Source organism: Poromitra crassiceps (assembly GCF_964638095.1).
Source record: "Poromitra crassiceps genome assembly, chromosome: 2".
Taxonomy (NCBI): domain Eukaryota; kingdom Metazoa; phylum Chordata; class Actinopteri; order Beryciformes; family Melamphaidae; genus Poromitra; species Poromitra crassiceps.
Genome location: NC_139624.1, coordinates 34,641,860 through 34,712,117, shown reverse-complemented (window position 1 = coordinate 34,712,117; position 70,258 = coordinate 34,641,860). Strand labels below are relative to the sequence as shown.

Sequence of the window (70,258 nt, the reverse complement as noted above, 5' to 3'; positions counted from 1 at the left end):
GACCCTTGCGCCGCTGCCCGCTGACCTTGTCTCTGCCAGGGATTGGCTGTTTAGAGCGTAGCCCTCCTGGTCCCAAATGTTGGAGACGATCGGAGCAACAGTGCACCTTGCAACTCCAGACAAACAGACAGCTCTCCAATTATAGCAGTAAGATTACAATATTTTGTGTATAATATGGTTTTTAATAGAGAGTTTTTCCTTGTGTTCACTTGGGGTCTAAGTTTGGTGGTGCTGGTAGACTAGGCTAGGTACATGTAGGGTTTGTTATGCCTCTTCTGGAGGGGGCTGCTCTCATTTGTACTGGAAGATGCTGGTGCAGCTGTCACTGAAGCATTTCACCCAAACGCATGAAGATATGAAATATGAAATGATCATACTTGTGGCTGTTTGGTATGCATTCACGTTTGTTCTTGACATAAAGGTAGTATAGTAACGAAAGTCTGTTCAGTCTTGCATGATTCACAACAACATCTAGAATCGCCAAACAGAACACCTGTTTTTCTCCACAGTTCACCAAAGTGTTTATTTCCAAGCTGCAGCAGCTCCGACTCCGCTGCTACAGTGGGATTTTAACCGTGTTGTGACATCTGGGGAGAATCAGGCAGATATCAAAGGGGAGCCATTTCACTGTCGGAGGATCGCTAGTCATAGAGGCACACAAATGCCTGCGTGTACACACACACACACACACACACACACACACACACGCACGCACGCACACACACACGCACGCACGCACACACACACACACACACACACACACGCACGCACGCGCACACACGCACGCACACGCACACACACACACACACACACACACACACACACACACACACACACACACACACACACACACACACACACAGAGAGAGAGATTCCCTTGCTGCCATCTGTCAGTAGCAGAAGACTCAGGGGAGTTAGGTTGGAGTCTGTACCACAGTCGGGTGCTGGGAAGTCCATAGCAGATGTTTGGGTTGGTTTTTAGTAAGCTGCTATACCAACCTCCCTGAAAACATTGTGCTCCTGTCACAGTAATGTCACTTATTTCATGACACCCCCACCCAATGGACGTCAAAACACTTGTGCTGGGTTCACGATTGACTGTGTGACGGCTTTGACTGTGTGACGGGTTTGACTGCACCAGGCTGAGAAAGTCACGTGAAGACCTACTGGAGATAACTCCACGGGGATATCTGTGAAGACTTTTGCTATTCCATGACTCACAAGCAATATTGATTGTCAACACACACACACACACACACACACACACACACACACACACACACACACACACACACACACACACACACACACACACACACACACACACACACACACACACACACACACATCTGGAACATGCCCTCTTTTCTTGGTGAATGAAAGTAGGGTTAGGTGCATGTGTTGTTCAACAGAATGATTTATAGTTCCAAAGTGACAGGTACATACAAAGTTTACACATCTAAAAACCAGTTCAATCCAGCTGTTAAGAGATGAATCAAAGAGGATGGGATTTCAAGCAAGACAGCCCAACTTCAACTCACTTCCTGTCATTTTGTCACATGGGTTTTGCCCATGGTTTTCCATGGACACGGCCACTTAGGAAACTTTCGGCAGGTCTGAGTCTATTGGAGTCACGTGACAATTTAGGAGACTTGCTGCTACCATTTGTTAGAATTGGCGGAGCCTGTGGTGACCCATAGTAATACTGTATAATATCTATGGTTTTATTCCAAAATGAGATATCCACTGAATAACATAATTACTACTTTACATGACATGACATCACATTACATTACATTACGTCATTTAGCAGTCGCTTTTATCCAAAGCGACTTACAATAGTGCATGTTGTCAACATTAGTGAAATGAAATGTGCAACAGTCTGCATATTTAGCATTATTTTTCCCCCCTCTTATTACTCTTCTGAAATAAATGGTTTCCATCAAAGTAAAAATCAGTATGGATTAAGTTATTTGTTATCTTAGGAGCTTAAATAATAACCCTTAACTTTATGTATTTAAAAACAATGTTGGTGTTGGTGTCTTAAATCATGTTGTGTTGTGCAAGGTGATGATGCTCGCAGATGGTAATCTGCTCGACTCTCCATCCTCCCTAGTGGGGGACGTGATCCGGCATGTTAGATTTTACACACAGGAAACTATGCTGGTAACTTTTAGCTCAGTTCTCTGCTTTATTTTGCCAAAGAAGAAGAAACATGAAGTCTTGGACTATTTTCAATAATGAAGACTACTTAACAGCCAACGCCCAGTCTCGTCATATCACAGTGCACGCCCCCTTTCTTTGAGGATGTATAACCCATTCATTGTTAGGCTCGCCCCCTTTCTCTGATGCTGTCTCCTCACCCATTCACAGTCTACCACACATGTGGCAATAACCAATCAGCCCAAGGTATTCCTCTCCAGCTGATCCCAATCACCTAATCAGCGTAGTATATCAGGGTCCATGTTTACTCTGTTTGCTATGTGCTGTGTATGTGTCATTCTCAGTTGCTGATCATCATCGCTGAAGCAGTTGTTTTCGCCCCACCTCCTCCCCTGACCACCACCATCGGTCATGACTCCTGATCGAAGAATTCCCTATGGGGGATTTCCTATCCTATTCTTCACTGACGACGCCCTCTCATCATCTCAGGAGAGCGTCATCATATCATGGAATCATACGCCAAAATTAATGTTGTATCATTAAAGCTTGTTATACTTTCTACTAGTCTCTCATTATTGAAATATTGACTGATGCAGAGACCAGCAGAAGGCTGATGAAATGACAAATTTAGGCATTTAGCTGAACCAGAGGGGCTTCTGATGATCAGGAGGGACTTTAACTCAATGATTCAACAAGACACATCAGCGGTTGTGGGGAGCGCTGATCCCAGTACACAATATGCAATCAAGCAGATTGAAAATAATGTTAGGAAGCTAGCTTGATAGCTAACAGCTAACAACACACATACTAAAAGCACAACACTCACCAGAAGTACTGTAAGTGTCTGGCCAATCTGCTTCTCTTGAAAAGGAGCATCCGACACCAGCGTCTTTCTGAAAAGTTCAGATATTTTCTGCAGGAACTGCTGGGAGCCGGCGCACAAAAACGCGGGAGCGCTCTGAAAATAGACACTGGTTGCAGCCACTTTCTCTAGACGTCCGTATATAGCCCTTCATCCCAAAGCATGTCGCAAAGCACTTCACAGAGAACAAGCCTAGATCTACAGTAACTAATCACCAATCAATCACACTTTACAGAGAACAAACCTATCTACAGTAACTAATCACCAATCAATCACAGAGCAAAATGCTGCACTACATTCATGCAAGAACACTCTTGTCATAGATTTAATCATTTATTGCATAGATGGAAATACTGTTATGTTTGGTGTTGAAGGCTCCGCTCTTTACAGAAGATGCTCCTCCCTGAATCGGCCCAGCAGCAAGCTACGCCGAACAGGGAGTGCAGCAAAATCCCCCATGGGGATACAAGATTCCAGGTTAAGTTAAAGCCATAGTGAGTAACAGAGGGAGGAGGCTAACCAAGACATGGAATACATGTTCAACTTTTTGAGCCATGCAGGCTCTTGAGCTAGAATACATGTTTAGCCTTTGAGCCATGCAGACTCTGAGCTAGAAAGGTGGAGGCTGGGGTGGTGGAGGCAAAGCAATTGCCAGCAGCAGCAGTGTGAAGCAGCATATGTGGAGCAAAGATCAGAGTGGGAGGAGGCCACATTTAAACGGACCGCCTTATTGTGAGAATGGCTGTGATTGGTGAATGAACTGATCCAATCTGTGGCTGACAGCTGGTTCCAGCTAGGGCGTAGCGTATGACTTCTGTGTCTCAAATGAACTAACGCGTTCATTTATGCAACAAGATAAAACACCACGAAACAAAACAAAAAGCACAAGATAGCTCTCAATTGCTGCGTCTTGTGTCTTCTTAGATTTTTTTGTTTTTGTTTCTTCCAGTCTTCTTAGTTGTTTAGTTTTACTTTCTTCCGCAGTGCAAATGAGAGCAGCCCCTGCAGAAAACAGCTTTTTAATAAGACCAAATGCAGGGTATGAGATTTCGCCAGGAAAAGGCCATTAAAAAAATGCAAAGTTCGACTTTCAGCAACAACCTATGGCCATAGATGAGCCATTAGCATTTTTCACTTACTTAGCATAATTTGATGCCTCTCTTGCTTTGAGCAGCGGCAGCCATTAAAAATGCATGTGTCTCAATTAAGGCGATAATGCATTAACTCTTTCCCACGTGAGGTGCACTCACCTTTTACATTCTTTTGTGTGTGTGAGTAACCTGATCGCTGCATAAATGCCTCTTTCACAGGTGCTTGCAAGGTGTACTGTGTGTGTGTGTGTGTGTGTGTGTGTGTGTGTGTGTGTGTGTGTGTGTGTGTGTGTGTGTGTGTGTGTGTGTGTGTGTGTGTGTGTGTGTGTGTGTGTGTGTGTGTGTGTGTGTGTGTTGTACATGTACAGTATGAGTGGGCACTGGGGTAACATTGCTTAAGCTGTGCGGGTTGCATGCACTGCAGGAAAACAGCCAGACATTTAATCATCACGTCTGGAAATATTACTTTAAAGTCGAGCTGAACCCAAAAATGACTTTTCTTTTTCTTTTAGTTCAAATACCTGGGTATGCAGTGCACCTATTTAATAATGTACGCAACAAAAATCGAATTTCTTTAGTTTTTCACACTTTTTCACATCAAAAGTTCATTTTTCAAGATTTCATTGATAACAGTAATCTACAGTTTGCTGACGTCACCTAGTACTATCAAATTTCTACCCCATTTCAACCAATCATATCACGACATGGCAGCTGTCAATCAAATCTTCATTTCTGGATAATTTTCTCTTCCAAATGAAGTAGAAAATGGCGCCTAGTGCCTGTCATCTGGCAGAATTCCTATCCCATAAACTAACTACTAACTTGGCCAATTGTATGAAACATGAACAAAGAACAAAAACGGTACTGTCTAAGAATGCAAAGAAATGTAACTGGCTCGTTAAAATGCGCATTCCAGGAATATCGTATTTACAGAAATAGCGATAAAGGCGCGCGCTTGAGAGCGTGCTTGTCAGGGGTCGCCCCTCGGAGATTCCAGGCGGGCGGGCAGCACCCATGCATCGGATTGTCCGCTCGCTCCGCACGAAGCAGGTGGCTGCCTGGTACTCCGCGGAGCACGACAACACGCTGAATCCCACTGGATTTGGGGGTGGAACACGCCATGATTGGCCAATGCCAAAGCCAGTCCCCAGAATTGTCAAATCAAATCATCGACACCCGGCATTGTGCGGCTTGTGGTCCGCCTCTCAATCCTGTCATCTCAGACAAGATTTGCTTGAGTCTCCGACGCTCGCGCATTTGCATTCGCCTCCGGTTCACTTTGACTTGAAGGTTTTGTTAAAATATCTGGCAATGGTCACATACTTTTACCTGTTTCCAATGCAGTTAGGGCATGTATCATTACACTGTATGTATACTGTACCAATGGAGTGATCTGTCTCATTTCAAGATAGTCTCTTGAGTTCATTTTCATGGTGATGTCATAGCTCTGTGACGGGCCAGGTGCGCCATGGGGTGAACACGTTCATTCTCCTCACCATGTGTCCTAACCAAGATAGTGCTTTAGGCGATGAAATCCATGACAGTCCGGAACAGGACAAGATTAGATTACTCAGAGATTATTAGACCGTGTCCTGGCGGACACACCCGTGACGACGCGAGCTACACGAACTGAGCCAGGCTCAAACCTAGACATAGAACAGACAGGTCCGGACCTGTCTGGGAGGGAAAATCTGATAGCCCCGGGCGGAGCCAAGCTCCCTGCCGGGCCTCCATTTAGTGGAGTTCAAACCTCCGTAATAAGATGTACGTTGTGCACATGCGACAGATTGAATTTGTCACCTTATTCAATGATGCAACACCACAAACGATTCTTTAGGCTATATAACCGCTGTGTCCTCAATGGAGCCCGTCTGTGGCTCGACCTGATCCTATTTCTGCCTGCGACACCTGACGCAATCTGGTTGCCTTGCTGACACCAGCCTGTGATGCTGTGAGAGTCTGTGTGTGACAAGGTTTTCATCCAGCTCACACACACACACACACACACACACACACACACACACACACCCCAACACCAGCCTGTGATGCTGTGAGAGTCTGTGTGTGACAAGGTTTTCATCCAGCTCGCTGTCACGAAAAACAAGGCGGATTCCCCATAGGAACTGCCTTCAATGCGAGACAAAGGAACACACCACACACACACACACACGCACACGCACACGCACACGCACACGCACACGCACACGCACACGCACACACACACACACACACACACACACACACACACACACACACACACACACACACAGAGGCCCCAACATGCTGTGCACCTGTTCCCATGCAGATTCAGATGAAGAAGAAGGGATAAAGAAGACTTTAGAATTTTACATGTTTTGTTATGGCAGCTGGCCAGCCAGACTACTCTCAACGTAACAAGGGGAGTTTGAAAAGGATATTTATGACAGATGTAGCTCAGCAATAGTACTTTAATACTTTCATAGAGCAGTTTCTAAACTCTAACTTGAGTTCACCTTTCAAGTCGTCTCCTCACTGTTGGAGCTATCTGCCATTCGGGGTGATAAATCCGGCGATTATTCTGAGGGTGAGAGGGAGGATATGATGATGCTGCCTCACGGGCATCTTCTCACTCTCTCTCTTTCCGATTCTCCATTCTCTCCTTCTTGCTCTCATTCTTCATTTCATTTGCTATTTTCTGCCTTTTTTTTTACCCCTCACCTCCCGTCTTCCCTTTCTCCTCTCTGTGCTCCCATCCCTCTAGCCTCCCCTTCCTGACAGCACAATGGCATCACATTCCTCTGTCTAGCAGCCTGACATCCATCCATCAGCACACGGCTTCCTGTCCATCAAAGCACGGCTTCCTGCTTGACAGGTGAGAGCGTGCCACACTCTCCTCCATCCCATCTGCACCATGAACAAGAGCGACGACGGGGCTTCTGCTGATCATATTTAACATTCTCTGCAAAAAAATAAAATAAATCTAAACTGATTTAATATCGTATGTTTCCGGAGATTCATGCGCTTGTTTCCAATCAAGATATTTAGACTTTTCTCCTTGAAAATCTTGAAACAGTTCAGTGTACAAACAAATACAATTATTTTTTTCAGCTGGCAATTTGTTTTAAGAAAAAAAAGATAGGTTGATTACATTGAATGATTAAGATGCACATTTTTTGCACTGCATACTAATCAGTGAGGCCCTTCCCCTCCATTTACGCCACAAACAAGTGTTCAACTCTTTAGTTGAAACAAGTGAACAACTTCTGCAAGTGGTGTAAATTAATGTAACTCCATCTCAGTTGTTACAGTAATCTTCTTGACAATACATAAAGCAAATCATTCTACTGTCTACTACATTCATTCTACTATACATACTATACATTTTCACTTAAAGTCGACCTGAATGTTTTTTTTTTCCATTTTAGATTCCATTCCTGGGTATTCAGTGCACCCATTTAATAATGTATGCAAAAAATCTAATTTCTTTCGTTTTTCCACATGTTTTGACATCAAAAGTTCATTTTTCAGGATTTCATTCATAACCGTAATCTACAGTATGCTGACATCATTCAGTACTATCAAATTTCTAGCTCATTTCAACCAATCATATCACGACATGACAGCTGTCAATCAATCTTCATTTCGAGGAGAAAATTCTGAGCAGGCAAGATTCCTCCTGCCTAGTGCCTGTAAACTGGGCAGACTTTTCTAGCCCATAAATGTTAATATACTTGGCCAATAAGTATGTAACATACAAAATAAAACAAACTGTAATGTCTTAATTTAATGTAGAATGCAGGTAAGACATGTAACTGGCTCGTTAACTCGCATTCCAGAATAACGTTATTTACAGCGGCTTTTGGAGTGGCTAGTCGACGCTCCAACAGGCCTGTTGAGTGGTTAAATTTCAGTGGTTCGAATCCACCATTTGTTTTTGTTTTTTTGTTTTAATATTTTTTTCCAGATCTTTTATTCAATTTTTATTCCCCATTAGTGATAATTTCTATTTACTTATCCTGGTAGCTGCTCCACCCTCTGCCGATCTGAGGAGAGCTGAAACTGGCTCCATGCTTCCTCCGAGACATGGGCAGTAGCCAGCCACTTCTTTTCACCTGACAGGGGAAGCTTCACCGGTAGGACTACATGAACTACAGTTGAATAGACTCACTCCAGACCATTTTACAGGTCTGGTACCATGTAACTACTTATGAACTACAGTTGAATAGAGTCACTCCAGACCATTTTACAGGCCTGGTATGGTCTGGTACCATGTAACTACATATAAACTACAGTTGAATAGACTCAATCAATTTTACAGGTCTGGTACCATGTAACTACATAATGAACTATTTGTAAAATACATGAACACCAATGTAATTACACAGTAATTACATTGGTGTAATTACTGCACGGAGAGTCACGGTGAAGACACTGTGTATCTTGGTTATGTATGGAGGATATGGCAAATGAGCGAAACTCTTTAAAGACTACCTTGTCTATCCTGTAGTCTACCACCACTGCTAAAGATGTTGTTATTTCTCAAACAGTGCAATTTTTAATGCTGCATTTTGTATGGACTTCGTATTTCCCAAATTCAGTGATCCGACAGGAAATTGACAATCACCTTCAGCATTTCAAAGGGACATCCTAAATACTACTGTATGATTTGAGGAACAATGTCTGTTATAGGATTTGAAAAAGCATTTACAGCAAGAGGGCTTCTAGCTCCATCAAGATGCTGCCATTAATCTTTAATTGGACTCAAAGAGGATTGGAAACTGTTTTTTGGCATCCGCTCTGCAAAGTACCAGGTCTGCCAGTGCAAGATTTATTATGAGAGAGCGAGAGAGAGGATTTAATGCGATTGCCAAATCAGTCTGGGGGGTCCCAATGCAGATTGAGCAGAAATCTGGCAGGGGGCTGACATGCTACAACAGAGACTTAGGGGGGAAGTATGATGTAGCCTACACAAAATCACAATATACAACCCCTCTGTAGTCATTTCAGAATTTACTGAGCAACAACTACAACTGTCACCTACACTATAATGTGCTGCAGCCGGAATGCAGGGAACAAAGCAATTTCCCAATTTAGCCTTTCTGTGAGAGTATACTACAATACACGTAAGCGATCAATCTCCCCTCAACATAGCTAAAATGGTTTCTCTCAGCCTCCAGGTGCACATTCTTTTTCCTCACTAATAGCGAGAGAGCACCCACATCCAACCATCAGTCTGACAAAGTAGCCTACTCGGGGATACCACTGGAAAGAGGGGACATATGAAGGAGCTATTCTTCACAGGGTAAACAGGCCCATAAACCATCTATAGAAGAGGCAATTACTTCCTGATCTGACACCGCAACCCACTTCAGCCAATCCAACAGCAGGAGGGGCCTCCGCGGCAGTCTTATAGGCCGCTAACCATGTTACCTGTGCAGCTAACACTGGCCAGCTCTATATCAAATTGGTCTGGGAGATTTAGTGTGGCTCATTCCAAACCCCAGGAGCCATCTGATGATGTTCAAGGCTACTGCACTATGTGGGGCCAGCAGGAGCGGGTTCGCTGTGCTAGGCTAACTAGCTAGCCAGCCAGGGGGCCCTGCCAAGTGCATGTGATTTATGGGCCAGTGTGAAGGCTAATGCAGGCTGCTTTGCATATGTCCTGCTTTGGCTCTTTGTGGGCTATACAGACTTTATGGCTAGCTCTCCCACACCTTTGATGCCGAAAGGGCCTATATTATTCATAACATCTCCCTTTTTGCCATAACAACGCTGCTAAATTATAGAAAATGTGTTCTCTATTTAAATTTATAGTGTGCTAGTTGTGCAAAAATACAACCCCAGCACTGGTATATACAAATATGCTGGTATGTATATACCAGTGCAGCTGTATATGGATACGGATAGGCATAATTCAGAGAATGGAAAGGGGGCTAAAAAGGTTGAGAGGATTTGATAAAAATGCAATGAGTGCATGTGAGAGGTAGGAAATCAAACACACACACACACACACACACACACACACACACACACTGATCCTGCTTTGAGCAGTAAGGACTGCAGTGCCATTATTAAATCTATTTGTGTGCTTCAGCATCACGAGTCCAACCTGACAGCAAGAGAGCTTCTTGTGATCAAATGGAAAGTGACAAAGAGAATATTTAAGCAGCAGCATTCCATTGCATCATGTGAATTGATGTGGCCCATCTGCCAGTGTTTGCCACAAGCAGCATGACTTTATTGGCCAAGTACAATCAATGCGGAGGGATTTGTATTGTTGTAATGTTGGTGCAGGGATAGCTCAGGGAGGCATTGTCCTGTAGAGTCTGATGGCTGTGGGCAGGAAGGACCTCCTGTGCCGCTCCGTGGTGCACCAAGGCAGAAGGAGCCTGTTGCTGAACGAGCGCCTTGTGCCCAGGACAGATAGACCCCGCCCTCCTCAGCAGCTTGTCTAGTCTGTTGGAGTCTGTGGCTTTTATGCCGTTGCCCTAGCACACAACTGCAGAGAAGATGGCACTTGATCACCACCGACTGATACAAGGCACCAGAGATGGGAAAAGTACACAGTTTCTTTACTTAAGTAGAACAGTTAATAACTTAATAGTGTAAAAAAGACTGGTAAAAGTAGAAGTACTGATTCAACTTAATTACTCAAGTAAAAGTAAAAAAGTACAGGCTCTGAAATGTACTCGAGTATAAAAGTAAAAAGTATTTTCTGTACCAGGCTAATAGATACTCATTAATATAATTCAAATACTATTATAAACTTAAAAGATCCCTTAAAAGCATATTTTAAGATGCAAAGACTATAAAGACTATACTTTGATTAATAAATTGTGTATGTTTTTATTTCACAAAAAAGATGCACATAACGCGTGAAAGCTGAGAGCATGAGACGAGAGAGACAGACAAACAATGTGGGTTCTTTGAGCCCATGTCAGTTTTTGACAGCAAGAGCCAGAAGAAAGAGTCAACAACCCCTGGTGGCACAGAGAGTTGGTTTGCTTCCCAGCAGTATTGAGACCTCAGTCACTTTTGATGTTGTGGGATCAAGCCTCAGTCAGTTTTGAATGGCAACAGCCAGAGGAAAGAGTGAAAACTGCTGGAAAAAACCCATCTTAAGAACTCTGACCTGGTGGCACAGAGAGTTGGTTTGCTGCCCAGCAGTGTTGAGGCCTCAGTCACTTCTGAGGTCGTGGGTTCGAGTCTCAGTCAATTTTGAATGGCGACAGCCAGAGGAAAGAGACAAAAGCGTCCAGAGAATAGCTCCAACCGAGTCTACGTAACACACTGTGTTCACACTGACAACAACACAGAGAGCATAAAGAGTGAGATAGGTTGGAATTGAACGTGTGAACAGCTGTTTATCTGACTGAGCTAGAGTCAGAGACTGACCAGACTCCTACATCAGCGTATTTCTATCAGTGTTTAAACTACTGATGGTGATTAAAAAAACTTGCATCACTGGTGCTGCCTGAGGCAGGGATTGAACAAACAACCTTCAAACATGATCCATATGTTTATCTGAGTGAGCTACAGCCCACTTCCTCTTGTGATGTCTTCATATTGTAGCTTTAAACCTTGATCTGTGACTGTTGAAGTAGGTCTGACAAGAAGGAGATAAGAGAGGAATTTGAGTGTGTGATTTCAAAAAGAAAGTTGCGCTTCACAATTAGGAAGCTCTTTCCCGGACTTAAGAGCCTGAAAATCTAAATATCCTGCAGTCTTTTTTTTTAAGATGATTTTTTGGGGGGCATTTCTGCCTTTATTTAGATAGGACAGTAGGCAGACAGGAAAGGTGAGGATAGAGATAGAGAGGTGAGGATGACATGCGGCAAAGGACCTCGGGTCAGATTTGGACCCGAGCCTCCGTCGTACGTGCAACCAGGTGAGCCACGGTATCCTGCAGTCTTTGATATGTCACCTGGACCAGATCTGTCCAGGTACTAAATCGGCTGGGATCCAATAGATCTGGATGCTGATTGATCTGTGTGAGGCCGCCAAACAGATTTCCTCAAGTCAGGGAGTGGATCATGGGTGTGTGTGGTGAACAGGTCATTGTTCAGAGGGCATAACGAGAAAAGCTCTGTTCCATCTGTGAGCTTCTATAAGCTGTTTCTACTCTGATGGTTTTGGCTCCAGTTTGGATCTCATTATCAGTTTCTCATCTTGCTGCTGATTCCTCTGATCGATGTCCACTGCCAGGGCTATAGACCATGTGCTAAACTGAGGGACTGCTGTTTACACTTCAAGCCTTGGCAAGTGGCACACCCATCAAAGTCTGAGGACCCAGAGGGAGATGTTTCAAGGGTGTAGTTGATGTGCAGATGATTGAATGGCAAATTATGACAACGGTTTTATGTTGGGCTTTTAGACACTTAACAAAAAGCTTTTTTCTAGTGGCAAATAAATAAGAAGTTACCCTGGCCCAGCAGTACCTAATGGACAAAGTGTATGATTGTAGATCAGAAGACTGAGGGTTTGAGTCCCTTTGTGGTAAACTTTCTAGTTCAGCAATTCCAGAAGTTTATTTTAGAGCTTCAGGCATTATACTGTGATTGGTAGTAGTTGTCAGTTTGTGACATGGTTTTTCCACGAAAAAGGTGCACATAATGCGTAAAAGCTGGGGGAGCACGAGACGAGAGAGACAAACAAACAAGGTTACATCACATTTGTCTGTCATGCATTAAAATTAAAGTAACTAGCCTGTTTTGAAAATGTAAGGAGTAGAAAGTACAGATATTTGTGTTAAATTGTAGGGAGTAAAAGTAAAAAGTTGTAAATACCCAGTAAAGTACAGATACCTGAAAAACCTACTCAAGTACAGTAACAAAGTATTTGTACTTAGTTACTTCCCATCTCTGCAAGGCACTGAGCATGAGTCCACATACATCAAAAGACCTGAGCCTCCCACAAATGGACAGTTTTCCTAACTCATAGAGCGGAGATGTCTGGACCCTCTTGAGTGGGGGACAGAACGAACGATGTGGAACATCAGCCTCTTCACTGTTTCTACCTGGAGCCTGTCTGTGGACTGTTCTAAGAGAAGGGTTGCCAGGGACGTCCTGCCGGCCCCTGGGCCAGACGTCGGACAAGCCTTTTAAGTGAAATGACTCTTGCTAGTACCCCGTTTTACATTTACTTTTTTCTTTTTGTCAAAATGTATTGTACAAAGTGATGTGCCGTGTATGTTGTGAACTCTCCTGACCTCCTGTTACATGTTACATGTCTTTGCAAAAATGATGTAAAAATAAAAGTATTAAAAAAAAAAGACCTGAGCCTCCTCAGGAAGTGGAGTCTGCTTTGGCCCTTCTTGTATATGGCCCCGGTGTTCCAGCTCCAGTCCAGCCTGTTGTCCATGTGCACTCCCAGATATTTGTAGGACTGAGCCAAGTCCACATCCTCACCCCTGATGGAGACAGGGATGATTGGGGTCCTAGTCCTCCTGAAATCCACCACCATCTCTCTCTTTTTTAATCTTCAGCAGACAGCAGCATGTGGTTCTGGTTGCACCACGCTAAAACTCACTGACCCACCGATACATAGGCATTTTGACATCATTGTGACATCACTGATGATCTCATCAGTGACACACACACAAGAGAGACTTAGTGAGAGGGGGAGAGAGACTGAGGGAGAGAGAGGAGAGGGAGAGGGGGAGAGAGAGAGGGAGACATTGCGCATGCCAATAGGGCAGGCAAGGCCACGCAGCAGCTGAGCTGTGTATGCGAACTGCAGGGTGGGCGAGCTAGCGAACCCGCACAACGGGCGAGCCTAGGAATCGATTGTGTGTAGGGTTAGGGTTAGGGTTAGTCAAAGCACAAATAAATCTATATACAAAAGATCATCCCTTGTTTCAGGCTTGGATGCCCCCAACAGTGGTATCATTGATATCAACAGCCATGACTGACTACCTTCAAAGGAACCTCATTTGACTTTACAGGAACATCCTCCCACATGTTCTGTATGTTGACCAAAGGTATTCTGTGCCCAGGGGAGCATAGACGTTGGCATATATTGCTTACCACAGTCAGCTCCGCCACAAATAGATCCCCAGACTCATACAGTAACATATTAGCAGCATTTCATGTATGTATAGCATGTCCTTTCACTACTACAGACAGTATGTGTATCATACCCACTCCTCCAGCCAAAGCCTACCCTGAAATGTCCAGCACAGTTTCACAGTGCCAGCCACTGAACAACTCAATGTGGGGTTCAGTGCTTTGCTCAAGGGAACCTCACACTGTAGTTGTCAAGGGAGGGCTATTTCACAGCAGGTCTCGGGATTCAACTTGGCAAACCTCTGGCTACATGTTCACCTTCTCCATGATTGTAAGGAAATGATCTGGAGGGAAAGGCACTATGGAAAAACAAAGGAACATGACATGCAGTATGCAATACACCTCCTCTAACCAGGCTGAGATGTAACTGATTTACCTGCATCTGCACAGCTGCATCGAGGCATTTACATTAATTGTAGGGCTGAGCAACTTGTGAAAGAAAACAAGTTAATGTGTAGGTTTTTCCCTATAATTTTTTGGAGGGTGAATCATCTAAGGGCGACTCACCCCTGTCCATCTGATGTGATTGTTTGTACATAATGGCAGCATTGATTTCAGCCTCACACTGGCTTTTCTCTGTCCCTGTCATTTGTTTGAAGGGAAGGAGGTAAATGGGAGAAATACAGGTAATGGAGGTGCACACGCAGAGTGAAAAAGCCACCCACACAGATTTACACACAGGCAAGCTTGCTTTAAAGCACAAACAAAAGCACATGGACATGAACACACACACACACACACACACACACACACACACACACACACACACACACACACACACACACACACACACACACACACACACACACACACACACACACACACGCTCTCTCTCTCCCTCTTTTTCTCTGTAATAGTGTAGCCAATTAAATTGCCAATACTACCATAGCAAGACATGTGTAAGTAAACATATAATAGCTACAGAGAAAGGTATAACATTATTATTATTATTATTATTATTATTATGCACTCTTGCAGCAGGCCTACTGCAGACATCTACTGTATTCTACTCAAAGGGAACTTCAGATTATAACAAATATATAAACATCCACAAAATACTGTACAGTATTGTGTTTCTGTGACTAGATTGGCAGGTGACTGAAATGAGGGTTAATGGCAAATAGAAATACTGCCACCTATTGATCGGAACACGCAGTACATTAGCTTGTATTTCAGGCATTCAGTACCGGTAGATACTTTTATCACAATAAATGCAACAAGAGAATAAGCTTAAATTTCTAGTTCACCAGACAATAGATACATACTGCATGTTTGATCTTCAACTGCTCCCCCTCCTGGTTGAGACTGGACAAAGAAACTACGTAGGCTATGTGAAACACAGAAACAGAGGACATCTACATTTTAACCAAAATTGGATTGTTTCTGCATAGGCTACACATGGGAAACCGATCAGATTTAGGATAAGTATTTCAATATGGTCTTCTCAGCCACAATGAACACTTTTGTCCCAGAATAGATAGCTACTGTCAATGAAACAAGAATAATTGACAGTGTCAAAAATGTACAGTATACAGTAACATTTTCAAAATGAACTCCAAATACAGCCTTAGAGAAATAACACTGGTATATGGGTTAAATAATGTATTTCCCAATAGGCTATTGCATGGCTATCATCAGAAATGCCAAATTAAGAAGTAGTTAATGCAATTGATTTAATAGTCAATTTAATTGTTGCCTCCCTGCACATCTACTCGTAACATCTACTGTAGTGTTTAAGAAAGACCAATAGCTATATTGTGTCCATAATCTTGTTGAAATCACAGAATTAATTTATAATACAAAAATAATCTACTGCTGTTTTGGTTGTATTGTTTTTAATGGATTTGCAGCCTGATTGATCGAAGCACAGAACAAAGGAGCGAAACAGACAGATACCCGTGATACCATTTCTGTACAACCCTGGCTAGTTCAATCACATTCTGTGACTGTCTGTTCAAAAGTCAAGACCGGTCTCACATGAGGAAGTCATCAAAGTGATATGGCTTTAGCTTCAGCTAGAGGACAGAATTACAGTGTCTATGCATACAATTCTGGTCAGGATGTAAGTTAAAACTAACATTCAAAGCTAGCAATCTGCTGAAGTGACAATAGTAACCATGTTTGCAATGAGTAAATGCTAAAAACACTGAAAACATTTTGACAGAGAAAACCGGATTCTCTCTACTTTTCACAGCACCATTGAGAATCTAGAAAATGATTCTAAAATAGTTAAGAGACAAAAGTTAGAGTTTTCTAATCTATAGCGATATCTTTATGACTGTGAAGGAGAACTTATTCAAAATAAGTGTGATATAGGCTACTCTGACAGGGGTGGCCAAACTACGGCCCGCGGGCCAACTGCGGCCCGCTTTTAAGTGGCCCGCCATGAATTTAGCAAAAAAAAAAAAATCTTTGCTAAAAGCTTTTTCCGTTTTTCTGTTTTAAAGTTTAAAACGGAAAACGAAAAAACGAATTCCCCCCATTTCGTTTTTTCAATTTAAAACCATTGAAAATGGGTTATACTTGGGTACCCTGACCTGGTCTATTTATTTTTAAACATTTTTAATACTGAATGAATGTTTAATTAAATGTTATGTTAAAGTATCTCTGTCTTAACCTGTTGGCACAGGAAAAGAAAATTTGAAAACATACAGAAATACCCATTGTAATAGGTGAGCACATCAATAAACTATGTGTCATATATTTATTTAGGTAGAAATAAAATGTTTGATGGCACAAGGGTTTTCTGGTCCAATTTTTTTGCCGCGAAAACTGCTATGCTTAATATTGTTTGGCCCGCGACTCCTTATATTTTTCTGTATGTGGCCCACAACCAAAAAAGGCCACCCCTGGGCTACTGTATGTGCCCCAAGGAAAGAAATGGCAAATTGCCCTTATACTGTATCTACATAACGTCACACAGATCACACATCCTTCTTTGCTCATTCCATACATTATACAGTGATTATATAGTACAGTTCTTTGATACTATTCAGTGCTTTGGCCATCTGAGAGCTTAATAGCGCTTGATATACTGTAAATAACAAAGCTTACCCACACTATGGGTTCAATTATTTGACCTTTGACTTTTGACTCCAAACAGGTCCCTGCCATGAGAAAATAAAAGGTGGAAGATGGAAAGAGCATATTGACGTAGTGATAGAATTACTGTTTTTGTCAGTAGAGGTAATTAAAAAAAAAGAAAATCTTATCTGTGGATTTTGTGGAAAGCCTGGTTAGAGAATTGTGCGTTTTACCAAATCATCTGACGATCATTATCAAGTGTCTTCATTTGTTTTGGCTTTGACAATGGGATGACTTGGATAATAAAGATCTTGATTTGATGGAGGGAATTTTGGATCGCTTCTTCAACGGACATTCAGACATAGCTATTGTAGAAGTCCCACATTCACAGCATGTGTCCTGCGGTTCTGCGTTGCCCCATCCTCAAAAGAAGCGGTTTGGGATGTAAAAGTTGTGTTCGTTCAGAAGATGCAGTGAATGGTCTACCAACCAGCAGCTTGGGAGACACACATTTTGTATTGCAACATTCCCATTCAGTTCTACTTTTGTGAAAGAATAACTTCCAGCAACCACTGTGGTGTTACAACAGAAGAGATGCAGGCCAGATGAATGATAGGAGACCTCTACAACACCAGTGTAAAGAGTTTCAATCTAATGTGTTTGGAGAGGAAACCAAGACTGGATGTCTTAGTGAGGTCCATTCACTATTCAGAGTCCATTCCCAGAGTCCATGTCATGCATGCCACTGGTGGCAGGCCTACATTTCCAATCCCACAATGCACAGAGCCAGCAGCAGCAGAGAGACTAAGCTGAGAGAGGGCGTGGTTATAGATGCTTTACCTGAGGAGGCACAAAGGAAACAAGCATCAGTGTCATGTTCGGTTCCGTTTATATATCAAACTAGAAACAGAACGCGCTTTCCAGTATTTCCAGCTCATGCAGTTTGCACGCTCGCCCCCTGCCGGCTCACCTGACAGCGCTCAGGTCTACCATGCCTCGTTGGTTCTCGAGGTCTCGTGCTCGCAGACGCAGCCTGCTCAACTGGCGCGCATGCACAACACGCAACCCCTCGCCTTATTATAGTAATGAGATATCACTCTTAATTTTACTTATTTATTCGTGATAAAATCAAATTCAAATATTTACATGTACAATGTCATTCCATGTATTAGCTTCCATTTCCCCCCAGACATACTCAGTCAAGGAATATGGATTATTTTAGAGGGTTGAGGGACTCTACAGTCACAAATCTGAGGCCTGCATTCCTAAAAGTACAAGGTTCTTCTTCTTCTGTTTTGTTTTACAGCGGGTGACATCCAAAATGTTGTAATACCGCCAACTACCGGATCCAAACTGAACTGATCTAAATTGAACCAAAAATAAACAAAAAAAAATCCCACCCATTTCCCATTCTACTAAAAGTACAAGGGTAAGGGTTACAGTGATAAAAATGGAACCACAATATCTATAAGAAGTCCTGAAAAACAGACTCAGACAGCAAAAAATATCCGTTACAAGAGATTTTCTTTAACCTTTATTTATACAGGGGGAGTCTCACTGAGAGTAGTCTCGCTGGCCAGCCTCCTCTCCCTTCCGTCCGAGGAGTCTGGCGCCACGGAAACAGGCAACAGGGATAAACCCTCCCCTGCTCTACAGCTGCTCTCCCATTGGAGCGACTGTTTCGGTGGCAGCCGGCTGTCCGCTCCCGGCTTATTACAAACTCTGTCATTGGCTCCGACCATGTCAGTCAGAGCGGCTTCCGCTCCCTCCTCCCTGTGTGTCGCTGTAAATAGTGCCCTGCCGCCTCAGTGAAAACAACAATGCTAACTAGCTAGCAAGCTAACGGCAGAAACCTACACGCTAGCTCGTTGCTACACGCTGAAAACGGCAAATTGGATTGTTGGAAACTATTTTCCAAGGGCACTGCCGCTAAGCGCCGCCCATCGCAATCCCACTATGGAGACCTGTGGCGCCAGACTCCTCGGACGGAAGGGAGAGGAGGCTGGCCAGCGAGACTACACTGAGAGCAATGCTCTCTTTTTCAGGAGTGCCCTGTTCACATTCACACACACAGTACAACCACAGTACAACCACAGTCTGATCTGCTGGCCACTGGAGCAATTGGGGTTAAGGGCCTTGCTCAAGGCCACCTTACTGGTGGTCATGCGGGAGGGGCAAGCACTTCTTTTCACTTTCTCCACCCAGATTTATCCTACTGGCCCCGGGGATTGAATTGACGAACTTCCGGTCACAAGCTCGCTTCTCTAACCTTTAGGCCACCACTGCCCAGATGAATCCTGTATTAAGTATATTTTTCTTAAATGAATGCCAATAACTTGCTAAGATTCAATTCATTTCAAGATTATATCACTTGATTCCAGTTATTACTAATAACTACAGTAGTTCATCAGCGCCTGCTTTTTGTGTTGCCAGTAGGTGGCGCTATGCCGAATAGTCTGAAATTCTGCACTGCACTTGGTCGGGTTCCCAGCAGCACACCTACCAATTTTGAAGTCGATCGGACAAACAGTTCTCGAGATAAACCGCATTTGTGTTACCAGTAGGTGGCGCTATGCCGGATTGCACGGAATTCAGCACTGCACTCTCCCAGGTCCCCCTAAGCACACTCCCTGAGTTTGATGTCGACGAACTGTTCTCAAGATACGTGAAGGACAGACATACATACAGATACAGACGGAATCGCCTTTATTAAAGAAATCAATTCAATAAAAGTTGTCATTTTAGGGCTCGATACATGACTGTTCAATTGAGTTTTTTGCAGAATTGTCTTACCCTTAATTTGTATCATCCTGACAGGGCCGTCTCCTCCTTCATAACGGCCGCGCACCATCAGCTCATAGTCTCCCATCTGGGGCATGGGGAAGTCCATGAAGTGCCAGCCAGTGATGTAGACCTTCCCATAGATGTAGCCTGTCTTTCTGAACATGACCTGAGAAACAAGAAACAATGACATTATATTAAGTTCCTGTTGTTGTATGTAGGGATGTGCTGTTTCCTATCGGTCGACTTCTCTCCCTATGAATTCCATTCATATTGAGATATACCTGATTCAGCGCAGCTGTCGTTGGATAACTCTTTAAGACACTTATTAGCACCACCTGTGTGCCCTCGCGGCCGCACGCTGATTGGCCAGCCCTGGCCATATAATCTACACTCAGGTGCGGCTCGCGTTCGCTTATCTGTTTTCCAGCCAAAGAAAGCAGACATGTTGTTGTGATTGAGGTGTGTGTGGACAGAGAGCATTTGCAAGGAGCCCACTTACTTGAGAGCTGGTCGCGTCACACGCGCGGTCCCTCTCCGGGTTGCATGTTTGGTGGTTCATACCATCGGTCCATACATGCTGTGTGCCTCTAGCTGAATTCGCCCAAGGCGAAGGAACGCTAGAAGCAGCTGGACGGAAGGGTGGCACATCGGTATCAGCTTGCTGTGTCCGAGTGTCATTAAAAGTTCATAACAAACTCGCCCAAGGCGGGGGAGTTTTGGACGTACCTTCAGTCTGGTAATATAAAGAAACTCGCTGTTTAGCAGGAACGCTAAAACGCGGAAGTCAAGCGTGACGGTTACGCTGCACTTCCCGGAACAGCTTTCAGAATAAGAGGGATAAGAAAAGGAAGAAAACGTTTTTGTTGTCCCTTGTGTGTTAGAAGTAACAAAAATAAGTATATATAAATATATATATATACTTAGAAAAAATAATAATAATAAGAATAATAATAATCTTCACTTAGTTCACAGTGTTTATTGAGACATGGAGGGAATTCATGCACTCTGTCTGAGCTGTGGGATTCAGATGCCGGTGGAGGATGGTCACGATCTACATGTATGTGTGCATTGCTTAGGGCAGGATCATGCACACATGGCCTCAGAGAACCCGGCCTCTTGCATGAATTGTTTCATGATGACAGCCAGAATGAGAAACGCTAGATCATTAATGTTTCCAAGTCTGAAACGTCCGGCCACTTCTGAGCTTCAGCAGCAGGCGAAGCAAATAAGGATAGTGGAATGGGATGGACAAGTGGAGCCTCACGCATCAGAGCAGAATGCCCAGGGTGGGGCAAGTAGACAGTTAGCCCCCCCCCCTGCACTTCATGGATCTCATCCATTGGGGAGTCAAACCTCCTCTCTTGCTCTAGAAGAGGAAGGGGAGGAGGATCTGGTGGCCTCTGCACTAAGGGCACCAGATGAGGATGACGACGAGGTGGACATAATGAGTTACGTCTCAGGTGAAGAGTACCCCCTCTTAGGTCAGGGGGATGGGAAAATAGAGGAGGAGGAGCAGATACCTGCCCTCCATTATGAAATAATCACTCGGGCTGCTCAGGCATTGAACATTGACATGCCAGCGGAGCGGGCCCGGACGGCCTCCCGTTTTGATGACGACAATACGGGGAATTCACGCGCCACTTTATTGCCGCTGCTCCCCGATGTAGAGGAACTGATGCTTGGCGAATTTACTAAACCGGATGTAGCCCATCGCTGGTCGGGACTGTGTAGACGTCTGACATGTGTGGAAGGCCAAGAGAGGATTGGCTGCGGGCCGCCGCCTCCCATGGATCAAGCTTTAGGGGCCCTGGTGGCCCCCACTAAATCGGTCCTGGGAAAACCAAGCTGCTCGAGCAAGAGCACAAAGATGATGGATAACTTGCTCAATAGGACGCATACAGCGTTGGCAGTTCAGGGGCGGCTAGTTAACACAGGGGCTATTCTGGCATTGTATCAGCGCCAGCTAGCAAAACAATTGGATGGGGGAAACACCAAGGCTGAGGAAATGCAGCAGGTGTCCTCACTCCTGGCTAAGCTCATGAAAGAGCAGGCAGTGGCAATGGGCAGGGCTATGGCCTCCATGTGGATGATGAAGCGTCACCTTTGGCTGTCACAATCGCAGTTGCAGGGGGTGGACCGTAACTGCCTGCTCAAGCTGCCGGTGGTACCATCGGCCATGTTTGGGCCGGATGCTAATACAATGCTCCAGCAGGCCCAAGAGGCCCGTCGCTGTGCCCGGGAGATGTCAAGTATGCTAGGCAAAAGCTGGCGGGGCCGGGGACAGCGGGGATCGACAGACACACGGGCAGGGTCGTCCCAGCGGGGTTCAACGGGTCCAGGTGACCTAAGGATCCGGCTGGAGGCCAACCGGCGTGGCAGTTGGCGTGGTCAGCGTGGCCACCGGGGTGGACGTGGCCAGGGGCAGTTCACCCCCAAGGCCTCTGAGCCTCGGTCCTGACGGTACGCCCAGCCCAGCCTCCCTCAGCCACACCCCGGGGCAGCAAGACTGCCGGTCTTGGGAGGCCCTGGGGGTGGACCCCTGGGTAGTTACGACCATGACTCAGGGGTATCGGTTGCAGTTTCTGCGGAAGCCCCCACTGACAACATCAGCTATTGTTACAATGGTAACGGACTCTCAACAGAAGAGAGTTTTGGCAGAGGAAATTCTCACTCTCCTGGCAAAGAAAGCCATCAGGGAGGTGGAGCAGGACAATCTGAAGGGTTTTTATTCAAGGTACTTCCTCATCCCCAAAAAGGATGGGAAGCTCAGACCAATTTTGGATTTGCGGGGTCTCAACAAGAGTTTGAGACCCCTACGTTGCAAGATGCTGACAGTGCCGAGGGTTCGGCAGGCTATCCTTCAAGACGACTGGTTCGCCACGATCGATCTGGAGGATGCATATTTTCAGATCCCAATATGGCAAGGCCACTGGCGCTTCCTCAGATTCGCCTTCGACGGCAGGATCTTCGAGTTTTGCGTACTCCCATTCGGGATTTCGTTGGCCCCCCGCACATTCACGAGGTGTATGGATGCGGTGTTGGGACCCATGCGTCAAGAGGGTCTGCGCATCTTGAATTATTTGGACGACTGGCTGGTGTGTGCACGGACAGAGGAGCAGTGCCGCAGAGACGTGGCCCGGCTACTACAGCATTTGGAGCTCCTGGGCCTGCGCCTCAACAGGAGGAAAAGCAGGCTTCAGCCGGCACAAGCCACAGAATTCTTGGGGATGTGTTTGGACTCCAGAGCAGGGACTATTTCCCTGACACAGGGGAGACAGGCCACCCTAAGGACCTGTTTGTCACAGTTCAGGTTGGGAGCAAGGGTAACTTGGAGGATGTGCCTCCGCCTCATGGGGCTGATGGCCTCCACAGTGCATGTGGTGCCCTTGGCCCTCCTGAATATGCGTCCAGTACAGCGATGTCTCCTGAGCCTGGGCCTTTGCCCACAGAGACATATGCAGACCAAAGTTTTGGTGACACGGGGGCTGTGCAGGGCACTCCATTGGTGGGAGCAGCCAGCCAGCTTGACACAGGGCAATACACTGGGGCCAGTGTTGCGTCGCCAGTTGGTGTCGTCCGACGCCTCCCTCATGGGGTGGGGAGCAGTGCACGAAGGCAGGGGCATCAGTGGCCAGTGGCACGGATCATGGGGGATGGAACACATCAATGTGCTCGAACTCCAGGCGATCTATCTAGCCCTTCGGCATTTCCTGCCAGAGCTGAGGAACCGCCATGTACTAGTGAGAACAGACAGTACAGTGGCAGCAGCATATGTAAACAGACAGGGGGGCGTGGCCTCTCCTCGCCTTTGCAAGGTGGCTCGGACATTATGGGAGTGGGCACAGCCACAGTTCAGGTCCCTCAGGGCAATGCACGTGCCCGGACAGGTGAACCTGGCGGCAGATCAACTTTCCAGGGGGGGACCTCTCCCTGGAGAATGGAGGCTGCATCCAGAAGTGGTGAGCGAGATCTGGCAACGCTTTGGAACAGCCAGGGCAGATCTCTTTGCCTCCAGGAGGACGACTCACTGTCCCCTGTTCTTCTCCGTAGGGTGGGACGATCCTCCCTTAGGAGTGGACGCGATGGCACACCAATGGCCTCAGGGCCTCCTGTATGCATTTCCCCCTTTTCTCCTCCTGCACCAACTCCTACTAAGGGTCCAGATGGAGGATGTGAACCTCATCCTGGTGGCCCCCAACTGGCCACAGATGATCTGGTTCTCAGCAATCGCACCCCTCCTCCAGGGCCGGCCCTGGGAGCTCCCAGCGAGGCGGGATCTTCTGTCTCAGGCTCACGGGACGCTGTTCCATCCCTTTCCACAGGGGCTCAGGCTCTGGGCTTGGCCCCTGAGAGGGCCAGTTTCTTAGCCATGGGGCTACCTCAGGCGGTGGTTGACACATTGCAAGGGGCTCGAGCTGAATCAACAAGGAAGGCTTATGCCTATCGTTGGGGGGCATTTGAGGCATGGTGTGGCTCACGACAGATAGATCCTCTCTCCTGCAGGGGCCAGGACATCCTCCCTTTTCTGCAGGAAGAGCTGGAGGCAGGCAAGGCTCCTGTGACTCTGAGGGGAATGGTGGCAGCCATTAAAGCGGCCCGGGTTGGGCCACAAAAACTGGCACAGGGGTGTTGTGACCTCATTATGCAGTTTCTTAAGGGTGCCCGAAGGTGCACTCCCCGTAGCAAAAGACCAGCGGTCCCTCCATGGGATTTGGAGGTGGTGCTGGCAGCCTTACAAAGCGAGCCGTTTGAGCCCATGGAAACAGTGGGGCTGAAATGGCTTTCTCTCAAAACAGCGTTCCTACTGGCAATAGTATCGGCTAAGAGAATTAGTGAGCTTCATGCTATGTCGGTACATGAGGAGTGCTGCCGGTTCCTGCCGGAGGATGCCGGGGTGGTGCTGCGCCCTAATCCTGCATTCCAACCTAAGGTTTGGTCTGAGTCCCGAAGTGCTCAGACTCTAGAACTACGGCCTTTCCGCCCTCCTCAGGATGGTGAGGAGGGGCTGAGGGGGCAATGTCGATTGTGCCCGGTCAGGGCCCTGCAGGTGTATCTTGACCGGACACGTGATCATAGAACAACAGACCAACTGTTTGTTTGTTTCAGACCTGACCGCTGTGGACAGGCAGTCTCCAAGTCAAGAATCTCTCTCTGGGTAGTGGAGGCAATCCAGCAAGCATATAAGGCAGTAAATAAACCGTCCCCGGCAGTGCTGCGGGCACATTCCACACGCGGTCTAGCTACCTCATGGGCGTTGTGGAGGGGCGCTTCTCTGGCAGAGATCTGCACAGCGGCCTCATGGGCGACCCCATCGACCTTTACCAGGTTTTATTGTATGAATGTGGCAGCCGGCACTCCGTTTGCGGACCGGGTGCTGGGCATAGCACAGTAGCAGGATTACAATCCGTGCCTCCGAGACTAGGGCCCGGAGCGGGCATCAGCCGGAGTGATGGTTTTTTTTTCAAAGCTAGTCGAGCAACTTGGCAGACTAGGTGGTTCACCCGTTGCGGCTGGCCTTAGCGTCTGGCGGGGCCAGCTAGGCCTTGGTAGCGTCTTGCACCTTGGCTATGGGTGTGTACATAGTGTATATAGTTCAGTAAGTGTATGTCACATGGGTGTATTGACACATGGGTGTCTCTGGTGGTGGTGACATCTCATTCGAATGTAACGACCACTTAGGCTCCCGGAGGAGCAGATACGTCTGCTTAGTTTCCTCGCGGGTGTCTTACAGAGGCATCTCAATATGAATGGAATTCATAGGGAGAGAAGTCGACCGATAGGAAACGGATGGTTACACTGTAACCCAGGTTTCCTAAGGGAGACTTCTCTCCCTGCAAGAAGCCGCTCCGAAACAGGCTTCCAAACAGAGACTTTAAGCGAACGCGAGCCGCACCTGAGTGTAGATTATATGGCCAGGGCTGGCCAATCAGCGTGCGGCCGCGAGGGCACACAGGTGGTGCTAATAAGTGTCTTAAAGAGTTATCCAACGACAGCTGCGCTGAATCAGGTATATCTCAATATGAATGGAATTCATAGGGAGAGAAGTCTCCCTTAGGAAACCTGGGTTACAGTGTAACCATCCGTTATTTCCGGTGCTAGAACTCCAAAACTTACAGTAAAAAAAAACTTTTGTATACCAGGTACAGGTAGTTCTCACAACGTAGACAGATCTCAATTTCACATTTCACAATCACCATGACATGACTTCCATTTGAGTTCATGCTCTGATGAAGGTCACCAGGCCCAAATGTTTGCATGTGTTTGTGACATGACCAAAATAAAAATGTGTAATTGAGATCTGTCAATGCTTTGAACACATTAAGTTCCTCTTGGTACACAGTGAGACATCTGAAATTTGTTTCAGTAGAGATGGGGGGGAAATCATTGAGCACAAATGCAACATATTATGGACAATGCAAAGTGCAAAAGTACCAAACACACAAGTTTGAATCCCAAACCCAGTGTTTTAACCAAGGTGAGATACATACACGCACGGACACACTCGCACATACACACACACACACACTCGCGCGCACACACACACACACACACACACACACACATTTGAAATATGTATTTATGTCCACATAAATACAAGTATGCAAAGGACATAAACAGGAATAGTGCAGTCAATTGCTGGGAGTCAGTCAGTTACATGAGTGCCCAGACGGCAACCAGAATAATGCATACACATAAGAAACACACAGGATGATAACATGGCAGGTTGATATATACAGTTATACTGTAATGCAAGATAGCGGTCAGTATCCACTTCATGGGTACAAAAAGCAGCGCCTCCTCCATATTGAGCGGCTTCCGATAACAGTAGATATTGAACAGTATCTCGCTAACTGCTTGGCCCTTCTCTTTGGGAGACCAGCCATCTGAAGGCCTCTCACAACCAGCTTATGGACATGACCCAGGCTACCAAATATGAAAACTATAAGTTTACACCTGTAGCCCAGCTGTGAAATGGTCTGTTCTAGCTGTTGGTATTTCATCATCTTGGTTAGAAAGGCCTCCTCTAGGCTGTGGTCAAAGGTACAGCCAACCTCTAGAACAAACACCTCTCTACGATTTTCATTGACAACAACAACATCAGGAGTGTTAGCACACACACACACACACACACACACACACACACACACACTCGTGCGCACACACACACACACACACACACACACACACACACACACACACACACACACACACACACTCTCGCCTTGTGTGAAATCATGTCACATTCAGATGCGGTACAGCTGCTGACTCCCGCCCATATTAATAGATGACAGCAAAAATAGGCACCTGTTCTAGTTTAGCTGGATCCGCATGTGTCCGACAACATTACATGGGTGTGGGTCTGTTCAGGTAGCCGCACAGAGCCGTACTGCAGCTGGTGGACATAGGCCATAAAGGTGGGTACAAGCCCAGGCCTCGATTTTCTATAGGCTTTCACATTGCTTTTACCTTGGACATCAGGGCTTTTTCCACAGTGCCAGCGTAGCTAGCAGCGTGGCTACACACAGCAACGTCAGGTGGGTCATGTGGAATGGAAAGCCAAGGACGGAAATGTGATGTGGGGCCATGTGATGAAGTGATGTGTGTGATGTGATGTGATGGGTGGCATTGTCTAAGAGTCTTGACTGAGACTCTGTTCGTGGCTGTACCATGGCTGCATCACGTGAGTCAGAAGGTCGAATAAATCCCATGGCGCAATGAAAGTGAGGGCTATTTTTCGGGGATGGGAGGGATATCAGAATGACAATTACCTGTTTAGATAAAGGGGAGGAGAGAGAGAGAGAGAGAGAGAGAGAGCTAGAAAGCTCTCCAGACCTACCTTGTAGTACAGTGGGAAGGAGATATTGCCAAAGAAATCGTAGGGGATATGGTCCCACCACACATACAGCCACTGTCCTGTCCAGGTGACGTAGCGCCACATCCTTGGAGCCTCAGGCGGCGCTGCAAACAAAATAGAATAACTTGGTAGGAAAACTGTACCTGTACCAGTGTATCGCTAATGTTATAATTAAAAAGACATAATGCATTTTCTTACTTGTACTAAACGTTTTAATGGTTGTTTTATGGTTGGGAATTCTTATGACATTTATCTGCTGAGTACATTTCATCAGTCTCTTTCTTTCATCACTCTTACAGTGGCAGCAATCTTCAGTTGGTATTCCCAGCCAAAGGCCTTTCAGCTACCAGAGAACTAAACGTCGTTACACCATAAGGGACATTGCTTTAGAGAAACTATGATATCTATAGAGTGTCAAAGCCACGCCCTCTTCCAGGTTAGGTATATGAACCAAGGGGATTCATCCGCCATTCATTTTTCCATCTATGTTTCGTAAAATGCTTTTTAGTTTTACTTGGTCAAACCAAGCGATTCAGCTATATTTAGAATCGGGAGACCATAGAACATTTCACTCAGACCAAAACTTGTTAAATTTAAGAATGGTGTCGACCTGAAAAACACATTGCACATAACATCCATCTATATCAGACCTGGGCAAAAGGCGGCCCGCGGGCCACATGCGGCCCGCGAGCGCCCCCTGTGCGGCCCGCGCTGGAATTGCAAAAAAAAAAAAAAAAAAAAAAAAAAAAAAAAAAAAAAAAAATTTTACAGTGCACCTGAATGCAACATGCAAGGTACCCGCTGAATAAGTGTCCAAATGTTCATGTCATTCTGGCCAATACTCCACTTCTGTTATAACATTTCAGTCTGGTATGGAATATCTTTCAACAATCTTTATGACTAAAAGGCTAAAAGTAATCTCATGTGTAAGAAATGACTGTTCTACTTTGAAGTAAAAATGGAAATAATTAACTTGTTGGTTTTGGATTTATTTAGCTTCAAGAGTGCATTTTTGTTCGTGTGACCCTCAACACAGGCTTTGAGAATCCCGGGCCACTTACTGATACTTATGCTTAAATTAACACACTCATGTTCTGGTTTATTTAAAGAAAAACATTTTGGCTAGTGGAAATTCTAATTGGCTGGTAACTATAAAATATAGCAGCCATATTGGCAGGTGGTCAAAAAGGTTAATGACATAGGAGTGAGTGAGAAAAGGATCAAATATTGGTGTTTAAGACTGAATAATGACATCACAACTGTTAATTTAAAATGAGGTATTCCTCTAAACCTGACCCCAAAAAAATTTGCGCCGGCGCCGTTCGGCCCCCAACGCTCAGCAAAATCTGGCGCTCTGGTAGCGAGGACATTTTTTGTGGTCCTCTCTATCATCAAAGTTCCTGGGTTACGGCATGACAATATTTGTTCGGCCCCCAGCAACAATCTGGGTTTCTCATGTGGCCCCCCATGAAAAATAATTGCCCACCCCTGATCTATATCCATCTATCCATCTGTATATCTTTATCATAGCGTTACTTATTGTTATTGTACACAGACTACAGGTTTTTGCCTGATGACAGCAATACATTTTCAAAATAGGCAAAATATTCTGCTAACTAGTTTTCATTTGTTCTCTAAATGTAATTGATCTGTCTTACGTGCTCTCTTGGTGAACATCTCACAGTGTTCGCTGGGGGGTCCGAAGCCCGCTCCGTTGAAGGCCCGGACCTCAATGAGGTAGTGAGAGTCTGGCAGCATGAACTCCAACCTGGTCTGGTTGGACGTGGCTGGAACAAATATACGATTGGCTCCTGGCTCTGTGTCGTCGTACTTCCTCCAGTATTTGACCTGATCAGCAAAAAACATGATGAAAGTCAGATGAAGTGGTAATTGAATTGTTGGATGAAGAGGGGGATTTTGAAGCTAGTATTCACTTATTAATTCCAAATGGAGGCAACCACCATGTGAAAACGTGATACCTACTAATTTCAAATAAATTATAGCAAAACATTCAAACACCTTACTTCTTAAAAACAGTCTTATTCCTTGGCTGAAAATTTACCACATACACCATCGTCCATATTATTAAATATTGATGAGCTTCAGGTCATGAGTTTCCTTGAAAGAACTGAAAAACTCAACTATTTATTGGATGTTATTTTTGCTATTTGTTGAATTATTTGATTAATTATGACAGACTGCTTCCCTTTTCTATAACTACTACAGAATTTCATTGTTCTTTCTTAGAAACAAAAAATTACTAGAACTTACTTACGGTACTAATTTTCCCTATAATTAGTGCATAATGTCATCGTTCAAAGAAAGTTCTTGAGAAATTAACAGTTCCCTTCAAGTAAATTAGTAAGACATTATGTACTCCTGGAAAATCAAGCATTGTAGTTTTTTCATCTAAAAAAAAGGGGGGGGGGGGGGGTGCACAGCCAAATCATCACAGTCAATTTAACTCTGACAGTGAATAAATCAACACTTTACCTGTGATTCTATCAGTTTACACCCATCAGAGTTAATTTCGCACTTTATAGTTTTGAAGGAAAAAAGCTTTTGCACACCTAGGCTCAACAGGTACGTCGGAGAAGGGCAAAACCCGACACAGTACCAGAATAAACTCCCGCACACTGTCTCCACATGCAATCAAAAGTTTAATAAGAATAAAGTTTCGGTCGTGAGACCTTCATCAGATTCTCTGAGAATTCATCAGAGAATCTGATGAAGGTCTCACGACCGAAACGTTATTCTTATTAAACTTTTGATTGCATGTGGAGACAGTGTGCGGGAGTTTATTCTGGCACTTTATAGTTTTGAAAACTCAGTCAGCTTGGCATCCTAAAATAACTGTCACTGAAAAATAAACACTTATTAAAGGATGGCTTTCCCGTGGGGAATATGAATATATATTAAATCTCACACCCCTAAGGTTTTCGAATCCGTTTAAATTTTTGAAATTGGTTGTTTACAGCCAGAGATATCAACCAAAATCCACTCTGTGTGGGGGAAAAAGATGGCTGCCTTTTGTTTTTCTTCAAGACCTCTGAAGGGGCGTGGAGGACCTCTAGAGGCGGGACCATGGCCCACATGGCCCACAGGCCCACAAGTAGTGTAGTTCATAGGTGCTCGACTTCCGCAAGGCTGGACTTGTCGCCCCGACGCGTTTTGCGTCAGAGCGTCATGGAAATAATGTGAGAGATGGTTGATAGCTCTGGCTGTAAACAACCAATTTCAAAAATTTCAACGGATTCGAAAACCTTAGGGGCGTGAGATTTAATATATATTCATATTCCCCACAGGGAAAGCCATCCTTTAACACTGGAAGATTTTCTGTCTATATAGCATTTGACACAGAAGTCTTCAGTTGCCAAGGACAGAAATAACTAATTACATTTACTCACATTACTGAGTAGCTTTTTTTGTTGCATGTTTTTAGCGGGGGTTCCTACCTGGAGGAAACCCCAGGGGAGCACAGGGAGAACATGCAAACTCCGCACAGAAAGGCCCTTTTGACGAGCCCACCTGGGCAGTGGGCACTGCCCATGGGGATGGGGACACACCCTCAGCGCCCACAGCGTGCCAGGCGGGAATCGAACCCAGGACCTTCTTGCTGTGAGGCGACAGCGCTACCACTGCGTCACTGTGCCCCACCGTACTTTTTGTGTTCTATGTACTTGGGAGTATTTTTAAACTCACTAATTTTTCTTTACATGTACATCACTACATTTTAAATCACCTCCCTTACACAGATGGCAACACATTTTGTGGCTTTCAAGCAACAGAAAGTGAACAACTGTTGACACATTTTGGAGCGATTTGAATTTGAAACAACAATATATTTCAAACTCTGTCCTCTTGTCCTTTTACTCTGCTTTTTACTTCTACCTCTAGTCCTTCCACCACTGTTCGCTGATGTGTGGATTCAGTACCTGGTATCCCTCAATGTACTGCTGCAGGCCAGTCCCAGTGTCCACCACTGGCAGCCACCACACCAGAGCTTCATGGGAGGACACCGGCCTGGCGTAGACGTCTGTCGGAGACTCTGAAGGTACTGGAGAAGACAGAGAAATGGATGGGAGGGAGAAAGACATTCCAGTGCCATGCTGTAGCCGGTCTATTATGGTCATCGTTCAATTTATATGGCCTCCAGTTTTCCAGGGGAATACTGAACAAGTAGGGCAGCCAGGTTGAACATAGGCCAAAGGAAGCCAAATATTTTTGGGCTGCCTTGCAGCGCGCCTCTAGTCAGCATTGCCAGGTGTACGATAATTGTCATATTTGTACGATGAATGATCATGATAATGATCAGTAATGCCAAAATCCACATAATGTATGATAATTTGATCATTTTGTGACACTTAGTTGTATTCAATCTATTAATGTGGAGCCTATGTCAATTGAACATATGTCCCCTTTGCCTAAGGACAAGGTAATTTTAGTTCCTAACAGTGGTAGATGGACTGCTGGAATTTCCTACTCAAGTAGAAGTAGCATATTATTTTGCTATTCATTTACCTCAGTGGAAATAAAGTACTGGTGTAAAAAAGCACCTGATTTAAGATGGAAAGTTATCAATGTTAGTTACTTTTTGGAAACTTCAAGAGAACTTTGCTGTCTTGTGATTTAATTTTTTTTTTTTTTATTGGATAAACCTCATAAACAAAATGACCGTTGTAAAAAGATGGACGCTGCTCCCGTACGATAATTTCTCTCGAGAAACGATCATTTTTACCCTCGATAATTCAACATTTCCCACCTGGCAACACTGCCTCTAGTGCACCCTACTGAATGGGGTCTCATTTATCAAACTGTGCATAGGATCCCTACTAAGGATGAACTAAAAGAACGACTAACCTAAACCTATCCAGTGACTGCAGGCACACCTGCATGCAAATTCCCTGTTCAATGGATAATCAGGCTCATTTGCATCATGTGGTACCCTAATTGGCATTTACCAGGTGGAATGTCCCAGTTGGACTGTGATTGATAACGGGGTAATTGCCTGCAGCAGGTGTGGGTACTTGTCTCCCAAAATGTACTGGTGCAGGTTCGAGACCACATTCCATTAATATGTGGGAGGGGTATAACAATGGGATTTGGGATGGGGGGGTAATCAAACATACAGTAGCTTTAGACTCGTTTTTGTAACCTGCAGGGGGCACTGTTCCATTTCATGGAACTCCCTCTTATGGTGTCACAGGGATGCAAACTAGTTGCCTTTGGGTAACAGTCCCCTTTTCATCCCAAAATAGGAGGATTTCTGAGTGGTTTTATGTCTGCCCTGGTATACCTTTTTCATTCTCCATGACTTTGCATCCCTTTGTCAGCCCCAGCAGAACGTAATCCCTCTTGTGATGTCACTCCTCTTGTGATGTCACACACAGTTTTAGAATGCCACCTTTTCCTCCATATTTCTTTTTAAAAAATGCCTTTTTGAGCCCAAAATGTAAATTCAGATTTTTTTTAAACCTGCACCATGCTCTTGACTTAAATTATTTGCCTACGTTGTCTTGTTTATTTTATAACTGTTGTGTTGTTGTTTTTTACATCACTACTTATGAGTGGAATAGCTGTGCAAGATGACACTAGATTGTGAAACACAGATTGGATCACGTAGACAGTCACTGGACAAGTTAGTCATTGTTTTAGTAGGGATTCTAGGCACATATTGATATATGAGACCCCTGAACTCTGAACAACAACAACAGTATGAAATATAAAAATTGTGTGCTGGAATGGTACGCGGCACAGTATAGCCTACATTCACAGTGGGGAAAAAGAGAAAAGGATGGATAGATAGTGAACAAAAGTGAACCTGTTATTTTTATTGCATGTGTGGAAATTCTGTGCTGATACTGGGCTTGTGTAGTACAGGGTAGTACAGGGTCATCACACTTTGCTTTTCTACTAGAATACTGAGAAGTTGTGTACATTGCTTGAATGTCACCAATGATGATGTTCCTGCCAGCACCAATGTACTACACTTGCACTAAATTGAACTGTGCACACAACACAATAGAAATAAATGCGATGTTGTGTGGCAGGTATGGTCCAGTGAAAGATTCCTGAAAAAGAGTGAAAAATGAACTGAATGCTTACTAACAGGGAAATTCAAATTCAAACATTCTCCGTATAACGTGTTCCTCTTTTTAGTGAAAACATCACTGTCACAGACCGGCACCATTATACGGTGTAAAAGAACAAAGACCTCCTCACCTTCTCGTGGGTAGTAGATGACCTTGGTGAGGCTGAACGGCCCGTCTCCTTTCACATTAAAGGCCTTGATCTTCACCTGGAACTCTCGCACCTGGAAGTCTTCCTCTGTGATAACGAAGTCCGGGTCGCGGTGAACGAAGCGCCGGGTCTCGGGGTCGGAGATGGTCTCGAACCACCAGTCATAGGCGTCGTGAGGCTTGAAGGCCACAATGTAGCCAAACTTCTTGCCGTAGAAATCCCACGGCTGCATAGGCTAAGGGCGGGGCGCAGATTACAAATTTCACGGTTCCACTCAGAGTCAAAGTCGTGTAAGAACCAGCAAATGGAAATTAATAAAAGCATGGTTTAATGTAGGACACTGGTGTATATTTGGATATAAAATTCAAAAAAATTAAGTCTTGGGGGCAATTACTTATTTAGGGGCATTCTGAGATTTCTTGGGGCGTTTTTGCCCTTTGATAATGAAACCAAAGAAATAACTTTGACATATCAATATATAATGTCATGTGTGAATGAGAGATTCAAACTGAGACACCTACTGTCCACGTGATGAAGATCTCCCCATCTCTTCCTCCATAACCTGCCACATCAGTGGGAGATACCACAGGAGCTGAGTGAAGAAAGAAAAACTCAGGTGTCCACACATATAAGGTTTAATGTGTTTCCACATCTACTGTACACAAGCAGTCAGCTCCCATACACACACAATTATGCAGTCTGTCTATGTCTGTCTGTCTCCCTCTCTCTCTCCTTACGAGCGTCCCAGGTTTTGATCTTGAGAGATGGTATGCTGGCCTCTCCGGAGCCATACTCATTGGTGGCGAAGATCCTGAACTGATACTCCAGCCAGGGGTACAGCTCGGTCACCTCTGCCATCTCCGCATTAGCATCAAGAGCATTGGGAGCTGAGGGAGACACAGAGGGCCCATGTCAAACAAAACGCTGTTGTGTTTTTATTCTATTTGTGGTTAAAGTAAGGTATGGTGAAGAAAAACATGAATTGAAATACAGCTCATGGCACAATGTAAAAAGTCAGTCACAAGCAAAAGTATTTTGACTGCTTTCTGACTTTTGGTGTTATAATTTTGATTGAGGGAGATCTTTATTGTATCTTCTAAAATCTTTCATTTTTAAGAAAATGGTTCAACATTGCAGTTAAAATGAAAATATCTTCCTATACCACAGATCTTTCAGAAAAGACTAAAGACACACCTTTTCAGGCTCCATCTGGGCCCTTCTTGAACTAACATCTTTCTCTCTCTCTATTAAAAAAAATAAAATACTAACTAAACTTTACCGCTATTCCTTCAGAAGTTGTAGCTGTCATAGACTGTGTTGCATAGTTTAGTTTAGTTTATTAGGATCCCCATTAGTCGCAGCAGGATGCTACGGCTATTCTTCCTGGGGTCCAAAAGTTGATTTCTCTATTGCTGATAAAAATGTGTTATTGTAAGTCGCTTTGGATAAAAGCGTCTGCCAAATGACGTAATGTAATGTAAATGTAATGTATACTATTTTCTACGTGTATTTATTGATAGTATAATACATCCTCGTTATACTGCATTTTCTATTGATGATTATGCATATATTTTTCTTTGATGTGTATTGTTGTGCTTTAATGTACCTTTGTGTTTATGGTTAATATGACTCCATCCACACTGATTAATGGTGGTAGATTGGCATGGGGGTAATTGAGTGCACTGCCCCTCCTCCACTGTTGATGATTAGGGCAGCTATAGGTACTGTCCAGCCTGGATTGGGATGAAGATCGTCTTTGCACCTTGAATAAAGGGCCAAACTGTCTATGTGCTCCAGTGAATATTTCTAATTTCTTTGCTGGTATGTCCTGCCTGCTGACATAAAGGCTGATGTGCAGTGGAATCTCTTTGTGATACAATCAATCACCAAAGGATTAATATAAACGGTGTCATAACAGTGTTATAATGTTTATTTTGAGGCACAAAATGATATTGCTCAGTCCATCCTCTAAAATGTTGCTTTTTTGTCAAATAGATTTTCTTGCAGTTGATAATTTGAGGAAGTGTCACATTTTTCAAATGCTACAGTACACCATTTCTCATTTTGGAATGAAATGATTCAATCCAGGTCAACATGTTAGAGCTTATTCCAGCTGTAGAGCGACTTCGCCCCCCAGTGGTAGAGAGCGGTACTCACAGGTGCTGGCGTCCTTCCAGTCATCTTCATTCAGAGCCCACTGGTGTCTGGTCTGAATGGTGTAGTAGAGGATGGGGCTGTTGTGGTCTGCTCCTTTACTCCACAGCAGCTTCACCGACTTGTCCCTGATCTCATCCACCTGGAGCACCCCGGGAGGCCCGGGAACACCTGGAGATCAGGTGGATGGGTCAGGGAGCAGAGGAGGGATGCATGGCAAGGAATTGTGTGTGAAAATGGAAGAGGAGGTGTTCCTGCACTATGTATCTTTGGTGGCTGTGTCCCAGTTGTCTGGAACTTTTAACTCAATTTCTTGCACAGCTCCTTCAAATTAAAGGTTTTCCACTGACAAACTAACGGGATGCTTTTATTGTGAAGTACCGGTACAGTATGTATAGCAAGTGAAACATGTTTCGCTTGCTAGTTTGATTAGCGGCGCAACTAGCCACTTCTTTCACTAAAACAAGTCGAGACAAGAACATTTGGGGATATTTGGAGCTGTCCCCCCCCCCCAAGCAAAACAGTTACATAAACACTGAAAGGTACGGAAAGTAGAGAGTACAAGCAGAAACAGTAAAATAAGGCTGATATCTGAACATACAAACAAACAAGGAAGTCTAGCATTTATTAACGTTAGCATCTGTAACTGTGGGGGCACATTTTCCCCAAATAGAAAAACTACATAATGGGGCTTTAAATACAATTTTGTGATTTGTGATCGTCTGATGCAATGCATGCTGGGACTGACCTACGATCTTGAGGTCGGCATATGCTGTGGCGTTGTCCACCACCGTCTGAGCCGTGCAGGTGTAGCGACCTTCATGCCAGACCTGGACGTTCATGATCTTCAGGTCGCCGCTGTCCTCTTCACTCTGACCGACAGGAGAGAGGGTGGAGGGGAAAGAGGAAAGGAAGGAAGGGGGGTGGAGATCTGGTAATTCACTCCTTAACTGAAACCATTCTCTGATTTGAATAAATTGAGACAGAAACCACCATTGACAATATTCCAAATGATATATCTCTACCATCTGGAAAAAAAAGTGATTTACTATCACAGAATTTGCAACAAGAATATAAAGCAAATGTGGAGTTTTCAAAGAATATGGCCTTGGTTGACAAAATGAAACACTGAAATTCTCCATAGTTTGATATATTGAGTGATTAACTTCTGGTAATGATTTTGTTTGTCTTCAAAATGCAGATATTCATAAAAAGGATTTAAGGATTGAGGATGAATTAGATTTTCAATCTAATTCATTGGACATTACCAAATTTTTACATTGCGATGAAACTTCTGTTTGGGTTCCCACTATATAGACAAGGGCATTTCAATCAATTGACCAACTGTGAGGCAACGGTCAGACATTGAATAAGTCTAGAATGAAGTCCATCACTCTACCATAATGCGTTCATAGTGTTGCCACTCGGCATTGAAGTCAATGACTCTGAAGTCGATGGCCCAGACGAAGGTGATGTCCAGCATGGGGTCATAGGAAGCGGAGCAACTCAGGATGACCTCATCACCAACCGTGGCCTCAGTGTCTTCAGGGGGCACAGTGAGGAACGTAGCCTCTGGGGAACATCGCGAATAGACCAAAACAGGGCAGTTAGAAACACTGTGCCAACACTGCAGGTCACAGGGCAGTTAGAAACACTGCAGGTCACAGGGCAGTTAGAAACACTGTGCCAACACTGCAGGTCACAGGACAGTTAGAAACACTGTGCCAACACTGCAGGTCACAGGACAGTTAGATACACTGTGCTGCCAACACTGCAGGTCACAGGGCAGTTAGAAACACTGTGCCAACACTGCAGGTCACAGGGCAGTTAGAAACACTGTGCCAACACTGCAGGTCACAGGCAGTTAGAAACACTGTGCCAACACTGCAGGTCACAAGGCAGTTAGAAACACTGTGCCAACACTGCAGGTCACAGGTATGAACCCACAAAAGCCTCCAAGTGTCCATCAACAACTTGTATCCTGCTGAGGACAATAAACTCTGTCCTGCTTGCTTGGGCGAGTTTGATATTGAGTACCGTATTTAAATGTAGAGGCATCAATGCGCACATACACACTCAATCAGACCTACACACAAAAAAGCGAATGCATACTGTACAGACACATACACAGTACTGGTCCCTATGGGGAACTACAAGTGGCCTAAATGTTGTATATATTTCTGGGGGAAACATGACACACACACACACACACACACACACAGGGTTAGTCCCCCTACACACCTGTATCTGCACACTGACCTGTAATGGTGAGAGAGCCGGAGCTGTTGGATTTCCCTCGGTCGTTCTCAGCGAAGCAGGTATAAAGGCCTTCATCATTCTGAGTGGCGTTGAGGATCTCCAGACTCCCATCAAACATGATGGAAATACTAATGAACAAAACAAACAAAGCTAAGAGACTGCTCCAGGACTTCCCACTGCAAGCCTGGGTTTGTATGTTATCAACGTACACACAAGCATTGACAGGACATTGCCCACACTGATAAAGTTGTGTTTGATGTCTTTACTGGTGAATTTTATTACAATAAATTTGAATAAAGTAAGCAAACTCAACCCAACAAAAAACCCTAAACTAAGCTAGTTAAACTAAACAAAAATAAATAAAAGAAAAAGTACATCAACAAAGTTAATTTTCCTATGTTCAGTAGGAAGCAGATAATTGAGGCTGTCTTCTTGTCTGTTTTGGATGATGGTGATGTTATCTTTTTTTGTGTGCAAAAAAGATGGGAGTTTCGGAATGGGTTTTATGAGACGACTGAAAAGGGCTACAGGCTCCAATGTGGGTCTGTTCCACCCAACATTTTCATTTTTATTCACACAAATGTCCGGGACGGGACAGCTCTCATTCTCCAGCCAGAAGGAAGAAATTCTTCCACTGGAGAAGGAAGGGAGCGACATTCATCGTTCCCCCGGGTCGGAGTCACGAGGGACTTTATTCCAGACAGTCCCTGATGCCAAGATGGGACGGCACATGACTTTACCCGAGTCTGGACGTTCACGTACTCGCATCCGGCCCGCCCCTAGCGAGGGGGTTTGTCCAATGTACAGGGGCAGTGATAGCCCTGCTTATGCAGCATGGCACATGGAGAGTGGGGATACGCCGGAGTGCATCCTGGCACTCCACCACTGGCCAGCCCCATCCTTCCTGACCCAGGAGGCGCATCTGGGCACGGTCCAGGAAGGTGATCTCCACAGATGTGACTCTGAGAGGTTGCGGCAGCCTTTGTGGGAACCAGTCGGTGAGGTGGCCCCTGGAGCCGAGCGCACCAGGGTGCCCGCATCAATGGAACTCATGGCAGTGTTTCTCTCTCTGAAACACTTCCTCCCATCCCTCCAGGGCCACCACATCCTTGTGGGGAGAGACAACACAAGAATACATGGTGTACATAAAGCGCCAAGCCGGCCTGCGCTCACTGAGGTTGCACATGTTGGCTCGCAAATTGATCCTTTGGAGCAGTGCACGGACCTGATGTCCAGCAGCGGGCCGATTCACAGGGAGTGGCATCTCCACCCCGAAATGATCGAGCAGATACGGTCACACTACAACACGCGCGTGCGCACACGTGCACGCGCGCACACACACACGCACGCACGCACGCACGCGCGCGCGCGCACACACACACACACACACACACACACACACACACACACACACACACACACACACACACACACACACACACACACACACACACACACACACACACACAGTATGTTAGAGAGAGGGGATAGGGGGGTGGAGAAGAAGGCAGGGTCGGGACCTGCTGCAAACCTGGGACCTGCACACCTGCACCGCTTACTTCAACACCTGGGTGTGATTTTTACTGTCTATTTGATATTTGTAATTAGCTGCTCAGCACTTTGGTCAACGGTGGTTGTGTATGATTGATTGATTGATATTTTTATTTAAGTGTCATGCACCTGGGTGCCCAGCCCATATGGGCTTACAAGACACTATATCATATTTACAATCACCAAGATGGCCACACAACAAATCATAATATACCTTTGTACAGAATCAAGAAAAGAAAACTACTACTACTACTACTAACAAGCAATTCCAGCCTTCTCAGCCATACAGAGGGAGTGGACAGGGTTGACGAGTGGTGTGATCAGAATTACCTGATCATAAATACAAAAAAAACAGAGGAGATGGTTATAGATCCCAGGTCCATAGGTGACCACACTATTATAAGTGTCCATAACAATAACATCAGACAGGTCTCCTCATATAAATATCTAGGAGTACATATTGATAAGGATATGAATTGGCACACGCATGTCACATCTTGCTGTGCAAAGATACATCAGCGTTTGCACTTTCTTCGCAGACTCAGGTTGTTTGGAGTCAGTACGAGTATCATGTTGATTTTCTACAGGGCGAGCATAGAATCGATCCTGAGGTATGGTATAGCCAGCTGGTTTGGCAACCTGACAGTCAAATTTAAATCCCTTGCAAAAACGGCCGGGAAGATCATGGGCATGTCTAGCCCCCCGATCACCCTCCAAGCCATTTTTGACCAGGAAGCTGTCAGACAAGCTCAGAACATTACTTCTGACCCTTTGCATGTACTGAACCCAGAATATGTGCTCATGAGGTCCGGTAGAAGATATAGAATTCCAAAGTGTAAATACAATAGATATAAACACTCCTTTGTCCCTCTCTCAATTAAGCTACTCAACGATAACTAGCTGCTCCTTACTAAGGTAATGCACAAGGGTGTATGCAATTTCACGTTGCAACTATGCAATTATGTCCTATGTTTTTGTATCTGATGTATCTGTGTTAAATGTCTGTACGCAGCTCGAATCTCTGTCTCCAAGACAAATTTCTCCCAAGGGAGACAAATAAACTTGAACCTTGAACCTTGAAAAGAAAAGAAAGGGCATTTCACTGAGACATTCACTTTCCAGAAACAATTATACTGGGTACAATGTTCCCTGTCTTAGTCGCCAGGCATTTTCTATAAATCTGGCTAAAACAGAAATTTCCTTATCAAAAAGCCAACTCAACATATGACCTTCTGACAGCCAAAACAAATCGGGATTCTTCAACTGGATTTTCTCAAATAAAGGATTTCTCAAATCATTGTACTGTATATGGGACAATGAAACACAAAATGAAATTCATCCTCCACAACACCAAGATCACAAAAAACACACAAACGCAACTCTTCAGGAACACATGTATATCTACCTACCTCAATTGCCAGTGGTAGGGTACCAGTTCTTAACTGAGCACATAGGGACCTCTGTCCTCTTTTTAGATTTGACATTATATATGGTTCAGTAAAATAATCTTCTTTAATTTGGACATAATTTCTGAGCTTTGGTTTCTTCCAAATCTCCTCCATCCATTGTTCCTTTTGGATCTGAAACAGTTGTTGTTTGACTGTACTTACATTACACTGTAGATTATTCATAAAAATCATATGTAAATCACAAAATGAAAATATTGCAGATACCTCTCTTGACCAAGGATAACTGTGTGCTCTGTCCCAATTAAAGATCTTTTTGGTCACCCTATCCTCTGGCAACTGGACAAGGCGGTTCCACAAACGAGCCATTTCACCTCTCTGCTTAACAAGACATGACTCCCGTCCCATATCCCCTTCAACAGCCACCTTCACAGTGTATTTATGCGCTCCAAGAAAGCATCTCATGGCTGGACTCTGGATAGTATTACAGTCAGACGCATCCTCAAAACCCCACACTCCTGCAACATCAAATAACCAGGCTCAAGAATAGCTTCTTTCCGGTGGCTGTGCGAATTATGAACAATGCATAATCACTCTAACGTTACATACTTTAGTTTACACGTATCTAATTATATGCATATATATTACTATCTTTTATATATAGTACATAGCATGTATTATATCTATATATGTATATATCAAAATGCTGCTCGTGCAATATACTGCTGCTACTTCTTATAACGTTTTACCTTATTTTTTTTATTTCTTTACGTATCTAATTATATACATATATATTATTTTTTATATATAGTACATAGTATGTATTATATCTGTATATATTTAAAATCTGCTGCTCCTGAAATGAACTGCTGCCACACTCCTCGCACTTTAATGCCGCCAGCTGTGAGCGAAACAAAATGAACTTTAAGTGGCTCCTTGTTGAGCGAACACATGCACCTTAAATTGTTTTCCTTGCTCTTACATCAGGTATTATGTTGTTTTTATGATGTCTCTAATTTATGTTTTTATATTGTTCTCCTTTCTTAGTACTCAGTTGTTTTTATGACATTTTATGATTTATGATATCCTAGTTGATCTATCCACCAGGACCTTGAGTTCATATTTCGTTCCCTTCCATGTTTCATGTTTTGGAATGACAATAAATATCCTTGAACCTTGAACTTGATAAAATGGAGCCAACCATTGAATCATAAAGTTTAGAAAATGTTGAGAAGCCAAGGTCAGGATATGGTTTCATTTGACTCATCACAGAGCCTAATGCTCTTCCTGCAGACTCTGCCAGTACTTTTCTTCCTTTTGAAAAGCTCATGTTTTCATTGAAAACAAAACCAAGATATTTATACGAGGAAGTGTACATTAAAGGCATTGAACCAAACTGAAATACATAATCACTCTGCTGTACACATTTTTTCCTAAAATGTATAGTCTGAGCTTTTTCACTGTTGATGGCAAGTCTCCATTTACTGCACCATGTGCTCATAATATTCAACATTCTTTGTAAATTAACCTCTTTCTCAGCAATCAAAACAATATCGTCTGCGTACAACAAAATACTAAAGTTCATATTGTCAATTGGTATACCTAAGTTGGCCTGCTTGATTTCTTGAGCTAAATCAAGAAATATCTAACCACCTAACCACCAACCCCCCCTACCTCCCACCCCCCACAGATCCAGACCGCCCTCTCACCATCACTGAGGATGAGGTGCGCCAGTCGTTCTTGCGTATCAACCCGCGCAAGACGGCCGGCCCGGACGGCATCCCCCGGCGTGTCCTCAAGGCCTGCGCCCACCAGCTGACAGGCGTATTCACAGACATTTGCAACCAGTCCCTCTCCCTCCGACAAGTTCCCTCCAGCTTCAAATCAGCAACAATCATCCCCATTCCCAAACAGCAGAAAGTGACCAGCCTCAACGACTGGCACCCAATAGCCCTCACGCCCATAGCCAGCAAGTGCTTCAAAAAGCTGGTCATATCACAGATCGGCCCCACACTCCCCCCGGACCACGACCCGCTCCAATTTGCATACCGCCCCAACAGGAGCACAGTGGATGCAGTAGCACACGTACTCCACACCGCCCTCTCGCACCTGGAGGGGAAGGACACCTATGTGAGAATGCTGTTCGTGGACTACAGCTCAGCATTCAACACCATAGTACCCTCCAGGCTGGTAAGCAAGCTCAAGGATCTGGGACTAAACACAGCAATGTGTGACTGGATCCTGGACTTTCTGACAGACCGCCGCCAGGTGGTGAGAGTGGGCAACCTCACCTCCTCCCCACTGACCATCAGCATAGGAGCGCCCCAGGGATGCGTCTCCAGCCCCTTCTGGTACGACCTCTACACCCACGACTGTATGCCCTGTTTTTGCACTGTTATACTCTTATTTGCACGATGTTGTAACAGAGTCTACAGCACAAGAATTTCACACGTGATACTTGTACTACGGAGTGACAATAAAAATCTTGAATCTTGAATCATTAATAAAAAAAGCAAATAAAGTAGGGGAGAGCACGTCTCCTTGCTTCACTCCAAATGGAGTAGGAAACCAGCCAGTTCTAAAATGATTCAACTGCAGACAAGCAACAGGATCATTGTACAATGCTTTGATAGCATTATAAAATGTACCATCGATACCAGCAGAAATTAATTTATATTGCAAAAGATCTCTATGTATCCAATCAAAAGCTTTCTTGAAATCAACAAAACAAACAAATGTGTTTTTACCTTCTTGTAGTCTAGCTCTCACCACAGAGGAGATTGCATAAATATGATCGATACATGCCCTGTTTTTCCTAAAACCATTTTGCTCATCCACCAAAATACCTTGAGACTCTAAAAGGTTATTCAGTCTGTTATTCAGGACTCCAGAAAACAATTTATACACGGTACTATTAATCAAACTGATTCCTCTGTAATTCAATGGAACTCTTGGGTCAGCTTTTGCAGATTTAGGGATGGGTTTGATTATGGATTTATTCCACATGGATGGAATAATACCATTCTGAAAACATGTTTGACATAGCCGATGTAACACATTCAACATAGCAGGAGTCTTAACACGTTCACTGCCATTGACGTATTAATACGTCAAAAATAATCCAACGGTTGACTGCCAATGACGTATTAATACGTCAAAAAAATGATTTTTTTTTTTTTGACCGTGGGATGTGCATCTAACCCTTTTACATTTCTTATATAATTATTGGAGCCACCGAACGTTTACAACCCATTCCACCGAGCCACTAAGTGGCGACAGTGCCCTCCTGACTAGAGGAAGGCAAGCAAAAAGCAGCCATTCTCATGAAAATGGATGGGGGAAAACGCTTTCGTTTTCGCGCTGATTGCTGGCGATGCGGGATTGCAAATTTGCATAATAGATTACAGGTGGAACACACTTTGAAACACGCAGCATAAATATGACCAGAATCGCAAAAGCTTCTCTCAACCAAAACTCCAAGAAGCGAGCGAGTCCATCCAGACTTCCTCAAACAGCGGCCGCGCAGACAGGCACAGGACAGCAGCAAAGCAGTGAGACTGGTGACAAGCTTGTGACGGCCGCTGCAGCCAAGAAGAACGCCCACGGAGGGAGGAGTTGGAAGCAACTCTCCCTCTCGCTCTCTCCCTCTCTCTCTCTCTCTCTCTCTCTCTCTCTCTCTCTCGCTCTCTCTCTCTCCCTCCCTCCCTCCCTCCCTCCCTCTCTCTCTCTCTCTCTCCCTCTCCCCCTCTCACTAGGATTAAACCTAGTGCGTCTCCGGGAGAGAGAGAGAGAGGGAGGGAGAGCGAGAGGGAGGGAGAGAGAGAGAGAGAGAGAGAGAGAGAGGGAGGGAGAGCGAGAGGGAGGGAGAGAGAGAGAGAGAGAGAGCGAGAGGGGGAGGGAGAGAGAGAGAGAGAGAGCCAAAAATGAATGGTTAAAGTGACTGTTCTATCGAATTTCACAAAAAGCCGTTTATCTCTGAATAATTTTTCTGACGCTGAAACCATGCTGTATTCAACTGCTAATGCTTACATAACTACTAACTCTACAAACTAACTCTTTTAGACAGAGAAAGCACACATTCTATTAGTTATTTTGAGATATTGTGTGTTCACAAAATCTTAGCAGAAAAGAATCCTCGGGTCTTGAAAGATGAGCCAGAATCCTCAAAAAACCCCTCTGGCAGAAGCTAACTACAGTAAAAAAAAAAACGTCTGGCAGTGAATGTGTTAAGAACCTCATTAGGGAGGTCCTCAACACCCACAGCCTTATTTAGCTTAGCTCTATCTACTACCCTCTGCACCTCTTCTAAAGTGATGTCACAATTCAGCATATGACTTGAGCAGTATGCTGCATTACTCATCCGGCTTTCAAGATCACATTTTAATTTACAGTTGTCATTTAGAAATTGATCATTAAATATAGGAGGACTACTACATGCATACAAATTACTATAATCCGTCTCCCACTTCTTTAATATCTGCTCAGTGTCAAATGATGATTCAACATTATCCAGCAGGATATCAGTTTACTCTTTTTGGGACCCAACTTATTCACTTCCCTCCAAAATTGCTGTGGATTATGTGTAAATGTGCTATGTAAATCATCTTTGACTTGGCTTGACTTGAACAGTAAGCCGTCACAGACATTGGTTTCTCTTTATTTCTAAAGCCCTTAATGGCAACTTGCCATCATATATTACTTCTTTATTAAATCGATCTAATTGGGCTAATGCTCAAAGAACCGTTTACAAACACAAAATTTGTGAAAGCTGCCTTTATTTCAAGTGCTGCACACAGCTGGAACACCTTGCAACATAGATTGAAACTACTAGACACAATTTGGGTCCATTTAAAACCATAATTACAAACTGCACCACTCATGAATGTAGCTGCTTTTAACTATGCTTGGCTGTGTTCTGTTGTTTCTTTGTTTGTTTGTTTTCTTTTTGGTTGTTTATTATGTGTATTTCACTCTGTATTCTCAAGATCATTGTAAATGAGGGTATACCCTCAATGATCTCTGAGATCTAAATAAAGGTTGAATGAATGAATGAATGAAACAGTATCCTCTTATTACAGTGTGGCTTTGTTGGGACGACTTAGTGTGGTATAATCAGTTGTACTGACCGTGAGTTGTTGAAGAGCAGCTCTTTGCCCTTGGTCCAGGTGAAGCGCGGTCTGGGAGCTGCTCTGGGTTTACAATCGATCACCACACGGCCGTCTTTAGCCCCAAGAAGCTGCTTCTTCACTGGGTTCAACTCAAATGTAGGGGCGCAGGCTGGTGGGGGATTATAAAGGTAACAGTTCAGAAAGCATGTATTGTGTGTAAGGTGTGTATTGTGTTTAGCGTAGCCATAGATTAATCAATTTAAAATATTTTATTTAGGCACCATGGTTCTTCCCAATTTCATTTTGTATTCAATCAGTGTAGAAATTATATTACACGAATATGCAATTGTTTTAACAAGCGGGCCCTATATCTGGCTTTGTCCAGTCAATTTGAGTGCCGATGCTCATGAAGGCTTTATGGCGCTGGCCATATGCGAGGTTCCCACCTAGCCTTGTTTTTTATGTAATTGGTTATTTATGTGTAGAGTGAGATGACACTTTGGCCCTTAAAACTTTGGCCCCTTCTCGGCCGACTCACCAATCACTCGCAGCTCGGCGTTGGCGTATTTGATTCCCCAGTAGTTCTCAGCAACACACTGGTACATCCCCGAGTCGTCAAAAGTTAGACTGGAATACTTCAACTCCCCTTTTCCATACTGGAAAAAAAACATATCCCAAATGTAATGTTACTTACTGGTTTCTTTAAACTTATGGGACATTATTGTTATAATGTTAGATTATAATTTTAAGGAACCTGTGCACTGTTAAGTCATATTTCATTGTTAAAGGAACAGTTCACCCTAAAATCCAAAATACATATATTCCCTCTCACCTGTAGTGCTATTTATTCATTCATCTATATAGTTTTGTGTTAGTTGCCTGAGTTTTGGAGATATCAGCCGCAGAGTTTCTGCCTTCTCTCCAATACAATGGAACTGGATGGCACTCGGCGTGTGGTGCTCAAAGTGCCAAAGAATTACATTTGAAAAACTCAACAGCATTGTCTCTTTCCAGAAATCATGATCCCGTTACTCAAGATAATCCACAGACCTTGCTATGAGCAGTTTCATGGAGGAACTATTTTGTTTTGACCGAACTACAGCCGCTAGCTGCTAGCTAGTTCTATAGTTTCTACATGAAACTGCTCACAACAAAGTCTGTGCATTATTTTGAGTAACCAGGTCATGATTTCTGGAAAGAGACAATGCTGTTGAGTTTTTCAAATGTATTCTTTTGGTGCTTCGAGCACTACAAGCTGAGTGCCATCCAGTTCCATTGTATTAAAAAGAAGGCAGACATCTCTGCGGCCGATATCTCCAAAACTCAGGCAACTATTCCAAAACAATATAGATGGATAAATAGCACTACAGGTGAGTGCCATCGAGTTCCATTGTATTCAAGAGAAGGCAGACATCTCCGTGGCCGATATCTCCAAAACTCAGGCAACTATTCCAAAACAATATAGATGGATAAATAGCACTACAGGTGAGAGGAAAAATATGTATTTTGGATTTTAGGGTGAGCTGTCCCTTTAACATCACTACATTTTGAACACTAAAATAAAGAAGCATCTCATCCTCACATTTCTTAGCGTGCTGGTATACTATACTATACTATACTATACTATACTATACTCTCTCTAAACATTAACATGGTGATGGTAGCCAACAAAATGCATGAATTTTCACCATATATCCATCTTTGTACCAGCGGATGTAAGGGAAGGGCTTCCCTGATGCCACACAGCGCATGGTGTGTTCTGAGCCGATGTCGATCTGAGTATTGTTGATGGTCTCCGCCCACTCCGGGGCAGCTGCCAAACAGAAAGGGGTGTGAATATGATTATGTCCAACAAAATATACAGATGTATCCATTATAGAAGTCCCACTTGCTGCCTTATCCCTAACAGGGGTCAGGTACTTTATGATGGTTAGCACTGTAGGCAAACTACTGTATAACATAATGTGAGTTCACTTGCTTTGATCATATTTTGAAGTGAGGCTGATCACAAATAAGATCATGAACAAAGTGGTTTGCACGGAAAACAAGTGAAATTATCAGATTGTGTTAACATGAATGTAAATAACATCTACAACTCATACTAGGTTAAATGACTTGTTGAGATTGATATTTTTGCAGTGGTTACTCTACAGCAGCTACCATACAGCTCTACAGCCAACTCACAAGCTTCTGGGGTGTGACACACTCTTTCACCTTCAATCTCACTGCGCTGCCCAAACAATTCTCACGCCAATTAACACTGACTGGCTGCAGTCGCCACATGTCCTCCGGAGCAGCAGCAGCAGTCATGCTGTGTGTCTCTCCCACCCCCCCTCTCTCTCCCTCCCTCTCACATGCGCGTGTATAAAGGACAGCGAGTGCAGTGAAAATCCCCCCACAATTTTGATAGCAGAAAAATCTTTTCCGTGCGTCCTGTGCGCTGCGCATGGAGAGGAGAGGAGGATTTCAGTCTGTCCTGTCTGTTGATTAGGCTATCAATCTGATCAAACAAGCCTGCATGCCTGCCATATATCCCGATCTCGCTGCTCATCAAACTCCACTCCAAGGATAAAACATTAGTCCAGTACAATTCCGTTGAAGTGGAATGTTATGAATGAAGTTGTAGGCTATCGGCCACGCGCAGGAGAGCGCAATCCAATATTGTTGCAACACAGTGCGACAAGTGCACCCCGAACAAGGCAATGGATATTTCCATTCACCATTTAGGTATAAAATGTGTGAGATGTTACACAGCATCATGTTTTTACCCCCCAAGGTCATGGGGTGGTGTTTTGGGGACATTTTAACTAATGCACTTTATTATTTTAGTTAAAGTAGTCACAGTGTTTTTTATTCTCTAGCCTCTGCATTTTGCTCTCAAAGTGCACCAGATTTATTCACTTTTACTTTAAAATGTACAAAATTTTCTCCCGGGGGGGCATGCCCCCCGACCCCCCTAGGGGAGCTGCGGTCCGGGATATATCAAAATCTCACTCCAGCCAGATACCCAAAGTTAGCAACCCTGCTCTACAAATACATTCACTCTACTAAAGCTAGTGCAGTACAGTATGCTAAAGCTAGTAAAGTACAGTATGGTAAAGCTAGTAAAGTACAGTATGATAGCACTATGAGTTCACTTACACTCCACATAGAGCCAGGCCTTGTGCCAGTCCTTCCCTTTGGTGTTGAGGGCTTCACACTCATATGAGCCTGCATCTTCATACTGCACGTTGTAAAGGTGGAGCAGGGCTCCAGATTCACTGATCTCATGATTAGCTGGGAGATCTGTGGCATCCACCTTCCTCCATACGATATCAGGGATGGGGCTGAACACACACAAAAGGTTTCATTTGATTGAATAATGGACTTGATGTTGTTATTACAAGGGGTCTGCTCCCCATAAAGTGAGTCATCTGTCTCATATTATTCATAACTAGAACGACCACAACGCGGACTTATGCCTCCGCCATTAGTTCATTCAAGAGTCCAAATCGCCATTTGAGGCAAATTGGAAGAAATTCCGTCAAGGCGCTCCTGTGATGTTGCGTTACAGAGCTTGGAAATTGGGTGTGCGAGGTCACAGTGACCTTGAACTTTGACCACCAAAATGTAATCAGTTCATCCTTGAGTCCAAGTGGACGCTTGAGGCAAATTCGAAGAAATTCCATCAAGACATTCCTGAGATATCGCGTTAACAAGCTTGAAAATGGCATTCGAGAGGTCACAGTGACCTTGACCTTTGATAACCAAAATGGAATCAGTTCATCCTTGCGTCCAAGTGGATGTTTGAGCCAAATCAGAAGAAATTCTATCAAGCCGTTCTTGAGATATTGCGTTAACCAACTTGGGAATGGCGTTCGTGAGGTCACAGTGACCTTGACCTTTGATCACCAAAATGTAATCCATTCATCCTTGTGCCCAAGTCGACGTTTGAGCCAAATTGGCAGAAATTCCATCAAGCCGTTCTTGAGATATCGCTTTAACGAACTTGGGAATAGCATTTGTGAGGTCACAGTGACCTTGACCTTTGACCACGAAAATCTAATCAGTTCATCCTTGAGTCCAAGTCGATGTTTGAGGCAAATTTGATGAAACTCTGTCAAGGCATTTCTGAGATGTTGCGCTAACAAGCTTGAAAATGGCGTTCGAGAGGTCACAGTGACCTGGCCTTTGACCTTTGACCACCAAAATCGAATCAATTCATCCTTGAGTCCAAGTCGATGTTTGAGGCAAATTTGATGAAATTCCGTCAAGGCATTTGTGAGATATCGCGTTAACAAGCTGGAAAATGGTGTTTGAGAGGTCACAGTGACCTTGACCTTTGACCACCAAAATCGAATCAGTTCATCCTTGAGTGCAAGTCAATGTTTGAGACAAGTTTGATTAATTTCCGTCAAGGCATTCCTGAGCTATCGCGTTAACAAGCTTGAAAATGGCATTCGAGAGGTCACAGTGACCTTGACCTTTGACCTTTGACCACCAAAATCTAATCAGATCATCCTTGAGTCTAAGTCGATGTTTGAGGCAAATTTGATGAAATTCCGTCAAGGCATTCGTGAGATATCGCGTTAACAAGCTGGAAAATGGCGTTTGAGAGGTCACAGTGACCTTGACCTTTGACCTTTGACCACCAAAATCTAATCAGTTCATCGTTGAGTCCAAGTCGATGTTTGAGACAAGTTTGATTAAATTCTGTCAAGGCATTCGTGAGATATCGCGTTAACAAGCTTGAAAATGGCGTTCAAGAGGTCACAGTGACCTTGACCTTTGACCTTTGACCACCAAAATCTAATCAGATCATCCTTGAGTCTAAGTCGATGTTTGAGGCAAATTTGATGAAATTCCGTCAAGGCGTTCCTCAGATATCGCGTTAACGTACGGATGGACGTCCGTACGGACGTACGTACGTACGGACGGAGGGACAACCCGGATCCATAAAAACGGGGTGATATACAGAACCTTGTTTGAATTAGAGGAGGCGGTGTCTAAACAGGGTCCAGTATTGTGACTGTTCTGCTTGTTATTAGTGTTCGAATGTATTCAACACACCCTTTTAACTACACTACAGTCACTTGCAAAACAGCATGAAGAACACTAAGAGTAGTGTTCTTCATCTATCATCTTCTGCTATCATCTTTTTGAAAACAAGATCATGAAAATGGAATAATATGGGACCTTTAATTTTGAATTGAACTGTCTGGACATAACCTGGGCAAAGATGTATAGTGTGCAATGTGCAGCCACGGTAATATACACTCATGTAAACTTACTTTCCCAGAGCAAAGCACTCTAATGTGATGTTGGAGGCCAGCATAGCAGTGGTGTCTGGAAACTTCACCCTGATGTCCGCTGGGTATTTCCTCTCCTCACCTGGAAGGAGTTCATTACATCCATAGATCTCACTTGTCAAAGATAGATAGGCGGCTAGATCATAGATATGAATTGCTTTGTTTTAGAACAGTTTTCTCACCCCTTCATACTGTACTTTTTTTAAAATTATTCTCAAAGAAAATCTTAGAATAAGGTTTTGAAGTTTTTCCCACTCCTGTCATCTGCACCTCAGTTTTCTTGGCAACCACTCCTTCAACTCCCCAGTCCTGCCACCCTCTTGCCATCCACCAGATGTCCTCGGACTTTCCCTCTTTTTCTCATCAGCCCTGCAGTGACCTATCTCCATCTCTTCATTGTCTTGTGTTTGTCTGTTGAAGTAAAGTTTTTGCTTCAGCCTAAGTACTCTGTTTGCAAGTGCTGTTTGTGTTTGGGTCCAGACTCTGATTTTCTCCGTCACAGTACCATGGACCCAGCAGGTCAGCAGATGGATTATTCGAGGGTGAGTTGTATGAGCTGTCTTATACCCTCCTGAGAATCATACAGTAGGTTGTTGGAGGAGGGCTGCTAGTACTGAGTACAGCCAGGCAGCTCTGAAGATGGTATGCAGGAGAAGTGTCCTCTAAGCCTCGGCTGAGGGCTAAGGACTTCCTCAACACCCCTGATTCTCAGCCTCCCAGCCTGCACCTCGGTCTGTATCTCATCTGGTTAGCTCACTACCTACCTGTCCTGATCCTGCCGGTCGTGATCCGGCATACCCTGAACCCCAGCAGTCTCCTATGGAACAACTAAGGGCTGTCCCTGCCAACGTTCAGCCAGACCACCCTGACTATCAGTTGGCCATCTCTGCCAATCCACAACCAGTTCTCCCAGTTCATCAGCCAGCCAGACCTCCAGCTGCCTGCCTTCTGCTCTGCACTCCAGCGGTCTGCCTGTCCTGCACTCTGCGAGTGAGAGACCGTAAACAGTACGGTTCTCAGAGCACTTTTTATTTAAACAACAAAAAGAGCACCACACAGAAATCAGAAACTAAAAGTGAGGGGCAACAATACAGAGATGCATTCTCATACATAATAATAACTTTTTTTCCCCTCACAAAAATCGTAATGTTTTGTAAATGATTTGGCGACCCACTTGCAATACCATTGCGGTCCACCAGTGGCTCCCGGCCCCGGCCCCGGTACAGTGGCTACTGTACCTCTGCATTAAACTACAATTGAAGCTTTTTACTTTAGCCTAAGTTCTCTGTCTACCTTTGTTTGCAGTTGGGTCCAGACTGTGAATTTCTCTCTCACAACTACAGATTTATTTTGTGGTCCTTGCTTAGTTGGAGCAGAGCAACACCCACTAACCATCGTCAGGCGGTAAGGGAATGAGGGGGGTGAACTTGGAGAAGACACTCTTGCCGATGATGGGGCTGGAGACGAAGCAGGAGTAGTTGCCCGCGTCCTGAGCTTCCACCTTGGAGATGTACAGGTTCCCCGTCTTCTGGGAGACAAAACGACGGCGATCTGTCAGCAGGAAAACTGGGAACTCGTTGTAGATCCAGCGGTAGGTCACCTCATCTGGGAAAGAGGAAGGAAAAGGAAACATGGCAACAGGGAGCAGGAGTTCAAAATCGATGTCTTTACTTGGCAACTCATTCTGCTTTGTGCTGGATAAATGCAGAAATTCACACTTTTTAGCATTCATTTTGATCGAGTCTAGCATTTGATCTGTATGGACAATGAAAAGAAAATGCTAATTAATCATGGATAATTATGAACAGTTAGCATGTACAGTATATTCCTTCAACATAGATTTGATATGTGCTTTGGTAGCTAATATAGAACTCACAAATCCTGCATTATTACTGCAGCGGTCAAACAATTATTAACACACACTGGCTTAGATACCTACAGTACAAGTCAGACACTTTATGTTTTGTTAAGCCCCCCTCACTCTAGGCATCTTATTTCCAGATTTGTGTGTCTGTTTGATGATCACATCAGGGTCCCCACTGAGAGGATTAGAGAGGCGTGGCAGGAGGAGCTTGGTGTTGATTTGTCTGAAATGATATGGGACAGGAGTCTGTCTCTGGTCCAACTCTGCTCGGTTAACAGCAGACACCAGCTGATCCAATTTAAACTCACTCATCGTCTTCATTATTCCAAGTCTAGACTGCACAAGATCTATCCTTCCGTCTCGCCGCTATGTGACAGGTGTCAGGTGTTAGAGGGTACACTATCCCATGCTTTTTGGTTTTGTCCTTTACTTTCCGGATTCTGGCCCAAGATATTTGACCGGTACTCTAAGGCCTACAAAGTAGCCCTTCAGCCAGAGGCAGAACTCGCCATCTTCAGCTGCTCAGAATCCTCGCTGTTCCTCCCTATGGCTGTGCAGCAGTCTCTGACACAGGGGACAACTGTCGCCAAGAGACTTATTCTTAAGGAGTGGAAGTCCCCCTTTTCACCTTCCTTCCAGCTGTGGCTGACAGACATGATTTTGGTTATACATATGGAGAGACTCCGGTTTTTGAGGATCAATTCACTTAGGAAATTCTCTGAGTTCTGGGATCCGTTTCTGGCCTATTTGGACGAGGTTAAAGGTGACTGATGACTCGCCTGGCTGACTCTTTATGGACCCCTTGCGCGGGATCCCACGCACATTCCTTGCAAGCACATTAACACTCTACGTGGCCGGTATCACCATGCACATTGAAAAGTTGATATATGTCTGTTTTTGTCTTTGTTTGAGCCTGTTGTTCTGTTCTGTTTTGTTCTGAAAATTGTAAAAAAAAAAAAAAAAAAAATGTATCTGGAATATTATACAATAGATCCAAATTGCTACACTATAACACAAAGCTTCCATCTCAAATAACTTGTTGACAGATAATTCCTTGTGGCTTCTTACTAAAAAGAGACCAAGATTGAGAAGAATGTTCTTGACCTTGTTTCAGGTATGGAACAACAGTAATAATACAGTGCAAGTGGGAGTTCTGCAATGGCAACGCCCACATGAGGGCTTCTACGTACATGGCCAGGATTTTGGAGGGGCACACAGCAGAACGGCCCCCTGTCCTTCTTTGGCATAGACGGGGTCTCTCTCGTCCTCGGGAAACTCCTCCAGATCTACAAAGCAGTGGAACACACACACACACACACACACACACACACACACACACACGCACGCGCGCCCACACACACGCACGCGCGCCCACACACACACGCACACACACACACACACACACACACACACACACACACACACACACACACACACACACACACACACACACACACACACACACACACACACACACACACACACACACACGAACAAAGTGCATAATGGCAAGCAATATAACACAATCTTTTTCAAAGTGCAGTCGTCTGGAGAAAATAAATAAAGGTGGACTAGATGGAGAGGGGAAAAATATTTTTTAGATGGGAAAAGGTTGAGTGAACACCCAATAGTGGCCAAGACCAAGAAGAGGTCTGAGTCCAAATATAACTAAACAAGTTCAAGATGTCAAAACACTGGTTTCGAAACCAGACTCCAATACTCTAAGCTTGTATTACAGTAGCTGTATCTGCAGTAGTCAAGGTTTACATGCTCACATCCAAACTTGACCCTGGCTTCCTTGCTGATAACAGTGCCATAGATGTTCCTTGCCACACAGATGTACGTCCCACTGTGTTTCTTCTGTAATGGGTTGGTGATGACCAGGTTCCCCCCTACCAGGCTGTAGTGCTCATCTGGCTGCTCCATCAGCTTGATCTCCCAGTTATCGCGGCGCCACCTAGGGGAGACAAGGAGTGGATGGAGGGGAGAGAGGGAAACATGAGGTGGAAGAATGAGAGTGATCGATATGATGAATTGGTGAAAGGAGCATGGAAAGAATTGGAGATTACAGTATTTGTGTGTTTGTCATGCAGTCATTTACATGGAAAGCATGAGCGTGTATCTGTTTGTGTTATACGATACAATGTGATGTGATGCGATGCAGTACAATGCAATACTAAATACTCTGATACTATACAATAGAATATGATAGAATATGATACGGTTAAAAATGATATGATATGATACAATACACAATACAGTATCATTTATTGTTTTAAAAACTAGAATGGGTAACTTTTACAAATACATGAACAGTGGTGTAGTGCAGGGTAGACGCGCTATCGCCCGCCCTGCAGCTCGGCGAGCTGGCCTTGCAGCTTGCATACGCAGGTCGCCCGCGCGCCCTGCGGCCGAGCTGCACGGCCAATGTGTGGGCTTACTTGCTCCCTCGCCCGCCCTGCGGCTCACCTGCTCTTATGACATCCACGCCTATGATATCATCAGTGATGTCATAGGCAACATCCAACAGATATGTGTGTGTGCGTGCGTGCGTGCGTGTGTTACCTGTATGAAGCTGGCGGGTTTGCTCGCGCCCTGCAATTCATGGAGATTCTCCCGTCAGGTGAGTCCTCAGTGTAGACCACATCCAGAGGCTCCTCCTCAAAGATCGGGCCATAGCCAGTTGCATCATCTGACACATTGAACATAAGCATCGGGTTAAAATTATAATATTAAAATATTACTTTGAAACATCCTTATGCCTTGTTATCATAAATTTAAAATTAAATTACTCTGACCTGACTGTACAAAACTTTTTGAAAAACTCAACTCACCTCCAAAAATTCTGGGCTCGTTAAACAGTACTGCCACTGCAAGGCAAAAACATGACAGTGTACATATATTTCATCAATGAAATCACATAGAAAGCTAAGCACCTAATACTGAAGTCCTGTGGAAATCTTAACATGGCCATTTTGGAATAACCATCGATATTCAATACCTTAAACAATCAAGTCTGCACAAGTGTCAACCTAGGTTGTAAAATATTTTAAAAAGTACCTAATTTGTTTTCATTTTGTGTTATCAATCAGTTTGTGAGATTAGATGTCACTTTTCACACAGTGGATAACTTACTTGAGAAAATAACCGTTCATATGTCATGTGAGGCATAGTAGTAACTGTGTCACTTACCTGTGAGGGAGAGAGAGCAGGAGAGTGCCAACAGCAGTAAAGTAGCGGCCGCCATGACAGTCACAAGACTGACTCACTGATACCAAGAGACAGACAGAGGGACACCAACACCAGATCTATGGACAGGACATGAGCTGGAGAGAGCAGAGTGGAGAAGAGAGCGATAATACTTTCAAGGTCAGAATCGGGTGACATTTTTGTTCAGCCTGTTTCTAAAAAGCATCTCAAAGGTGAAATGAAACACTCCACTCTTGCCATAACCATATAGGAATTCAGATAAAGGTGCTCCGTTCAGTTAGATCAGGGCTTCTCAAAGTTGTGATGACCGGGGGCCAATTTAGGGACCAACATTGGATTGAGGCCCGCCCAAGAAAAAACACAACCCAACTAAACGTCTTCCCAGTTGTGAGTTCTGTTTTCTGGAGGAGGGAAAAAAACATTTGTCTGTGTTTCAACACACACACACACACACACACACACACACACACACACACACACACACACACACACACACACACACACACACACACACACACACACACACACACACACACACACAAGGCTGTGAAAAACTAGAGGACCCCTTTGAAAATGGTTTTTCCCTTGCCAACATTTAACCTAAATTTGGAGCATTAGCCACCTTCCTGCTGACAGGCTAGCATGACATGGTTGGTACCAGTGAATGGCAGAAGCCTCACTCTGGCTTTGAAACAGAGTCCCACTACAGCCTCTGAAAGACAGTGCACCTATAGAGACACTGCATAACGCGTCATCATTCAGAAACCACGCCCAAGACGGGGGAAAACACAAACTCCTCTCCAATCCTGGCGTTCTCCTATGTCAAGTGCATGGTTGCGTGTTGCACCAAAAGATCGTATATATGGAAGATGAACACTCCAACTTACTTCTTGACAGCTAGATCCACATTTTTCTTCTCGCCAATTCTCAATGGCTTCCTTGTTTTGCTCAAAAAAACTTTAACTGCCGATTTTTTACATTTGTTTTCTGCGCAGCCCACCACACACAACAGCTTTTAGCTATGTTTAATTCAAGGAAAATTACGCTGGTGCGTGGAATTGAACGGAGCTCTTCCCCCGTGATGGGCGTGGCCTATTACATGCACTGTCTCTATGCCATCATGTCACCTAACTCATTGCGGGCCACCAGAAATGTTCACGAGGGCCGCAATTGGCCTTTTTGTGTCATCTGCATATTTAAAGTAAGTGTGGGGAAAAAGGAGATGCCCGACAGCTATACAAAATAAAATGGAAGCCAAAACACATTCTTCATCCCCGGCCCCTGTATGAATGATTTTAGAGGATCAGATGGCAGAATTAAATCTGACTCATTCTAGCTCATTGCTGCATCAATCTGAGAAATGTCTGTTCTGGCTGACAATTCTCCTTTAAGATCCCCAACACAGAAAACTGTATTGAATAGCATCTAACTGTTAGATGCTATTCAACACAGCTTTCTGTGAGAAAGAAAAAATAAATTCTGCTTCTGCAGACAAACATTCAGGCAGCATCGCAGATCAGTGAGTGTATGACTTGACAGTTTCAAACCATCTGCACAACAGCGACCACACCAGAAACAAATGGAGTGCATGAGCAGCTGGAATCTTCCCTGTGTGAGAAGTGGGTATACATATTTCATGGTGTGTGAATGACTCAGCAGAACCCTTCAAATATAGTCATGCAGAGGGCATGCTCATTCACAAGGACATACAGAAAGACACACGGGCGTGCACACCCTCACACACACACAAACAAACACACACCCTCACACACACACACACAAACAAACAAACACACACACACACACACACACACACACACACACACACACACACACCGAAACACACATTCCTCCACACAAAAAGCACAAGGAGGCACTGCGGTACAAGAGACGTGTCTTGTGTCGTCACTCATGCTTACACATCACTTCTGCCAGAGCACATGGCAGTGCTGCTGCAGCATGAGAGAGAGAGAGAGAGAGAGAGAGCGAGAGAGAGAGAGAGAGAGAGAGAATGGAGGTATAAAATGCAGGAGGAAGGGCTAAGGTGGCACTCGTGACTCTCTCTCTCTCAGTGGGGAACCTTCCATTTCTGAGTCATGCAAAGCCACAACATCCACTGCAGCAGAAAGCAGGGGCTCCTCTACATCACCTATATCTCCTGTTCTGTTTACAAAGAACCATGTAGAAGCCCACCATGTTGGTGCAGCAGGGGCTCCTCTACATCACCTATATCTCCTGTTCTGTTTACAAAGAACCATGTAGAAGCCCACCATGTTGGTGCAGGGGCTCCTCTACATCACCTATATCTCCTGTTCTGTTTACAAAGAACCATGTAGAAGCCCACCATGTTGGTGCAGCAGGGGCTCCTCTACATCACCTATATCTCCTGTTCTGTTTACAAAGAACCATGTAGAAGCCCACCATGTTGGTGCAGGGGCTCCTCTACATCACCTATATCTCCTGTTCTGTTTACAAAGAACCATGTAGAAGCCCACCATGTTGGTGCAGCAGGGGCTCCTCTACATCACCTATATCTTCTGTTCTGTTTACAAAGAACCATGTAGAAGCCCACCATGTTGGTGCAGGGGCTCCTCTACATCACCTATATCTCCTGTTCTGTTTACAAATAACCATGTAGAAGCCCACCATGTTGGTGCAGCAGGGGCTCCTCTACATCACCTATATCTCCTGTTCTGTTTACAAAGAACCATGTAGAGGCCCACCATGTTGGTGCAGGGGCTCCTCTACATCACCTATATCTCCTGTTCTGTTTACAAAGAACCATGTAGAAGCCCACCATGTTGGTGCAGCAGGGGCTCCTCTACATCACCTATATCTCCTGTTCTGTTTACAAAGAACCATGTAGAGGCCCACCATGTTGGTGCAGGGGCTCCTCTACATCACCTATATCTCCTGTTCTGTTTACAAAGAACCATGTAGAAGCCCACCATGTTGGTGCAGCAGGGGCTCCTCTACATCACCTATATCTCCTGTTCTGTTTACAAAGAACCATGTAGAAGCCCACCATGTTGGTGCAGGGGCTCCTCTACATCACCTATATCTCCTGTTCTGTTTACAAATAACCATGTAGAAGCCCACCATGTTGGTGCAGCAGGGGCTCCTCTACATCACCTATATCTTCTGTTCTGTTTACAAAGAACCATGTAGAAGCCCACCATGTTGGTGCAGGGGCTCCTCTACATCACCTATATCTCCTGTTCTGTTTACAAATAACCATGTAGAAGCCCACCATGTTGGTGCAGGGGCTCCTCTACATCACCTATATCTCCTGTTCTGTTTACAAAGAACCATGTAGAAGCCCACCATGTTGGTGCAGCAGGGGCTCCTCTACATCACCTATATCTTCTGTTCTGTTTACAAAGAACCATGTAGAAGCCCACCATGTTGGTGCAGCAGGGGCTCCTCTACATCACCTATATCTTCTGTTCTGTTTACAAATAACCATGTAGAAGCCCACCATGTTGGTGCAGGGGCTCCTCTACATCACCTATATCTCCTGTTCTGTTTACAAAGAACCATGTAGAAGCCCACCATGTTGGTGCAGCAGGGGCTCCTCTACATCACCTATATCTCCTGTTCTGTTTACAAAGAATCATGTAGAAGCCCACCATGTTGGTGCAGCAGGGGCTCATCTACATCACCTATATCTCCTGTTCTGTTTACAAATAACCATGTAGAAGCCCACCATGTTGGTGCAGCAGGGGCTCCTCTACATCACCTATATCTTCTGTTCTGTTTACAAAGAACCATGTAGAAGCCCACCATGTTGGTGCAGGGGCTCCTCTACATCACCTATATCTCCTGTTCTGTTTACAAATAACCATGTAGAAGCCCACCATGTTGGTGCAGCAGGGGCTCCTCTACATCACCTATATCTCCTGTTCTGTTTACAAAGAACCATGTAGAAGCCCACCATGTTGGTGCAGGGGCTCCTCTACATCACCTATATCTCCTGTTCTGTTTACAAATAACCATGTAGAAGCCCACCATGTTGGTGCAGCAGGGGCTCCTCTACATCACCTATATCTCCTGTTCTGTTTACAAAGAACCATGTAGAAGCCCACCATGTTGGTGCAGCAGGGGCTCCTCTACATCACCTATATCTCCTGTTCTGTTTACAAAGAACCATGTAGAAGCCCACCATGTTGGTGCAGCAGGGGCTCCTCTACATCACCTATATCTCCTGTTCTGTTTACAAAGAACCATGTAGAAGCCCACCATGTTGGTGCAGCAGGGGCTCCTCTACATCACCTATATCTCCTGTTCTGTTTACAAATAACCATGTAGAAGCCCACCATGTTGGTGCAGCAGGGGCTCATCTACATCACCTATATCTCCTGTTCTGTTTACAAAGAACCATGTAGAAGCCCACCATGTTGGTGCAGGGGCTCCTCTACATCACCTATATCTCCTGTTCTGTTTACAAAGAACCATGTAGAAGCCCACCATGTTGGTGCAGCAGGGGCTCCTCTACATCACCTATATCTCCTGTTCTGTTTACAAATAACCATGTAGAAGCCCACCATGTTGGTGCAGCAGGGGCTCATCTACATCACCTATATCTCCTGTTCTGTTTACAAATAACCATGTAGAAGCCCACCATGTTGGTGCAGCAGGGGCTCCTCTACATCACCTATATCTCCTGTTCTGTTTACAAAGAACCATGTAGAAGCCCACCATGTTGGTGCAGGGGCTCCTACAACTTCAAATGCACTGAATGAAATCAAATGCAATCCTTGGGTCTCAATGTTTAACACACACATGTGTACATAAGCACACTGACACAGACACAGACACACACACACAGACACACACACACACACACACACACACACACACACACACACACACACACACACACACACACACACACACACACACACACACACACACATCTGGAGGATATGAATGCATGCTGCAGCACAGAGGATGTAGGTGGGAGGCAGAACTTGATCAGCAGGCCACAAACCCCTCAAGAGATCGGCTACTTGGACGAGTAACCCTAACACACACACACACACACACACACACACACACACACACACACAGAGTGGTGTGGCGCCCTGTGCTATTGGCCTGTCTGCCCCATCCGTGCTCCAAACTGACTGTACTACAACGCTTTGAATTTGCCACCTGAAAATCCCAGTCATCTTTCCCAGCACCATTTCTGATCATTTCTTCAGAGCGTTGTGTTTTCAGGCTTTCCCTTGGTTTTAATCCTATCACAGCTGTAGTCTGGACACCGGATCCTCTTTGGATAGGTCTGCCATATTTAGGTCAGCACATGTATTAAGCCCCTGTATGCAGTGTCTTACTAACTGATGGAATACCATGTTTTAAGAAGAGTGAGAGGACTGTGCCACTGATGTTGTGATGATATCTCTTGAGTTCATTGAGTTAAGGGTGGATGTAGTACTTTAAAGTGAGTGTGCTCCTCCTGGATCTCGACACCAGTGCTTAAATAGAATGGAAGAACAGAGGGAATCTGAGAGGGGAGAAATAATCCCTTGCATCTAAATCAGCAACCATGTCAGTTTGCTGGATTTTTAGGCCATCTGCATATATGAGTGACGTAATTGTTCTTGCACTCATGCTACAAACATTTCAAATGTTTCTGTTGCAATCGGGAAGATAAAGGTTAATACTGAGGGACATTAATGTGAAAATATTCAAACAATATCAGTACTGGACAAGTCATGTAGTCGCATTATTCAGTCTTAATATGTTATTTTTCATCAGGTGAACAATTCTGCCAACATGTGAGATATACACACTTTGAAGTGAAGTTTCACTTTTTCAGGAATTAGATTAAACCAGGCAATATTTTCAAACAAGGCAGAATAATCACTCCATTAGCCTCAAATAGACACATTAGATCAAGAACATGTTGCTGATTTGAAGTGCAAAATGTCACCAAAATATTGCCAGATGTTTCACTCTGTTTCAAGCAAAATAAGATGTAGGCTAGATTTACTGGATTAAATGACTCGTTGCATTTTTGTGTTGCAATCAGACAGGAATGAGGGCCTGGTCTGACCTGCAACATCTGGCCAGGGACAGCAGATGGAAACTAGCCGTCCAGGCTAACTCTGGCTCACTTACAGTTTTACTGTTGATTGGTGTGCATTGTCCCTGTGAAATAAACTAATAAATGAAATGAAATTAAAATCAATGATTTATCTCAAAGGGACTTGTCCCCTCAAGTCAGTCAGTCAGTCAGTCAGTCAGTCAGTCAGTCAGTCAATCAGTCAGTCAGTCAGTCAGTCAGTCAGTCCCACCAGGTTAATGCAGAGCATCCACCGCCCTTGACGCGTCACACTTTCACCTTGCGTCTCCTCCCTGCATCGACGGGCACACTTGCTGTCCCATTACCAAAACTGCAGAGTTGAAATAGTCTTTTATTAAACCCCTCTTATCAACAGTATGTCGAGTTTGTTGCATTTTTTAGAGCAGGCTCTAAAAGTAGCTGCGCAGTGCGCACACACACCCTTCACCCCAATGACGACTGAGTGAGCGGCACCGTAGTTCACTGCTCTGCATTGCGGTACTCGTCTGCCCGGTCCATTTCTCTACTTCAGCACTAAGTGCAGAACCCTCCCGGTTTATCCTCAGACAGTCCAGCCACACGAGCTAACCCTCATGCACACACCCTGCGCCCGCCGTGTCGTTCTTACCTTTGAGGCAGAATAAATGGCAATCTCAGTACATTGTCCGTGTGTGGCACAACTGGTCCCGAACCGCATCGTCCCACAGCCCGCCCGCACCAGCGTCCCGTTGAATGGAACTTTTCTATTGGAGGGGAGCGGGTGAGTGGCACCTCTGAGTGGCAGCGCCGAGGCGAATGTGATTGGTCCACACGAGAGGAAGGATGAGAGAGCTGCAGCAGCAGCAGTACACACACACACACACACACACACACACACACACACACACACACACACACACACACACACACACACACACATATATATATATATATATATATATATATATATATATATATATATATATATATATATATATATATATATATAGTATATTATTATTATTATTGTGCTTGCTGACAAGCAAGGCACAATCTTGAAATCCCACATACTTATTATTATTATAGTTGCTATCCACTTTTTGTCCGACTAATAACTCCCCCAATTTTTGCACCACATAGACATGCCAGACCTCAAAATGACCGGCTTATTGAGGACATGTATGCTATGACTTTGTTAAGGGTTTGTGAAAGCGGTTTGGCCGCAATTCGCCATTAAGCGCCATTTTTTTCCCCATTGACTTGCATGGGGTTTGGAAAAATCTTGCAAAATCTTGCAGTAAATTAGGTGTAATTCAGAAACCATAACAGCTAGAGCTACGAAACTTGGTAGGGAGGTGCACTGAGGGGTCTTTTACTATCCCCGAAAAAATTGCACCAATTGACCATATGGTGGCGCTATAACAGCCCTCCTTACCTTTTGCTCGATAACTTTTGAACCGTAGGGTCTATCATCAAAATTCTTTTTTCCCTGGATTCCTTGGGTCCTCCCGCATCTACTCAACTAGGCCACGCCCATTTCCGTCTGACTAGATTTTCCGCCATTTTGCATTTTGTCCAAAACCGTTTTTTTGCCATTTCTCCTTGAAACTTTGTCCAATCTTCACCAAACCAACGCACACATCTTGTGGGGACTGTCCTGCACAACACTGATTTGGAAGTTTAAAAAAAAAACGCACCGTTGCGATATAATCCACTTCCAATCTTCTGTGGGTGGGGCCTATTTCACAAAAATCGTCCGATGCTAACCAAACTTGGTACAGACTTGGTACAGGTGTGGACGGATGTACTCTGAGCCTATAGTACAAATATTGTGTCATTTAGCCTTTAGGGGGCGCTATAGCAGCATTCAGTGCCTATAGCAGCATTCAGTGCCTGTCCCTTTTAAATTGTTTTATTTTGAAGGGCGGCAGGAAGTGCGGATTCATTGTCATTATGGCCAGCCTTCCTTCTTGTATGACACTTGACACTTCTGCTGAGCTGATTTCAGAAAATAAAGTGTAATTTGGCCTCTAGGGGGTGCTATACTTTGCCTACAGGGGGAGCTACAGCAGCGTATCTCCGCAACCGTAACTCCTACACACTCACGGATGGCGGCGTAGGACTCGGGGTGGAAAATTAAGGGGGGCAAGGCCCGGAATATATCTGCCACAAAGTTCGGCGCGTAATAACTCCCACATCTTTCACACGACATAGACATGCCATACCTCAAAATGAGCGGCTCATTGAGGACATGCTCTGACTTGGCAAAGGGTTTTGTCAAGCGGTTTGGCCGCTATTCGCGAGCTAATCTGACGCTTCGGTCATGCTGCTGCATGTGGACAGGTGAAAACTGCTCTGCTCTCCTTTCATAGATGCTCCTGTCACACTCATAGACTCCATCCATCCACCTCCAGCTCACAAGCCATCATCTCGATCTGGGGACGTTAAGTCCAAACTCCTGACCTCCACCGGCCCAGGCTCCACCAGTTTCAAAGGGTTGTGTTGAAGGTGGGGACTGGGACTTTTCCAATGGGAAACACCCACGTCCCAGGTGTCTAGAAGGCAGCATTAGTCCCCCTAATTGCATGGGCAGGGACTTTGCAAGCCAGGCGGTGCATGGCGAGGACGCAAGCACAATTACATTTTCGGTAGGAAATGTAAACCTTCTAGTTATTATTATTATTTTCATTCATTCATTCATTCATTCATTCATTCATTTTAGTTTAGTTTGGGATAGATAGATAGACTGTTATCCTGGACCTGCTTTGGGCCTGACTGGAAGAAAAAAGCATTCTCTGTAGCAGATCGCTCTGTTTGGAGAGTCTCTGCAGGAAAAAGTGTCTAGACAAGTATAGGAGTGAAGTTCAACCATTTTCCTTGCCATGTGCTGTGCATTTTAAATGACCTTCATATTAATTTATTTTTAATTATATATTGTAGACCCCTGGTCTTAGAATCTCACTAGATGCGACTGAGGAAATTGGAGGGCTATAATTCCAAAATGGCATTTATTTCTGGGGAGGGAGGGTTACCATAGTGTTAAATGCTGAGTATCCTCTATGGGAGCATTAAAGGGAGAGCTTATGACTATTCTGGCTATTCTGACATTGGTGTCTCCTCTCTGCACGCTCGCACGCACACACACGCACACACACACACACACACACACACACACACACACACACACACACACACACACACACACACACACACACACACACACACACACACACACACACACACACACACACACACACTCCAATGTAGGTTAATCTCAAAAGGATTTGGAAGTTTATCCAGTGGGTTATTTAGCTGAAACCCGGATCATTTTCATTTTTGAACACTAGGTGGAGCTATATAGCCTACTTAGGCTACATGTTGCAATGCAGGCAGTGTAAAACAACAAAGTTAATTGAAATCCTGAAGCTGAACCTAATATTTTTATTTCATTTATTTCATTTGTGTTAAATTTTAAAATGCAAAATATTTTTGCAATATTAGTGTAGAGCAAACCATGTTGACAGCCTTTCATGCTTTTCATAGCTTCAACACTAAGTATCTAGATATTTAATAAAAGGACTATTTCGGACTGATATATTGGTCTACTAATGTCTAAAATCTTATTCTTTGCCCTTGTTCACATCAGATTGCAGTTGTTGTTTTCAGATCACTATCGCACAAGGCTGAGACCAACTGGCAGAGCGCTGGGGATCCAGAGCCATACACAGAGAGCAGCGTCAACAAAATAAAAATCTCCACCACGGACTCTTGCTAGAACAACTCCATGGAAAATGGAGTTATTCTCTATGTATGTTCCTGTGATCACCAACACAGTTTGGAAACAGGGCAGAGCACCGTCTCACTGTCTGTTTTGTCTATGAAACATCCAGTAAATATCTGTGTTTTATTATACTGGATCAATCAGGACCAACAGCAGGTGTTCCACTCATCCTTCAGAATTATTAGAAGTAATGTTAATTGTTATTTTCCATAATGCACTCACTGTCACCACACTATAAAAACCAAACCTCGGTATGAGTATTTAACCTCAATACTGCTGAACAGCAGTCAAACTCTCTGATCTGCCGGGTCACACTTCTTAAGACAGGTTTTTCTGAGCATTTCACTCTTTCCTCAAAACTGACTGAGGCTTGACCCCACAACCTCAAAAATGACTGATGCTTGACCCCACAACCTCAAAACTGACTGATGCTTGACCCCACAACCTCAAAACTGACTGACGCTTGACCCCACAACCTCAATACTGCCAGGAAGCAATCAAACTCTCTGAGCCACTGCGTCACGATTCTTAAGACAGGTTTTTCTCAGTGCTTTTCAGTCTTTTGTCTGGCTGTCGCTGTTTAAAACTGACTGAGGCTCGAACCCACAAGCTCAACACTGCTGGGCAGTAATACAACTTTGTGACCCACTGTGTCACATGTCTGGGTGTCCATTTTCATAACTCTATAACTGACTGAGGCTCGAACCCTCAACCTCAAAATGATCATGCAGCTGTCAAACGGTCACTGAGTCTCACGAGGTCAAGTCATTTCTGGCAGAGCCTTTCAGTCTTCACTTGAGAAGTTCCTCAAAGTCCAAGCTTTCACTGAGGCTCAACCCCAAAACCATACAGTAGATGTAATTTACAATGGGGACATCCCCACCACTTTTCAACACAAAGTGACACCTTTGTGTACTCAGATGTCAAATATGGTCTGACAGAGAATTCTGGAAATTTGAGTCTGGAAAAGTATGGAATTTTGAAATGGAAAATGTGTAGGAACCCTGAGAAATGCTATTTCAATACTTTTAAATGTACATTCCCTTAAATTCAGATTTTTGTTTTGCACACCACACTATGAAAACAGCACTATGAAAACAGCATGGTAGCATTGGAAAAACAGAAAGTTTGGTGAAGAGTCCACTGCAAAAAGTTCAATCTGTCTATCACTATCAGACAGACAGGTTGAACTTTTTACAGATGGACCTTGTGCAAAATCTCTGTTCTCTCTCACTCTCTGTTTATGTCTCACCCACAGGAAACCCATGCTAAAATGTTTTACATTTCTTGGACGTCCGGGTAGTGTAGTGGTAGATTCCCTGCCTACCAATACGAGGATCGCAGGTTCACGCCCCCGTGTTACCTCTGGCTAGGTCGGGCGTCCATACAGGCACGATTGGCTGTGTCTGCGGGTGGGAAGCCGGATTAGGGGTGTGTGTCCTGGTCGCTGCACTACCGCCGGGTCGGGGCACCTGCTCAGGGCGGAAGGGAACTGGTGGGAATAGCGGGATCCTGCTGGTGAAGCTCCCCACCGTCAGGTGAAAAGAAGCGGCTGGCAAGTGCACATGTGTCAGAGGAAGCATGGTGCTAGTCTACGGCTCTCCCCAGATTGGCAGAGGGTGGAGCAGCGACCGGGGCAGCAGGGGGAAAATTAGTACAATTGGCGAGAACATGGGGGGGGGGATCAGGAAAAAAAGTTTTACATTTCTGTTGTAAATCAACACAAATCTGATGCATAAAAACTAAAACAGCATTAGATCTGACTATGAAGATGAAAAATGTATCTTCATGAATTTTAAAATGTCTGCGAAAAAGAGTAATTTCTTTGACTTATACTGATACATGTTGAAATGCCTGCCGTGTCACTAAAAACAACAAAGTCTGAATTGAAATCCTGAAACCAACATTTATTTCATTTTTTTTTTTTCATTTAAAATACAAAATATTTTGCAATATTATATTGTAGAGTAAACCATTTTGACAGCCTTTCATGCTTCTCATGTAGCTTCAACATTAACCAGAATGTCATACTATATCATATCATATACTGTATATCCTATGTTCACCAGTCACTAAAACATTGTTTCCAAGGTATTCACACTCCAATGCGCCAGTCCGTTTATCTGTCCATGTCTGTCCAGCCTTCTGTTTCCTCCAAGTTACATGTTTGTCCATTTTTGTTTTTATTTTGTAAATGCACTGTTATAAAGATGTGTCAGTTTCAGTACATTCATGTGTGTAGTTTTGAACATACATCAGTTCAGGCCCAGATGTTGTCTTGTGCAAAACTAGACACATGCATGTGTTTCAAATGATACATCCTGTTTAAGAGTACACTTTTTTAAATACAGAAAAGGTGCATGAACTGTCAGAGACAGCCACAATACAGCTGTCACGAGAGCTCAGTCACAAGTTAAATAATCTCCTTTGTTACCCAATAAACATTTGAGCTAGCAAATTCACCTGACAAGTAAAAAAAAAAGGGAAAAAAAATCACAGCAAATGTGGAAACTGTAAATAGTCTCATCTCACGCCATTCTGCCCAAATAATCCCCCTACCCATAATGCAGTTGGGCTAAGTGAGGTCAAGCTCTCACCTCTGACCTCAACACATTGACACTCATTTCAAGCCATTATTTACAAATACATGTACAACAAAATATCTACACACGGAAAGCTGACACATTGCAAACTAAAAACTTGATGCAAGTTATGAAAACCAATCGTCATGGAAATGTGAAACTAATATCCCCTTTTGAGAAAACCAACTGGTGCCTCTGATGAGACGGGAGGAGAATGATTCACACACACCAGAATTATACAGTTATCCTTGGAAATAGAAATCAATAGGGTGCTTAAACACGGTAGCATGCATGTGCTACACACACACGCACACACACACACACACACACACACACACACACACACACACACACACACACACACACACACACATACTGTACGAACGTGTATACACACACACACACACACACACACACACACACACAAACACACCTCATTCATTTATATATAAAACTCACTGAGTGCTTGGTGTACACACTTTGTTGCGCTTTGAGTTACAGCAAACGTGACAACATACATATATAAGGTTAAATGCATAAACCGAAGTCACCAGCGCATACAGTATAGCATTTTGCATTTTCAATGAAACAAGCAACATTTTCATTCATATAAATCCACCTGTTTCCACATTCAGCATCATTACGCAATATTCCGACCCCTTCGTTTCAGCTCTTTAAGTGCTACCAGTAGGTCCCAGTCTAATTCCCTATACGAGCTAGTGAGTCCCATTCCTATTGGCAGTTACCTGGTAAGTAGCAGGTTGGCAGTAGTTTAGTGTGTCTGGGCAGCAACTCCTCCTCAGACTGAGAAAGAATGAAAACATGAGAGATGATGCTAATCATGCTCATCTCAGCAACACACTGATCCCCGGGTTCCTACACATTTCCATTTAAGAATTGCACACTTTTCCCAGGTCTTAATTTCTTGACAGTGTTTTTTCAGTGTT

General features: G+C 44.3%; 1 protein-coding gene across 1 annotated transcript; it reads right to left on the bottom strand.

Annotated features, from left to right (window-relative positions):
- Positions 1-17,688: 17,688 nt before the first annotated feature.
- Positions 17,689-56,939, bottom strand: cntn1b (contactin 1b; the record flags this gene model as incomplete). Its single annotated transcript, XM_083631939.1, has 23 exons — positions 17,689-18,023; positions 19,977-20,133; positions 27,805-27,926; positions 29,481-29,670; positions 31,758-31,879; positions 34,045-34,297; positions 34,584-34,654; positions 34,800-34,949; positions 36,220-36,387; positions 36,965-37,088; positions 37,616-37,788; positions 38,476-38,603; positions 46,559-46,709; positions 47,079-47,196; positions 48,229-48,353; positions 49,682-49,866; positions 51,811-51,910; positions 53,221-53,433; positions 54,883-54,978; positions 55,468-55,649; positions 56,258-56,384; positions 56,527-56,562; positions 56,885-56,939. The coding sequence occupies 23 exons, from the start codon at positions 56,937-56,939 to the stop codon at positions 17,941-17,943; spliced, it is 3,129 nt and encodes a 1,042-aa protein (XP_083488065.1). The 3' UTR covers positions 17,689-17,940.
- Positions 56,940-70,258: the final 13,319 nt, after the last annotated feature.